This window comes from Muscardinus avellanarius (assembly GCF_963383645.1).
Source record: "Muscardinus avellanarius genome assembly, chromosome: 7".
NCBI lineage: Eukaryota > Metazoa > Chordata > Mammalia > Rodentia > Gliridae > Muscardinus > Muscardinus avellanarius.
Genome location: NC_137793.1, coordinates 14,121,368 through 14,193,456, shown reverse-complemented (window position 1 = coordinate 14,193,456; position 72,089 = coordinate 14,121,368). Strand labels below are relative to the sequence as shown.

Sequence of the window (72,089 nt, the reverse complement as noted above, 5' to 3'; positions counted from 1 at the left end):
TGGCTCAGCAAGGCAATTTTACTTTTTTCCAAAAAAAAAATCTCGCCACCAGGAAGTCAGGTCTGCAAGTACATTAGGCCAGAACCCTGCCCAGCCTAGTTTATATATTCCTAATGTTAATTTCTGCACTCTACTCCAATTGGTGGGAACATGGTTTCACAGTCTCATGCAACTGGTTAATTAATCTAGCAAGGAATGACAGAAGAAGTTGGCATTTGCAACTTTTAAAGAAATACTGCTGGGCGTGGTGGTACACAATTGTAATCCCAGCATTCTGGAGGCTGAGACAGGAGGATTGTGGTTTGCAAACAGCCTCAGCTACTTAGTGAGGCCCTCTGCAACTTAGAGAGATCCTGTTTCAAAATAAAGAATAGTGGGGCGTGGTAGCGCACACTTGTAATCCCTGTGCTTGGGAGGCAGAGACAGGAGGATCCCACAGGTTCAAAGCCAGCCATGCTGGTTTAAGAGACCTTGCTTCCAAATAAAAATTTTACAAAGTATAAAAATGGGTCTGGGAGTGTAGCCTGGAGGTAGAAGGGTTTCCAGGAACCCCAGTACCACCAAAAGAATTAAAATAAAATAAAATATAATAATGATAGTAATAATAATAATAATAATAATAATAATAATAATAAATAGAGCAGGGGGTATATTTTGGTAGTTGAGTGCCCCTGGGTTCCATCCCCAGACCCACACAAACATACACACACACACACACACACCAAAAAAAAAGAAATACTAACTTACAAATGGACAAGAACTTATATAAGGCTAAAAAATTATGGGTTTAGAAAATGAAGTAAACCTTTGATAGAAAAGATCTAATTATATTCCCACATGGGCATCTTTTAGAGTGTTTTGTCTGTTTCTACCTTAAAGTACTTAAATAATAAAAGCTATGTCATGTCACAAAACAAGAAACCAAGGGGTAGTTTAGCTACAAAGTTGGTTAGTTCAGCAGATCAACTTTTTCATTAAGATCTCAAGGCTCTTTACATTTTCTCTCCTTCATCTGCGTTATCAGTTTTCTCATGAGCTAGTTCCAAGATGGCTACTTCAATTCCAGAAAACACAGTCACACAAAACTCTATCCCAATAGAAAAGTGCCTACCTCTTCCCCTCTTCTGAAATGCCTCCTTAAGTAATAAGAAATCTTTTCCATATACCATTTTCAAATTTTACTTTATAAATTTTGTGTGGGGGTGATTTTTTTAAACCAGAGGATTCCACCTCCAAGCTACACTTCCTGCCCCATTTTATTTTTATTTGAAACAAGATCTCAAGAAGTTGATACGAGTCTCACTACTTGTTAAGGCTATCCTTGAAACTGTGATTCTCCTGTCTTAGCCTCCCACGTATTGGAATTACAGGCATGCGCCACCATGCTTGGCTCTACTTCACAAGTTTTTCATCAGAATTATTTCAAAAATCTCATGCTTAATTACTCACTAGAAAATAAAAATGGGGCCATCAGAAAGCATATGGGTTTTATGAAGAAGAGAGCTTACTATCATTAAAGATTTGTGAAAAGGAGGAAAAAGTAAAGTAGGCGTTAATTATGAGATTTACCTATCTTCACAGTTAATTTCAAATTTTTAACAAAAATCATTCCTTTCTCCCATCAAAAAAGTTTAAAAAGTTGATTTTTTAAACTTTGAAACATAATTTATACGCAAAATTATATAGTTATATATAAAATATTATAATATACATATGTCTTGATGAGTTTAGATACGTGCATATATGCCAATGAAATCACCATAACCAAAGTGTTAGGTATACCCATCACCACCAATAAATTTCCATGTTGTTTTTATAAGAATACTTAACACATTTTAAAGTGTGTGATATTGTATTACTTGTATGTTTTGAATCAGATCTGTAGAATTTATTAATCTTGCAGAACAAAATCTTTAAATCCTTTAAAAAACAATTTCCCATTTCCTTCATCTCCCAGCTTCTGGAAATGAGGATTCTATTCTCTGCTTCTATAAACATGACTCTTTAGTATAAATTTCATAGATGGAATAATTTATTATAGATAGAATAGGAGAAATTATTTCTTTTAATTTACTTTGTCCATCCTACCCTCTGCCCTAGTAAATTTTCTCATGAGAAAATTAACTAAATACTTTCTATTGATAAGAATAATACTTATATTTCCACAAGTATACTTTAAGTATTTTTATGTTAATGATATTGCTAGGATTATAACTTATACTTTTGTCAGAATGTATAAAATGGTCATAAACCTGTATATGTCTTGAAAAGGATGTATATTTTGAATGAACAATTTCACAATAACCTGTCAGCAATTAGGAGACCAGAGATTTTGACTGGAAATCTTTCTATGGGCTTTAAGTGAATAAAATGGGAATTTAGCACTATTTTATGCTATTAGAAAATATTGCTTATTGATACATCACATTGTTTTTCAAGTCAAAAGAATAACTGTTGAGGATCTATGATGAGAAAATATAACTTAGGGTCACAGTTTCCCTCTTGCCTCCTTTCTGAATCCAATACCTGTAATAAAATTTTCAATTTTCTTGGCTCCATTGATATTGATGCACTGTTTAGATAGCAACATGTGAATATAAAATTTCAAAAATAGCATCGGCTAGAGAGGTGAGCTCACATTTCAGATATCACCTTTGCCATAAATTGCACGAATTGGGTAGTTCACTTCCCTGAGCTGCAGTGATCTCATCTGTGAAATAAGGCTTCTGCCCTATGTGTACCTTTCAAGTCCATGACCTAAATTTTTACTTCTAAAATAAGTGGCTCTGATTCTTGGTATCAGAACATGTAAGAAGATTCATTTGGTTTTATTTCTTGTCCTTTTCCCCTGTTTTTGGTTAATAGTACTTCTTTATGTTGGTACTTTAATTTAGTACCCTCTATGACTTAAAGTTTTAGTAAATAAAGGTTTTTAGATGACTAAAATGATGAAGATAGGAGGTTGATGAGGATACTGGTTTGATCCAAAGATGCCCTTTCCTTCCCCCACGGGACACAAGTTTATCTGAAAAATAATACTTTTATTTCTCCTGCATCCTTGTTAGATGTTGAAACTTATTGTGAATTACAGCTACTTCTTTATTTTTGAATTGATAAGAATTGATTATTTGGTTTCAAGTGGTGGCATGTGGAAGAGGTAGTGAATACCATTTAATATACTATGAAACCACTAGGTAGTACTGTGACAAAAATCTAAAAATACATCATGCGTTTATGTGAGGTCTGTTTTGTTACCCAATTTCCCTCTAGCTTTCATATATAAGAAAAAAACATGGAGCAATGGAGGGGATGTAGAGGAGGGAGGAGGGAAGAGGGATATAAGGACAGACTGAAGGTAACAGTTTAAAATAATGTGATGGACAAATATGAAATTAGCAGTACCAATCTCAAGGACATGTACAAAAATGGGGAGGCAGTGAGGAGGGGTCCAGAGAGAAACACACCAAGCAATGTGCACATATATATTCCTATCACTATATATTTCATTATGATTTATATTTACAATTTGCCAGTAAAGGTATTTTTAAAATATCATGCTTCCTAATCACATCCTTTAGTACTTTAACACTCAGGATCCCTTTGTAATAAACAATAACTAGTAAGCTTCTTTCATTGGAAGTTTTAATTCTTAGTTGCCTACTACAGATAAAGTCTATATCGCGTTTTTAGATAACTGACAAATTCAATGGAGCTTAATGACAGATCGATTTTAAAAGCTCTTCCGTAGAGACATACATCTTCCTCTAGGGCTAGAAAACCTTTTTTGTATTCTATTAATTGCATAAGGTTGTTATAACAAATTATCACAAGCGGTGGTTTGAAACAGCAGAAATTTATTTTCTCAAAGTTCTAGATGCCAAATATCGTAAATCAAGTGTCATCGGGCTGTACTCCAAGGCTGTGTGGAGAGAGAATTCTTGTCTTTTCCAGCGTCTAGTGGCTGTCTTTTCCAGCGTCTAGTGGCTTTAGGATTCCTCTGTTTGCATCACTCAGGTCTCTGTCTCCATCTTCACATAGCTTTCCCCTCTGGGTGGGTTGTCTCGTCCTCTGTCTGTGTCAAATTTCTATATGCTTTTGGTTTTCATAATGACTTTTAAGAACCTGTCATTAAACTTAGGTTCAGATAATCCAAGATTATTTTAACTTGAGATTCTTAATTGTATATGCAAATATTTGTTTCCTCTCACATTATGCCACAGGTTCCAGCAGTTTGGACGTGGCACATATTTTTGAAAACTACCTCTTACCCCACCATAATTGTGTTCTGAAAATCTCTCTTTAGTCTGTTACTCAGTATGCGACCTTTACATTCTTAAAGAAAGATCTACTCCTACAGAGGTCATATTATGATCACTTTTCTATTCCTGAAGTCTAGGTCATTTCATTTTCATGTAGTACTGGGCATTGAACTCGGGAACATTGCACCATTGAGCCATACCCTTAGCCCTCTTTTTAATTTTTTTTATTTTTGTTTTGAAACAGGGTATTACTATGTTTCTAAAAGTCTTGCTTTGTTGCTAAAGCTGCCCAAGAACCTGTTATCCTTTTGCTCAGCCTCCTAAGTAGTGGGATTACAGATAGATGACAGTGGGATTATCTTGCACAATTTATACTCTATAAACTAACCCATAGCATATATGCTCAATGAATTAACGTCTTACCCTATCCACTGCCTAAAGCTATAGCTTGATTGCTCTAAACATTCTCTTGGTATTATTGGGGTTAAATGCTTTCTCATCTTCATTGAAAAGTGGACTAGTTAAGACAGTGGAAAATCCAGCATGAAACATAATCATGTTTTTATTTCTTGTTAGAACTTGAGAAATGTGCCCTGTAATCCTGGATCTACCTTCAGCTGAGGGCTTATCCATTATGATTCCAATGAATTCTTATTTGTAAAATAAAGCCGGACTTGGGAGGACAACTGACTTTCAAATATGTGGAATCTGAATCTACTAAACCCAGAAATAGTCTGTGAAAGAGTATGGCTACTGAGGAGCAGAGAATCAACACTATAATAAAAGTAAATTTTAGTGTTAATCTTTTAGTGCCTGAGTAACTTTCTTAAAGACAAAAAAAAAAGACAATAGTATTATGAAGAGACTCTTATTATGCCCTTTACTCTGAGATGATTGTGGTGCCAGAAATACAAATTATACTTAACAATGTGATTTTACAGCCTTTAATAATAAACATCTAAGTAGCATTTCATTACTGCATTCATATTTACTGTTGGGCAGAGCCCTCAGCTTAGGAACTCAGGATCTGCAGACTTCTCGGCTAATGTGATAAAAAAGAATTTCAGCACATGGCAGTCAGAGACATGGACAGAGGTTTATTTGGGGACAGAAGAGGAAATCCACATTCAAGAGAGAAGGCAGGCGACCTCAAAATGAGGAAGGCATTTTGGGGAGTTCAGGTCTCTCTTCTTATAGTGGACTTTCATGAGGGGTGGGCTAGAGGAGGTGTGTAAGGATGATTTCAGTCCAGTAGTCCCCAAAGCACTTTATGGTGGTCTGGCAGCCTGGTCAGCTTCCGGGTAGATGACCTCAGTCCATCTGGCAGTCCTGAGGCACTTCCTGGTGGTCTGGTAGTCTGGTCAGCCTTAAGGTCTTCAGGCATATTGGGGTCCTCAGTAGCTGATTGACAGATAAGCTGGAGTGTCCTAAATTACCGGTTTCTCAAAATCTGTGTATCTTTCTTGTTACCATTGCACAGGGCAATTATAGTTTATTTTAGTTAACTCTAGAATCTACAGATTTTCCAGGAATTTTAGGGAGAGTCAGGGTTGGGAACGAGAACTCGTTTGTGGACTAGAGGCTGACGCACTTCAGCTCCAGGTTCTTGGATTAGTTTTATTTTACTTTTCCTTCCTGTCTGATTCCTTTCTACCTACTTATTTCTTCTATCCTACATCATTTACCACCTTCTAAAACCAGCATATTGTGAAGCATAATCTACACTTTATCTTTTAAGATTGTGAAAATGTTTAATAATTGTAATATTCATAGACCATTTTCCTTGCTTCTATATCAGTTCAAAACTAGAGTCAATGGGCAGTGGATATATAGCTGCAAAGAGCAGAAGTAAATGTTATGGATTCACCTGCCATTAGCTATGTTATCATGTTGAGAGGAAAATATAATCTCATTTATAGTGTTGAAAATTGAGATTTTTCTTTAAAGAACAAAGCAATTTGATTTTCAAAACCATTTAAGTTTCATTATGTAAGAAAAATCCCTCTGTTATAACATGAATTTTTTTTTTCTTTTTTGGTGGTACTGGGGTTCTGGGAAGCCCTTCTACGTCCATTGGGGCTACACTCCCAGACCTTTTTTGAAACAGGGTCTCTTACGCCAGCGCGGCTGGCTTGAAGCTGCGCCATCCTCCTGTCTCCGCCTCCCAAGCACTGGGATTACAAACGTGCACCACCACGCCTGTATATAACATGAATTTTATTCCTTCATTTTAGTAGTACTCACTTTTCCATCAATGGGTAGAATTTATTAGTTACCAATTTTATACCGAATGAGGCAAAATCTCCAACATCTGTTTTGATAAATCTTAAAATTCCTCATCATTAGCAGTAGAATGTATGTTTTCTCTAATAAAGTCACACGTTATTATTTAGATCCTCATTCTTTTCTCTTTCCTTATGTGAATGAATTATTACCTTAAATTCTGAAATGAAACTAATAAATCCATATATACAGGCTCTGGGTAATGTTGGTACCATGTGTAGATTTCTCAGTATGTCTCATGAACTAGCAGCATCAGCATTATCTAAGAACTTTGTAGATTGATTCCTGGGCACATTCCAGGTGTGTGTGTGTGTGTGTGTGTGTGTGTGTGTGTGTGTGTGTGTGTTGTTTGTATGTGTGTGTATCTGTGTGTATGTGTTACTGGAGATTAAACCTAGGGGGACTCTGAGTTACACCCCCATCACTATTTCATTTTTTGTTTGTTTTGAAACCTAGTTTTACTACTTTGCTGAGACCAGCCTCAAACATGATTATTCTGTCTCAGCCACCTTAGTACTGGGATGACAGGCATATGCCACCATACTGGGCTACCATCCCAGATGTATTGAACTAGAAACTATAGGTGATGTCCAACAATCTATGTTTTATTAAACTCTCTGGACAACCTAATGCATGCTTCAGTTTGAGAATCATCAGTCTATGGCATTTAGGGATACTCAGTTACTGAATCTCTCATTCCCCACAGGAATATATTTGTTTGAGGGTGGACGTATGCATGCTGAGTATGGATAATAGGGTAGGATCTTTTGCCTGATGTTTTGAATGAGTCACTTGATGCATGCATGTGGACTGGATTATTTACATATATTGTTCCATACTGACCCTAAACCCAACTTTCGGTTTACAGACTAAGAAATCCTACCTCCCTGAAATTTGTGGTATGGTTCGCCAACCACTAACTTTTTTTCTCTTTTGATTCATTTCCAACTATTTGTTGTTCTACCTTGAAAAAAAATGCCGGAGCCAGCAAGCAAAAGTATGGGTTCTGAAGAGAGGAGTGAGGATGAAATAATATAACTCTTAAGAATTAAATTCCAAATATGATTTATTCCTAAGCATGGAAGGATTGCCAGTCAACTCCCGGGTCAATATCTCTACTGGCCTACCCTGGGGCTTCTTCTCTAGTGGTATTTATAGTTTTTTGCTTTAGGTTACCCTGGAGGGAAAATTCCAATGTCCCAGCAGGTCAAACAATACCCTGATGCAACACAAACCTAGTCTTAGCTCAGACAGAACAATATCATCATTAGTATTAGTAACCTTGAAGCTTTCAAGGCCCCAAACCTTGTTGACTCTGGGGGAGGACAGTCAGAAGTATGTTTTTAGTAAAGATAAGGGGAAAACCTTAATGGCTCCCCACAAAAAAATTGCTTTTTTAAGAGGAATGGGGGATAAGAAGTAGACTAGATTATTCCGTATACTTTTAATATCAGTGATGCTTCACAGATTCTCCCACTAGCTACCATTATAGATTCACTGCAGTATAACTTTAAAAAGCATAAAAGTTACCTTTTTAAAATGTACAATTCTATAAATTAATAAAATTATACAGTCATGATGCAAATGCAATTTTAGCATATTTCTATTATACCCAAAAGATCCCTCATATGTCTGGGCTCCAACTTCTCTGCATTCTTTTCAGTCCATCTGACTATCATTTGAATATAGCTCTTTTGTGAGAATAAATTGTTATATCACTATAGCTTCGGTTTATGTTTTTCTAATGGCATAATCATACTGTTAATGATTTAATATGCCTATTGGCTATTTTTATATCCAAGTGTTCATTTTACAAATGGTTTGTCAGTCATCTTAAGTAGTTCTATAAGTTCTCTAAGGAGGTACCATTATCAGATGTAATTTTTATAAACATCTTCTATTTTACTTCTGTTTGGGATTTTAAATTTTTCTCCATTGTTCTAGTGTTGTCTTTTGAAGCAAAAAAGACTTTTAGATGTGATCAAGTATAATTTATCATGGCTATCTCTTAAACAGTTGCAGAAAATTGTTGACTTAATCCAAAATTATGAAAATTTTCTCATTTTTTTCTAGATATTTTATAGTTTAGGCTCTTAAAATTTAATATATGATTTAATTTTACATACGGTATGAGGCAGCAATCTCTTTATTTTCTATATATCTCTTGTCTTTTTTGTTCTTTTATTCCTGTTTTGTTACCTCTTTGGAGTTAAATAAGTGTTTTTGGTGTACCATTTATTTCCTTTGATATAAAATTTGTTCCAATTTGTTTGTAATACTTTTCAATTGAATTCTTTTCAAAATTTAACTTAAATTGGCAAAATTGCATATATTTATTATTTATGATGTTTTGAAATGTACAGGTATTGTGTAATGGCTAAATTGAGCCTATTCCCATATATAATAAAATTTGTGGTGATAATCCTTGAAATCTACTTTAAAAAGTTTTCAAGAATAGCCAGCATGGTGGCACACGCTTATAATCCCCGTGCTTGGAGGCTGAGACAGGAGGATCGTGCAGGTTCCATGCCAGCCTTGCTGGCTTAAGAGACCCTGTTTTCAAATAAAAATATAAAAATAGGTCTGGGAGTGTAACCCTGAGGTAGAAGGGTTTCCATGAACCCCAGTACCACCACCAAAAACAAAAAAAGAAAAAAAAATTTTTTCAAGAATATATATATATATATATATATATATATATATATATTTTTTTTTTTTTTTGCGGGTCTAGGGATGGAACCCAGGGGCATTCTACCTCCAAGCTACACCCATTCCCAATTTTTTATTCTTTATTTTGAAACTAGGTCTCACTGAGTTGCAGAGGGCCTCACTAAGTAGCTGAGGCTTTCCGCGAACCACAATCCTCCAGGTCTCAGCCTCCCGAATGCTGGGATTACAAGCATGCACCACCACACCTGGCCGAGAATAAATTTTTATTAACTATGGCTACCATGTTGTGTAATAGATCTCTCGAATATATTCCAACTTAAAATGATGTTTCTATTTTACCAATCTCTATCCAATCTCACCATTCTACTCTTAACTTCTGTGAGTTCAACACTTTTAGATTCTACTTATAAGTGAAAGTATGCATTTTCTTTCTTTGCCTGGAATTTCTTGTTTTTTAAGTTAAGTAGTTTTATATTATGCACACATATTAAATTTTCTTTATCCATTCATCCATCAATGGACACTAACATTACTTAGCATCTGATTACCTTTACAGGCAGCAGACCCCCATTACTAAAATGCCTGATACATGTCCAATTATTCTTCAAATCCTGTATCATCTAACACTCTCTATGAAGACTCTTCTCATACTACTCCCCAAGTATAAGTCTCTTATACCTCTGCATTTATCCATAATTATAATTATTGTAGAAAATATTATAGTTTTAGTTTCATTCTTACTTTCTATGACTTTGCAAACTACCCAAGAGCACATTGCCATCTTAAGTTCTTGAAATATCTATACCATCTCTATTATCTATTTAGCAAAGTCCTTAATAAAATGAAGAGAATCAGAAAGCATTGGCAGAATGTAGCACAATTAAATAAATTAAATAAATCAGTGTTTGAAGCTAACTGATATGGGTGAATTACAAGCATAATATAATCAAGTCAGACACTTAATGGCCTTAAGAGATGAATAGATTTTAGAAACCTCCATCAAAATGGTTTTAGAAAACTCCATCAAATTTTTAGAGATTTTAGAAAACTTCATCAAAATGCTCTAAGTAAATGATACAGTGAATTTCAAACAGATGGTTGGCAGTAATTCCAAGTACTCTCCTATTCTGATTTCTTTAATAATTAGATGTTGAGTCTTGACATGGATTTGGTTTTTGATAGCCACACAATGATCATTTACTATATTATTTTTAGGAAGGATTAGAAATCAATGAATATGATGTTTTAGCTAGTTTGCATGAGCAGTTTTATCTGGATGGAATAAATCATTTTTTTGGAGGACTTAGCATGGCTAACATTTCTAAGTCCTGATTGTTTTACATAAATTGGAACTTCAGTTTGTTAAAATACAGTGTGCTTTGTTTAGCGTAGCCACCCTCTGACAAAGAAAGATTCTGCCTCATGTGGTCTGTTCTGTAGAAATCAGGTATCATTTTATGTCTGTTATTAAAATGATTTTTCTACTGTCTTTCACATGATCATAAATACTTTGATCTGATTGGTTGGTTATAGAAACAATAAGCAATTTAGTTAAAAAAAGTCTAAATATAATAATAGAGTGATGACTCTCAGCCTTGGCTATACACAATTACATCATCTCATACTGCACCCAAAACAACTGAGCCAGAGTACCTAAGGTTAGATCAGAAAACAATTTTTTGTACTGAGAATAAATATGGACACATTCTACTTACTGTCATATCAGCAGTTTGATTCTGTTCTTTTATATTCTATGAAGTTTGAAGTGCTATATCAATACCAAATACCATGTTTACTAATTTTTTGTTTTTTAAGAAATACTTTTTAAATCATAGTTTCGGATCAAAATATTGATATATCTTAAAACATCTTCTGAGTGGTCTAGGTTCCTGCTAATACTTAGTATTCATTGGTGTTCTTAACCTGAAAATGTGTCCAAACAGAATAATGAATTTCTTCCTTCCTTCTTCCTTCCTTTTTCTCTCTTTTTCTCTTTTTTCTTCTTTCTTTCTTTTTGTACTGAAGACTGAACTTAGAGGCTCTCTGCCTCTCTCTGAGATGCAGTCCCAAACCTATTTTTATTTTTCATTTTGAAACCTGATCTTACTAAGTTGTGGGGGGCCTTGCTAAGTTGCTAGAGCTGGCCGTGAACTTGTGATCCTCCTGTCTCAGCCTCCAAAGTAGTAGGATTATAGGCGTGCACCACCATACCTGGCTGGATCTTTTGATGAGGTGAAAAGAGAGTCAAGTATTCCATTTTATTATTGAATAATGTTAGCTTTATTATTATAATAGAATACAGTATGACATAAAATTAAGAGCTTTTGCTAAACTCTGTAAAGCAATACATGCATCTGCCATAAACAACCTTGACTCATATTAGGTTTTATTGCCACTTCACTGCACCAAGGTGCAATAAACATTCAATGTCATCTTTTAAAAAAATTTCCTGGGAGTAAACAGGAACTGTCCTCTATAAGAGTGTATCTTTATTTTCAAGGAAGACTTAACTAGTATTACATGGTTTAGCAAAGCACTGTAGAAAAGCTACATAGAATAATTTGTCTCTGATAACTGTGCAATCAATTTATATAATAGAATACTACTCACATGTACTAACAAACTAAGAAATGATAGGAATGCAATTATTGCATAGCAGAAAGCAGACTAATAAGAAATATCCACATCTAGTGAGCAAAATACAGACCAAAAGTTAACCATGAGGGAGGAGTCCGGAAGATAAAATGCTCTCAATAAACACGTTAGGTTAATGTCAAATAATAACAAGATAAACAGAAACACAGAAGTTAGAGCCATAATTTATTTTATTTTCTATACATAATATCTACACATGATACCAGAGGATGAAAGGTCCTTAGTTCAGCCTTGATTGGCCTAGCTCATGAAAGTTAGGCAGGACCCAAAACAATGAAGAACACTGAAAATGAGAACTAGAGTTTGTTTAGGAAAACAGTGAATTTTCCTACATCATTGGATAGCAGCTTTTTCAGAAAAACATTGCTCAAAACTCAAGTATGGATCCCAACTGTCTTATTTGGCAATTATGTTAAAAGCTTTCTGTCATGTTATTATAAATGTGTTTAGACCATGACCTGTGGATTCTGAACACTAAATTTATATATCTGTGAAACTCTATCAGACAAAGGAGACTTCAAAAATACCTTCTGCATAAATATTTTATCTCTAGGGCAGTAATGAAACAGACTAGAATTTTTATAGGGAGTATTAAATGGACCTCTTTTATTTAAAGCCCTTACATAGTGTACCTACAAATATATTGCTACAGTATAAATTAAATGTAATAATATTACTCAATAAAAGCTATTTCCTGTACATTCTTTCATGTATTTTATATTGAATGCTACATATGGTACAGCAGTTATTGAAATAGTTGGTATCAGCAAATATAGCAATAATATACAGTTGGTTTTCTAGTTACAACTAATGCTTCCCATTTTCTTTCTATATTACAGTAGTCTAAAATAGGAAAATGTGGTGTTGCAGAACTTGAGCAGATAGCAACTGATCTACCACTGAACACCAAACAATCGTTTGAAACTATGGGCTTTCTCTACAGAGGTGGACTTCATACCCATATGCTTGAAGTTCCGTCAGCTTCTTACGGGCTGTTCTGTTCTTAAATGCAGGCTCTAAATGTATTTCCATAGCATTTAACAACATTCTAACAGCTAAAAGTGGTGATCCCTACACAATTTTAAGAAAAAACTTAAAAAGTAAAAAAAAATGTACAATCTCATGCTGAATATTTACATGTATGATTTATATATTTTATTTTTGTTTGCTAGCCGTAAATTTCAATCTAAAGCTTTTAATGTTATATAAAAGAATACATTCAACAATTCTAGAGCTTGCAAAAAATTTTTGCCCCTCTAAGACATCTTCATAGTAAAAATTGAGTGATTATTGGATGAATGGAATGTACTATCTGAAAATAGGGTGGAAAGAAAAAAAATTTAAGACTAATTGATTAGTCAATTTTTAGTTTCCACTGAATGAACATTTCTCTGAGAAGATAATTTTTTTCAGAGTATAGTGGTAAAAGCTCAGATGAAAGCTAAGCAACCTATTTAAAGCGCTTCTATCCATTGGATCAAATGTACTCTACAGTGAGCAACTGCACCTTTGCCTATGAAATCTCTATAAACTTTAAAATAGCATCTAAGAACAACAACAAAAAAATACACTAGGGATAGTCAAAGAGAGAAAGAATGGGGATTTCTTTGAGCTTTGGAAACCAAATGTTAAAGCTATACATCAGTTTAAAAAACAAAACATAAACATAAGCACACCATAGTTTGTGCAATAAAGACATAGATCGTTTAAATTTTTCTTCATTAGACATTTATAATTTATTCTTTTAAACACCTTCACACAAAAATATTTTTGACATATACAGTATCTCTTTTTAGAATATTTGGAAATATATATCTACAAATGACGTAGGGGTAGATAGTTCGGCTCTGTGTTTTTCTCCTACTTTTTCTCATCTCTTTGGACCTTCTTTCCCCTCCTCTCCTCTCATGTCTGTCTCCTTCTGACATGATTCTATTCTCTTGCTTCCTCTCTCAGAATCCTGTCTCCAAGCTGCATGCTCTGCTCTGCTCTGGACTGCCAGACAGGGGTCTCTTGATCTTATATGAATTATGGAAATAAGGAAACCTTCAAATTCTTTAAGACAGAGGCAATTAAGCAGAAGGGAATCGCTGCGTCAAGAACAGAAAGCAATTCCCAGTGCAGAGGACCGGACAGAATGGACTACAAGAACCTATTGGTGGGGTGTGGGGGCTTTTAGCTGAGGCTCTCTGTTTAAATACGTAGCCCAATAGACCAAGTTGAAGATTCCAAATAGCAGCGGGAAGGCTATTCTTGACAGTCGGTCAATTTTGCTGACACTGTTAAAGGTTTTCTTGGGCTCTGGTGGTTTAGTTTCCGGCTTGACTTCTTTGGGTTCTATGGTTGCGCTTTTAGCAATGGTTGCTAAGCCGGGGTCACCCCTGGCCATATTCGGGGTGTAGCTGGTTGCTGTTGGAGCATAAGTGTTGTTTTTCTTAATGAGAGGATCCTTCACTTTCTTTGGCTGTAGAAGGAAAGAGTAAAATGATTTGATTAGTCAACGGTGAGCAGCTATCAGTTGCTGAGTAAAGGTTTCAGTGTTTTGATATCCAAGTCTGTGCTTATTCAGAAATCTAAGAATTGTGCTTTATGACTGTCTTATTGAGATGAACAAAAGTATAGAGGGTATTTTATGCCCTTTGTCATCAAGAAGCATAGTCTATCTACTTACTCATTGAATATAGAATGTTCTGGAGACTTGTCAGGGTGATTCTTATACAAGTTGAGCGTCCTAAACTCAGGAGGCTTCTCAGCTTTGACCTTGACCTTTTGGAAATACTTGAGTGCCAAGTGAAGAAGCCCAGACTAGACTACTGAATGGCCAAAGGCCATGTGCAGTGAGAGACCCTTCTGAAAGGTTACCCAGCTCACACAGCGCGGGTGTGTGTGTGGGGGAATCATGGATCTTCTTGTCTTAGTGGAACTGTCAGTTATCAATCAACACAGGAAAAAAAAAATACCAACAGGTCTCTCTCAGCCTCAAATTCACAGTCATGAGCAAGTTGTTAGCTGTTGTTTTAAGCTACCAAGTTCTTGGGTGGTTTGTTTTGCACCATTGTATTGCTGGACCTGTTACTCGCTGCTTCTGTTAATGTTGCCAAGTGGGAAAATAATAAAGCAGGAATGGGCTGGAGACACAGCTCAGTTGTAGAGTGTTTGCCTGGCACCCACAAAGCCCTGGGTTCCATACCCAGCCATGCAAATGAGCAAACGAATAAGTAAATAATAAAGCAGGATTAGGCAAGATGTCCTGTTCAATTTTAGCTGCTTGGCAGTGTGAGCCGTACAATGATTAACATCTGCAACGCTGCTCAGGGTGCGTGTGTGTGTGTGTGTGTGTGTGTGTGTGTGTGTGTATGTGTGTATGTGTATATGTGTGCATATGTATATATGTGTGTGTGTGTGTATGTGTGTATATGTGTATGTGTGTATGTGTGTATGTGTGGATATGTGTATGTATGTGAATATGTGTATTGTGTGTGTGTGTGTGTATGTGTGTGACTGAGAATCGAGCCCAGAGGCTTTCTACCTCCAAGCTACATCCTCAGCCTTATTTTATTTTTCATTTTGAAACAGGATCTTGTTAGCTTCATGATTTTCACTATTTGCTGACTTCAAACCTGAAATCCTCCTGTCTCGGCCTTCCAGGTACTGGGATTAGAGGCATGTGCCATGACATATCTTAAAAAATAACCATGGTTTAAATCCATGTGGTCTAACATAGTTTCCACTAACCATGTGCTAATATTAAACTTTTGAAATGTACCTAGTACAAAATATACAAAGAATTTTGAATACTTAGTATGAAAAATATAGTATAGTATGCCTCCTTACTTATGTTTTGTATGGGTTGTATGTTATAAAGTTAGTATGATTTTATTTATTGGAATAAAGCATGTTATTTATTATGTCCTCAATAAATGCACCACATATGGGATACCTATAAATATTAAATTGAACAACAACTAAACTACCAATGATAACTTGGTTGCTCAATGTAAGTTTTTATAGGTGTCTATATGAGCTGCTGAGACATATGGGCTTAGCTTAGCATCACTTCTTTATACTTTTTAAGTCACGCTACTAAAAATAGTTAATTGTATACATGGTTCATGTTAGTGGCTTGCATTATATTGCTGTAGGATGAGACAATTCTAGGGGGGTTGCTCCCATTCTGTGCACACTGAATCACACAAACATGGTTTGGAAAGAGAAATCATGTCTGTCCTTGGCTTCACTGAAAACTGAGCATAGTTCATTTTGTCAGCTCAATTAAAGTATAGCAGTAATAAGATTATAACCAATTTGGCCAGGCTTGGAAAACAACCAAAGACTATGATTTTTTTAAGTTGCAAAATTATAATGGACTTAGTAAACACTAGATTTAGGTAAATCCTTTTGCTTCTCGTGTCAGACTCTAAAACTTTTCTCAGATAAATTAAGACCATATGAAAGCATGTTTGAGTAGAAAATTTTACTTTCAAATCTCTCCTGCATCTACTTCACCTATCCATCTAATCATCCAAACAACTTCTCTCCCTTAAACAATAACAACATCATCATTGCTCTTCCTTAGTTATAATAATAAAAATTAAAAATTTCATTCCTCTCCTATCTGCACACTTCATCTAATTCCCTAGGCCCATTCCATCTGAAATGTTTAAAGAAACGTAAAAGAGATATATTCTGCAAACCACTAATGCATTTACCTTTTCTGGAACCACGCTTTTGCCATCCCAGGCGTAACCTCTCTTGGTGAAGTAGTTGACTGTGGCGAACTCAATCAGAGCCGAGAACACAAAGGCATAACACACGGCGATAAACCAATCCATAGCTGTTGCATAAGCCACCTTAGGGAGGGAATTTCTGGCACTGATGCTCAAGGTTGTCATGGTCAGCACAGTTGTTACTCCTGTAAGGAAAGAAATGCAGTAAATATGTGGGTACATACTACAAAATGTTATCCCTGGAGGTCAGCAAAAGGAAAACAACAGTGCCCCATACAAAACGTGCTTTTTCAGTCAACCCGTTCTGGTTTGGGATTCATGAGTCCTAATTTAACCCCAGTGTAGATTGTGGATAATGGGATAACAATATTGAAGGAGACATCTCAATGGGATAAACTGCCCTATTATAGAAAAACTATTAATAAGATATGAACTCCTATTTCCTATCCTACAGGGATAGAAAATAATACTCTTCATTATCCCCAACTCTTGGAAGAGAAATCAGATCTTCACTGTCTCTGATCTACAAAACATTCCTAGAGCCTCAACTTTTTAAAATATTCAGTGTCCCGGCCAGGCATGGTGGCGTACGCTTGTAATCTCAGCATTAGGGAGGCTGAGACCTGGAGGATCGTGGTTCGCAGACAGCCTCAGCTACTTAGTGAGGCCCTCTGCAACTCAGTGAGACCCGGTTTCAAAATAAAGAATAAAAAATAGTGCAGGGGGTGTAGCTCGGAGGTCAAATGCCCCTTGGCTTCCATCCCCAGACCCGCAAAAACAAACAAACAAACAAACAAACAAACAAAAAGTATATATATGTGTGTGTGTGTGTATATATATATATATATACACACACACACATATATATGTATATATATGCATATATATATGTATATATATACATACATATACATACATATATATACATATATATATATGTATATATATATGTATATATATATTTTTTTTCAGTGTCCCAAATGTAGAAATCAGAAAGCCCATGACCTCTTGATAATTGTTAGATAAGTCAACAGTTTCAGGATAAAAATTCACCACATTATTAATGTGTCTTCTCTTGCACCATTTTGTCTTGATTCTAAAATTGGTGCTCCATGCCAGGCGTGGTGGCACACATTTGTAATCCCCGTGCTTGGGAGGCAGAGACAGGAGGATCGCACAGGTTCGAAGCCAGCCATGCTGGCTTAAGAGACCCTGTTTCCAAAAAATAAAATAGGTCTGGGAGTGTAGCCCAGAGGTAGAAGGGCTTCCAAGAACCCCAGTACCACCAAAATAAATAAATTAATTAATTTAAAAAAATAAAATAAAATTGGTGCCCTTTTGGGGAAAAAAAAAGCTTAGTTAACTGATAGAGCCTTAGTTTTCAAATATGTAAAATGGGTACATTTTACTACACTCTCTCTACGGGTGATGGTATACATCATTAAAGTTCTTAGGAAAATTTCTACCCAGTCATTAACAAAATCATTGTGAGGATTAAGTATACTAATAAGCAAAATTATTTTAAATATTGAAAATTGCTTATTATTATGTAAGATATTTGCCCCCATCAGATGTGTCTAACACTCAAAACTGATTCTTCCTTTTGATTAAATTTAGTAAATTGGAAGGGTCACAGAACCTGTAGGAAGCTCAGTTGTGTTAGCTGCTTTAAAGTATCTTTTTATTTTCCATGAATTTCAAGGTACATGACCTTTGTAAGTGTATTAGGAAGTGATATGATTAAGCAGAAATATTAAGACTTTAATTAAATGTGGTTTTGGGACACATGGTTAGGGTTGTAAGAAATAGATTCACTTTGAGCTCTGAAAGGTTAACAAAAAATTCTGGGACAGTCTCAATATTATATAATCAACAAATAGTTTAAGGAATATTAACTGAAAAAACCACCCCCAAATTTACATATCGATATTAAGTGAAGCAAATAACAAGGTAATTAAAAGTCTGTATTTGGGGAACAAAGCAACCCAGTTTCTAATCCCAGTCCCATAATTGCTGAATGACCTTGGGGAAATTGCTTCACAGTCTTGGCCTTTAGGTTTTGCTTGTTTAAATTTTTTTAAAGTTTCCTTTCTAATTGATTTTAATAAGTCCAACTCAGAGGAATATTGTTATTAAATATAATAATGCAATAAAGGGTTCAGTACTTAGCCTGATAGATGCTAAAGGCAAAATTAATATCTATTATTTTTTTTAATTTCAGTGTCATTTTAGATAAATCTTTTTTCAAGTGATTCTATTTTTTAATAAAATGCTGGCTTACGTAGGTAGCTGTCAGAAGTAATTGGACAATATATATTCTTATACCAAAGTATCCATATATTAAGAGCAATTAAAATAGCCTAAAGAGAGGCGTGTATATATGTGTATTTGTGATCTTGCAATTCCTTGCCATAGGAAAAAAAAAAGAATAAAAATGATGTGTCACATAGCTTTTAAGTTCTAAGAATTAAACCTGATAATTCATATATTTTATTTTTCTATTATAATTATTATTATTCAGATGAGGTCTTGTTATGTTGCCCAGGTGGGTCTCGAATTCCTCAACTCAGGAGATCCTCTTGTGTCGTCTCCCATGAGCTAGACTACAGCCAGGTGCTTTTGCACACAGTATCTTTTAAAGCTTTAGACAGCACTGCTTCGCTTTCCTTGTACTCTCACCTGACAGAAGATTGAAGCCCAGTAAGAGAAAGTAAATTGGCCAATGCTATACAGCTGGTAGACGGCGAAAAGAAACCTAACACTTGAATCTCTCGTAACATTTTACATAAGAACAGAACCTTCAAATAAGAGAGAGTCTGGGAAGCCAAATCTATGATCTTTTAGGGCATAAAATGCACTTCAACTTTGTTGATGCTAGATCCATGTTAATAAACTGTTATAAAGTGCCTCTCTGTTGGGTTTTGGTTTTCTTTGGTATTTCTTTAACCATGATCCTCCCGGGCAACTACAGAGCTCAGAGGAATGTGCTGAGTTCAGACTAAAAAGAATAGAAATACTAAGTAAATGTTAAAAAGGCTAAAGGTCTACAAAATTTGTATTTGTGATTTCACTAAACTTAAACATTAGAAACCTATAACTTGACACACTGCAGTACTTGCTGTGGCTGAGATTACAGATAGAAGAGTTATATGTTCCCCAAAAGGGCAAGAGTCGATTGAGATATAAGATCATTGGAAATGTTGAGTGATGTTTTTGACTTATAAAACATTCTGAAATGCTTTGTAGAATTTCCAAATAGAAGGAGTAGGATTTATTTGTGTGAGAAAGAGAAAGGTCATCACTTAAAAAAAATAACAAATTTTTCATATTTTTCATTGTAGCGCTGGCCTCATTCTTCAAAAAATAAAAGAACTAAGCACATAAAATAAGTAAGTTCAGTGTTCTGATTTGATTTTAATTTCCTGATGAGTAAAGGGCTGGGATTGTAGACACAAACAGAGGCAGACGTCCTCTTGAGAGGTCAGTCTCTAGTAGCTTCGATACTTGTTAATATTGACAAATGGTTATTTAAAAAAAAAAAAAAGAGTCTGAAATGAACTGCTCTCTGCAGCTGGAAACCATTTTGTGTCTTAATTTAGCTGTGGGCTTATGATGTTGCCAGAGCACATATTTGGTGATTTCCAACCTGCACGTATTTGCCAATTTAGGAAAAAAAAAAAAAGATATGTTTCTGGACCCATTGGCAGAATCTTGCTTTTTTTTTTTTTTTTTTCTCAGATACCTGGTTTTTCATACTTTCTACATATGGAAGAATGATACCAGAGTAATCTCTGCGAATGAATAATCCTCTGTTTAGGCTGTGAACCTCTTAAGTTTGTTTTTTTATTTTTTTAATTGTGTAGCATGAAGTCTTAAACACAGCAGGTGCCAAGTTAGGCATTTGTGGAATGAACTTTGTTAAGTACATCTTTCACCTATAAATATGTGGTTGTTATTTGTAAATGAACAACACTGACCATAGCAACTGCATTACAGGTCCCGTTGTCGCAGAAGGATCTCACCGTGATCATATAGCATCCTCAGTCAAGGCACAGAGTCTAGACTAAGTTCCCAGGCCCCCTCCCACACCCTCACATGATAGCTCAGGCTCTGGAATAGGGGACTTAATCTTCTGTTCCTCTGCTTTCATACTCATAAAATAATTTTAAAGGCAGTGTAGAAAATGTCTCTAGGGTTAAATGTGATAAGGTAGGCCACTTGCATTAAACACTGGTACAAAAGCATTGAATTACTATTTCCTATGATTTGAGGGATTACTCAAATTTTAAACTGCATAATATAAACTTCCTAACAGGAGTGGATGCATTTTGTTCCTAGGACACAGTAGTGGCTTTTGATGTGTTTCAGATGCAAATTCATTGAATTACTGAGCAATAAATCTTTCTGCAGTGCGATCTTTTGTTTTTATCAGCCTAAAAAGTGCAACTGAATTAGTATTACTGGGTAAGAGTCATGGTATATACTTTTCTAGGAACTGCAAACCTTAATGTATTAAGAGATCAGTTTTTTTTTCCTTACAAGAAAATGTTTTGCCCTTTAAGTAATTCTTCATTAATTTATAATAACTTGAAATACTTAGATAATTTTAAAGATTTTAGTGAAAAAATATACTTCTAAGTCTTCAGGAGTACCTATTACTAGGTAAATGCTGTATTTATGTAATCATTAATGAGCTTCCCTATTATGACAACACTTCTTTTCTTATTTTTTTTTTTTTTTTGTGGTACTTGGGATTGAACCTAGGGGTACTCTACTTCTGAGCTACATCCCCAGAACTGTTTTATTTAATTTTTATTTTGAAAGGGTGTTACTAGGTTGATGTGTCTCAGTACTTGCTGAGGCTGTCCTCAAACCTGTGATCCTTCTATCTCAGCCTCCCCTGTACTGGGATAAAACAAATGTGTGTCACCACACCCATCTACAACTTTTCTTTTAAGTATTTAAGAAATGTGCTGATACATATTATGCATCCTAAATATAGGATTTGAATATTAGGTTTTCTGTATTTTTAATCTGGCATGATGCTTTTTATGCCTGCTTCATTGTTCTTTCTTTCCCCAAATATCAAATCAAGTGTTCAGCAATCCTGTCTATCCATTTCCATGTACTAAAACAGATTGCTATTTAAAAATGTGATATTTTTACACCATACTATAATGGGCATAGAAACTTCTCTAACCTTTCATTTGTACTAACTTCAGATTTGAACATCTAGCCATTTTTTTTTATCCTTGTGGCGAGGTCACAGACATGCTACAGCTTGCCCTCTAGATCTCTGCACACATGTCTTGACTGACACTTACCAAAGACAGTTCTTGCTGGCACGGACTCTCTGTTGAGCCAGAAAGAGACTTGAGAAAGGATAACCGTCATTATGCATGGCAGGTATGTTTGAATAACAAAATAGCCAATCTTTCTCTTCAAGTGGAAATGAGTAGTCATAACAACATATTCACCTAGAGGGTGAAACAGACAGGAAGGGTGAACAATTTAACCTTGAAAAGGAGTTATTTCTGAGGTTTCCTATTAGCAGCAAAGTCCTAGAGGTAAGACATATCCTTTTTCCATGTGACATTCAGTCCCCGGAGAAAAAGAAGCTTTTATCCAAGAGAGAAAAGAAATAAGTTTTAACATGGAGCAAAATGGCTCTGAGGATGAAATGGAGGTTCCAGAACCCTGGTGGATATTCTTACTCCTCATGATGCTACATCATATATTTAGGGGACAAATCTGAGCATATGTTTACAGATTGATTTTAATGATCATGAAGGCAATGTGCTAGATTCAGTGATCTGTATCAGTAGTGATTATAAACAGAGTAGATCTCAAGTGAGACCTCTACAAAACAGATTCAGGACATCTGAAGGCACTTGGTATGTAAGGCAGGACACCTAAGTTCTAGCTCCAACACCTACTTAGAGCTCAGATGAATAATTTAGCTGGGACTGAAAGTCAAGATGAGGAGTGGGTTAGAATCTATTGTTTCTCAAAATTTATTTCCTGGAATCACATGGGAAACTTTCGAAAGATGCTGTTCTTCAAATCTCACTGGATTTACAAACATTCTTTGAATTCCTAAGAAAGCCCATATTTATCATCAAAGGATGGATCCTTCCTTCCTTCCTTCCTTCCTTCCTTCCTTCCTTCCTTCCTTCCTTCCTCTTTCTGTGATTAGAACCAACTTGCTAGGCAAGTGCTCACCTGTTACCACGGAGCTCTATAATTATTAGCTTTTGAGTTTGCACCAGTTTCTAGCCTGGTCTGGGAAAAAGTGGGCTAGCTAGGCTCACTCCATGGCCATGCCATACTGCCTCACCTAGAGGTCTACAGCAGGAGACACACATATCTATTTTTTCAATCACAAATCTTAGAATATTTTAGCCTGTTTCACTTTGAAGATATGCTTAGCAATCTGTGGGTGGGTAGGAGAGAAATAGATGTGTTCTGGATAAGAAAGCAATCCTGTATTTAAACATCCCCCCTCCTCCCACTTTCTTCTTCTTTCCCCCTCCAAACTTCTCTCTGCTTGAGCTCTCATTTTTATCTCAGCCATGAGCTCCTGACTGCAGCCCCTCGAATGGGAATGTAAGTCAGGCCTCCACCATCTCCATCACAAGAACCTCCTTCTCAGTCTGCAAGTTGGCCGCTCTCCTTCCGAAAAGCACTGACTGTCCTTATCTTCTTCTTCTTTTTTTTTTTTTTTGTTGGTACTGGGGTTCCTGGAAGCCCTTCTACCTTCGGGCTACAATCCCAGACCTATTTTATATTTTTGAAACAGGGTCTCTTATGCCAGCGAGACTGGCTTCGAACCTGTGCCATCCTCCTGTCTCTACCTCCCAAGTACGGGGATTACAAGCGTGCGCCACCACGCCCGGCTCCCTATCTTCTTAATAGCAGGCTCATGATTCCCTTTTGATCTTTATCTCCCATTTTCAATTTCTTTTGCTGACTCTGATTACTTGAGTCAGACATGTAGTGAGCTGTTTTTCCCTTTCTTTAGAGGTAGGGGTTTCTAAAGCAAATGAGGTACAGTACTGTCTTCTACTTTCTTGCTTGCTTTTTCTTGGCTCTGACAATGAGTTCACCCTCTTACCTCTGTTCCTATTGCTACCTTTACATAGGTGTATGGATAGATGGCTATTAATCTATCTAAAAAAAACTGACTCTCAATATAAAGACTTGTATTCCCAGATCTAAGCTTTAATAGGTCAAGTGAGTCCCCCTATTCCCATGTCAAGACTAGACACTATCTTTCTCACAGGTACTGATTTTCCCTTGACACCATCCACTATCTTTAAACTTCACACTACCTAACTTCTCCAGAAAAGGATGACCAGCACAGATCTATTTATTCACTAAGCTGAAAACCTGGAATTAATCCTTGGATGTTAGATGGCGTTTTAGAAAGAGAGGGGAGAAGAATAAACTGATCATCACAACTTCAGTTTCACCCAGGCAACAACTACCCATAACTCCTTTGTAGATTTATGATGGTGATGATCTATAAGTGGTCTTGTGTGCCTTCAGCCATCTTGATTCCAATTTTCCGTAAATTTATTGTATAAAGTAATTGTTCATATGTGATCATACCACTTGTCCCCTCACTTAAAATATCTTAATAAATTCTCATTGTGATGGCTAATACAGGTTGCCAACTGGAGGGGATTGAGAGACCCCTAAAAATTGGTAAAACATATTTGAGTGTGTCAGTGAAGGTATTTCCAAAGACTGGCATATGGTCATGAACTGAAGGGGACAATCTGTCCCGAATGCAGGCAGCACCAATCAGAAGGTGGAAGTCTAGATGGACCAAAAGCAGAAAGGGAAGTTCCCTCCTGCAGATGCTCAATTTTTCTTCCTTAGTGCATTTTTGCTGCCATCATCATCTCTGGACATCAGTGTGTAGTTTCTTCATCCTTTGAATGTGAACTCACACCAACATCTGTCCAGGAAGCTTCTAGACCTGCTTTCACCCTCAAACTAGAGCTGCACATTGGTCCCATTGTTTCTAGGCTTCCAGTTTGGTGGGCTGAGCAGCTGCTCTCCACCACTGGTTCCCCACCATGATATTCTGCCTTGCCACAGGTGTAAAAGCAATTAAGCCATTGGATTATGGACTGAAACCATGAGCAAAAAAAAAAAAAAAAAAAAAAAAAACTTTTCTCATTTTAAGTTGTTTATCTCAAGTATTTTATCATAGCAATGGAAAGCTGATTAGTATATCCATTATCTATATATCTATATTCAGTTTTCTCAAGTAAGTACTATTGGCATTTTAGACCAGATAATTGTTAGGCTATCTGGGACTGTCTTCTGCTTTGTACAATAGTTTGTCACATTTCTAGCTTATACACATTAGGTTTGAGTAGCAAATTATTTTCCTTCCCCCAGTATGGTAATAATAGCTGCATACAGTTCTCTACACTAATGAGCAAATTCCCTGACCCTAGTCAAGATTTTGCACATCAGAGATCCAAGATATATGTGATCTCATGTCTCACCACATCTTTTGCATTTCAGTATCTTAGCCTACAACACTGTACTTGACATCTGTGGCTGAATAATTTGTTCATCCATAGATGGGGCCCAGCCAAACTACCAGGTCCTCAGAAGAACAGAAAGAAATATCCTGAGGGGAAAATGTATTAGCCTTGGAAGCAAATCAATTAGAATTCAAAACCTAGATCTGCTATTTTCTTGCTGTGTAGCTTTGGAGAACTCATGTAAACGCTTTTGTCCTTGTTTTCCCATCTATAAAATAGTGTAAAGTGTAATAGGGCAGAATGAAAAATAGTGGCTCTCTTGAAGATGATGCTACCTAAGCATATTAAATAAAAATTAATTTCTTTCACTATTTTCTTCACTCTTCTCCCCAATCAGAAGTAATAGGAATATTGACAGGAGAAATATATTATCTGTTTATAGATGTAAGTCATCAATGATCATGGATACTTTCATTATTTTTATTAATAATATACCTGCTGTCTACTGAGCATTCACTAAGTACCTTGAACATTATATACCTCTTGTTTGTATATCCCTGCCAAAAAAACTGAAAGTTAATGTGGAAAGGAATAGTCCTTTGAATGGAGACTTAAGGGCTCTTAATTAAAAAAAAAATACAGAGCCAGGTGTGGTGGCATGTTTATAATCCCAGCAATCTGTAAACTGAGACAGGAAGATCATGGTTCATGGACAGCCTCGGCTAATTAGTGAGGTCCTTTGCAACTCAGTGAGACCCTATTTCAAAATTAAAAAATAAATAAAAATAGGGCTGGGGTGTATCTCAAAGGTAGAATGCCTCTGGGTTCCATGCCCAGTACATACATACATACATACATATATATATATATATATATATATATATATATATATATATATATATTCCAACTGAGTATGGTGTTGCATGCCTGTAATCCCAGTACTTAGAAGGATAAAATAGGAGGATCACAGATTTGAGGCTAATCTCAGCAATTTAGTGAAATCCCTAGCAAATTAGTGAGACACTATTTCACTATTTCAAAATTAAAGAATAAACTTGGGCTGGGAATAGAGTTTAGACATAGAATACCCGAGGTTCAACCCCAGTACAAAAATATAAATATAAATAAATAAATATAATGATCATTTCTCTTTTGAAGTACAAAAATGCCCACTAATTAATTTCTTATTTCTCTCTATACTTTCAGTAACTTCTCCAAGGTCATTTGAAAGAGAAAGAACTGGTTCCAAATTTGAGAAAAACAAAATGCAGAAAACCAATTTTCCCAAAGATCCTCTAAAATATAGGCTGCATGGACCACCCCTGCTCCCTTTCACTGTCTCAGGAAATGCATTATTATTCCTGACCATTCATTCAATCATGGCCTGCAAAATGTCAGCAGCCAAAGAATAAAATCCATCTTTCATATAATGTCAAGAAGAGGAGTGTCTCCATATTTTCCATTATCTTTTTTGTTTGAATGTGACATTTCTGTGAGGATTCTGAAAGCAATATGCATTTTAGAGATCTGAGGAGCTATTATTTGGCATTATGCTGGTTTTATAAACAACTTCTTTCCCTAACATATTAGGGAAAGAATAGGAGGATTTCAGTGTTTTGAAAACACCTTTGTAAACCGAATGAAAATTAAGAAGTGTGGGTACAAAACTTTTAGATGAGGGAAAATAAAGGGCAGAGACACTAGAATCAAGTTGTAATAATTTAAACATGAAACAAAAACATAACAACAAAAGAAGCCCCAGACTCCTAAATTAGATTGGAATAGAGTCTAGACAACAAGCACTTATGCGCTAAGCATGTCAAATTTTTCTCCCGTAATTCAGCAGCCTAGAAGAATTTTAATTCAAATATCCTTGCACATCATCTAACCCTGAGGGAAGCTTATAAATTATATGACAATACTTTTGATGTATTACAATACAAAATTAAGGGGAGTGGAAGAAAAGAGAGGGATATCATTTTGCAAAACAGTATTAGAGCTGGCTTCTAATTTTTACTTTCTGAGACATTAGTTACTGGAAGACCAGAACCTTGCTTAAATTCATTTTTCCAATTAATGTAATAATATTTAACTCTCTGGGCATGCACAAAGGATAAAATTAAATGATAGATATAAAGGCACTTAAAAGAAAACCTGAGTCCTATGCAGATTTACAGTGAACAGATAAAAAGTATAGATAGGCATTCTTTTCTAGCTCAGAAAATCAACCTTTCAGTCATTCAATAAAATTTTAGTGAACATTGATTTCCTGTAAGTTCCAAATTTGTTTTTTGTTTTTTTTTTGTTTTTTTTTTTTTACCCAATGCTTTCTATAAATGTGACCATTTCAAAAGAAATGTTGAGCCTGGCCTGGTGGCGCACGCTTGTAATCCCCAAGCTTGGGAGGAGGAGACAGGAGGATCACTCAGTTGGAAGTCAGCCATGCTGGCTTAAGAGACCCTGCTTCCAAAATAAAAAAGTGTAAAATAGGTGTGGGAAGAATAGCTCGGAGGTAGAAGGGCTTCCAGGAACCCCAGTACCACCAAAAAAAAATTAAAAAAAGTTGAATAGCAATATTATTGAAGGGGTGATGATGGCGTTATTTTAATAACTTCAGAGAGTGCTGGAATAAAAGGCAGGAAATAGCAATCTCGCAATCTCCTCCAGTTATACGTCACTTAGTTTTTCTGGACCTGTTTCTGCATTCAAAATATGAATGAGTTGACAAGTTATTTCTTTTTTGTTTTTTCTAGACCTTGCTTCCTATGTTTACCGATAGTTTTCTGGAGATCATGTACTGGGTTATATAAAGTGGCCCCGCAGCTCCCTTTTTTGAACGATGATCACCACTGTCACTCCATGATCAAAAATGTCATTTTCCTCCTTATTTTAACCTTCCAAGGTCATCCTCAAATCCACTCATCCAGAGAAGTCTCCACATCTAGGCAGAATCTCACAGTTTCTCTTAGTCATCTGTTCCATCTGTTTTAATGATAGTCATAAAAAAAAAAATCCGTTCCTCACACCAACCTGAATTGTCCATGATTAAATTTACTTTGCAAAATATGGGCAACTTCCAAGTTGTCATTGTCCATTTTGAAAACATCGCATGTTATTACATTCCCATTGTTCTCTGCACACTGATATTATCCCCCTAGCAAATGGCCAATATAATTTTTTATGTGTAAGTCATATTTCATGGCTTTTAAACGATACTGTATTTTTTTTTTGGTGGTACTGGGGTTCCTGGAAACCCTTCTACTTCTGGGCTACACTCCTAGACCACCTATTATTTATATTTTTATTTGGAAAGAGGATGGCTTTGAACCTACGCGATCCTCCTGTCTCTGCCCCCCAAGCACAAGCCACCATGCCAGGCAAACACTACTGTAATTTTTGTTTGGACTCTCCTTAAAGTTTTGCTTAGGAAGCTTGGTGTGATGCGATGGAAGCCTCCCAAATGCTGGGATTACAAGCATGCACCACCATGCCCGGTTGCATCTTCTCATTTTAATTTCATATTATTTCATGAAGTAGATATATAAGAAATCATGAACACAGTTGTAAAAGATTTGCCAAAAGTAACATAGCTATTAAGTGATTAAACCACAACTTAAACCTTGTCATATAATTTCAGAAGCCACATTCCTAATGACTGTGCTTCTCAATAGCACATGTCTATGCAAACTGTTAAGAGTATTCTGAGTAGTCGAAAGCACATTCTCTGCAGCCATTCAACCCAAGTTCAAATCCTAACCCTGCCTCTTTCCAGATGTGTGACTCTGGATAGCATATTCAACTTCTCTGGATCTCAATATATATCCTATGTATAAAATCAGAATAACAATAATACAAAAGTCATAGGATTTTTGTGGCAAATATTGGAATTCAGAACAGTGCCAATATTTTGTCACTTGGACAGAAACTTCTTAAGGGCAAGAGCTATGTATATTTGATGTGTGTGTGTGTATGTGTGTGTGTACCATGTGTGTGTGTATGTGTGTGTGTTTGAGTTGATTTGTGTATGGTGCTGGGGATCAAACTCAGGGCCTTGAACATACCAGACAAGCACTCTACCATTAAGTTACACCCCCAGCCCCTTGAATCTCTCTATCCACGCCCAATCATAGTGTTCGGCATAGTAAATGAAACCATTGGAGGAATAAGGGGACAAATGAATGAGTAGCAGAAAATTGTATTGGATTTGAAAGCTGGCAATAATTAATTCTTCCTGTATGCCTGTAATGGTTTTGCACTGCCAAATGAAGGAATACAGTTCAATCAGGCTCTGATGAATTGTATTTCCCTAAACATGGTGACAAACTCCAAAGAAAGGATTGCATCTCTGATGTATTTGTGCTGAACTGAAAACTCCAAATAGTGTGTTAGGATCCCCATCATTTGCCTTTGATATTATCAAAATGATCTAGACGTATTTTGCCCCGAAACAGCTCACTAAAATCATGTGTTTGTGCATCCGTATCTGTGCTGGTGGCAGGCAACCTTGTGGGAGGTGATCTGAATTGACTGTCTTCTCACTGCGAACTTTGTGGTAGACAAAAGTGTCTATTTTCCAGCCATTCTAGTTGTGTGAAAGCGCTCTTACCATCATTCTCTTGTCTTTGGGACAACAGAGGAGCTAATTTCACTTAGTGTTATTCATCTTAATGCTATCAGAGCTCCTCAAAGAGATGGAAAATATACCATTGGAGACCTTACAGAAGACCTCTGTTTCTTTCCACTGAAAACTACTGGGGTGGATTCTTAATGAGCTAAATTGGGTCCAGAGTAAGTGCAATCCTGTCTCTTATTGTGGAGTTGAAACACATACATCTAGCTAAGCTATCATCTTTGAGAATTTTCTCATATTTCCCTTTCCACCTGATACTCATTATGGGTATAACAGGGAAAAGCCCTATTTTGTGCAGGCAAGCTTGCTGTGCTCTCATAGAATGACTACTTCCCATGCACACACCCAGGAGGTTCAACCAGCTTGGTGACCCAAGTCACTGCCTCTCATCCCTGGTTTTTTTTAATATACTATCTTTTCTGTTTAACTAGAACTGGAAGGTTGACTCCTTAGAAAACAGATAACAAATGGAGGGCAATTCTCAAGTCCATCTGACCAAGTCACTCATTTTGTAGCATGAGAAGTGAGGACTCGAGAGGTTTAGAATGGAGGGCTTCCTGCTCTGAATAACCCTCTAGGTGTGTGACCATTGCATGTATACCATCCCGTTTAAGTTGTTAACCTGACATCCTCCAGTGTCCATTTTAATAATTATAGATAGGTCAGTCCTCAAGGAAAACAGCCTGCCTCTATTTGTCTGAATACCCTGGATGAACAAATAACAGTGATTATTTGTTCTCAGACAGATATAAACTAACAAAATAAAAAGCCAACTCCTAAGAGCAATCCTTCCTCAATTAATCCTAGGCTATCTTCATTTATTCTTTTTTATTAATTCAAAATATTTATTCAGTGATTCCTATGTCTTAGCTACTACAGAAAATAATAGATACAGAGCACAGACGTGGTTTTTGCCCTCACCAAAAAAAAAAAAAGTTAATCGCAGCACTTGCCATCCATTTGGATAATTACAGTTTATGTGTTCATCTGTTCTTACACTCCAGATTCCATGAGAACAAGGTCTGCGCCTTGTCAGTCACTGAATCTCTAGTGTCTGTCATGATATCCAGCTTAGAATAGCATTCATTGTTCAAGTAAACATCTTATTTCTGTATCTTTTTCAATATGACATGTGAGAAAGAAAAGTCTTCCTCACTTTCCATGTTTGGGATCGTTTCAGGATTATATCCACAGATACTACATTTCAGGTTTCTGTTTTTTGATTTTTGTTTGTGTGTTTTACTATCATCATTACAGTTTTATTTAGTTTTATTTCTCTAAATCTCTGTATAAGTGGAACAAAAGGCTTTAACTTCCATAGTAAGGTCAAACCTCAAGGTTCTGCTAAATGTTCCATTACTACATGCCAGATCGAGCACCTACCATATAACACTCTTCAGTATTTTTTTACTACCTTATCCTTAATGCAAAACTGACACCAAGGTTTCTGTTTGAGTTGCCCAAAAGTACACGAATTCTACACGATGAAATAGGACCAGAGTCTACGTATTTTTCACTGCAAAGCCTATGACCTCCATGTTGCCACTCAATTTTCCAATAAGGACAGAGCTGAAGGACAACCTCTATTTTATAAAAGATGAGGCATAAATATGTAAGCTTCTAAGGAAGCTATGGAAGTGTTTAAACAAGTGAAAAATAAATTCTGATAAACAGAACTTACCCAACAATCATAGTAAGAAATATTGACCTATTATTTGAAGATGCTGGATTTATGAAGGTCCTACGTTAAAGTCTAAAATCTACCAAAGAGATAGCTCTAAGGAATATAGTGCCACTAGAAATCACAAGTCAAATAATATGACAAGTTTAAATTCTGTTAGATATCTATAAAAATAAGCATTAATCTGTATTAAATATTGCAGACATTGAACATATTTTAAGATATTGGACTTTGGAGGACATACATTTTCTGAACTGTGAGTGTAGATTTTTATTTATAGTTATCTGGCTTGAAGATCACATTTCAAATAGTACAAAATGGTTACTTGCATAACTAAACTCTCACTGCTTTAAAAACTTTAAAACTCAAGCCAAGTTTTTTTATTTATTGCAAGGAGTATTTGATTTCAATTTCTAAAACATGTGTTTTTTTGGTGCAGTATAATTATACATCATAGTGAGTTTCAGTATGATGTAACATACATGCATACAGTACCTGGTATAATTGCCCCTGGACCTCACCCCATTTCCCTGCTTTCCCATCCATGCTAGTGAGATTGGAAGTGATAACTTCATATATGGACACAGCATTATTTGGAATGTTTATGTCCTCAAACCTCCTTTTTCCTCTTGCTACCTACCTCCCTTAATCCTCTCCTACTATTTTAATGGTCTCTCTCTTCATTTATCTAGAGTCTCTTTTGTTTTCTATTTTCTCTGTAGCTTCCACATATGAGAAAAAATACACAACCCTTGACTTTCTGAAAGTGGCTTATCTCACTTAGCATAATAATCTCTAGTTTCATCCATTTTCCTGCAAATGACATAATTTTGTTTTTCTTTATGGCTGAATAAAATGCCATTATGTGCACATACCAGCTTTTTAATAGTATCTAATCTAGTTCTGAGAACACCATTAGTGAATCAGTTATTACACCAACAAAAATGGCATCTACTACTTTTATTTGCAAAACAGAATGATCAGTAATGTGGCTGCATCTTCATTGGCTTTAGCTGTGAAGCATCCTTGGCTAGATAAGCAAACAGATTTGTAGAACAAATTGGCTTTTTGATGTCACATACATAATGATCCTTGTTACAGACTCACCAAGATTCATTAATTCATGTCAATAAATAAGGCCTAGATGATATTAATAACCAACATATATGGGAAGTCTTTTATGTGCCAAAAATTCTGGTAAGTAATCTTCATGGGTATAATTTATTCTTCCAACAATGCCACAGGATGAGTACAATTAACTGGCAGAGTGGAGAAATGAGGAATTCACTCAGATACTCATCACCAGGAGTCCACATACTGACCTGCTGTGCTGTGTCCATTGCATAGAAAAATATTCTTATTTTTCAAGCAAACAGAAGCTAAAAATCATCAAATGGTAGGTCCAAACACCACAGGTCTACAGAGTTTGCATTAGATCCCAGCTCAGTTCATCCCCAGGCTTATGCAATATTACCTCCCCGCTGCTTATATTACTGAAGGACTGATTGAATCTCACATTCTCACATCACACCTCCTTTCGTATTTGGAGTAATCAAAGGTTACTTACCTGTACTAGACTGAACAATCCCAGAGTCTACCGTTTGTCCCAGAAGGTCATACTGGTTTAAGCGGGACCCGTCTTCTGCTACAACCACCGAGCGTGCTGGCTCTCGGGTCCACTCATAAACAACTTCTGCTCTTGTGTAAGCATCTAAAAGGAAGGATGGGAAATTATCCATGGATTTGCCTCTTTGATTCTTCTAATTAGTTGTTGTGTTTTATCAGCTTAATATGTTCTTTCCTGGCTTTAGAAGGAAGGATAAGAAAGGGAAACCCACATTCCTTAGTTTTGGAAACACATAAACACATTTATTTTCTTATTGTTTCAGTCATTTGCTATTTATTTTCTCTTCCAGGAAATGGTTCTTAAGTTTCTACAAAGGACAAAGTAACACACTAGGGTTACTTAATGAATAAGGTTGCTAATCTTAGGGACTGTACACTGCAGTAATGGGGTAAAAAGCAGCTAAGCAAATAAACATAGAATTTCAAGTAGTGTTAAGCACAATACATTTACACACAACTGGGTCAAAGTATAGAGAATGAGGAGGGTAGGAAACCACTTTAGGTAAGGTAATATGAGGAGGTGACATTTATACAAATGCATGACCAAAATGAGGGAATAAACCACATAAAGTCATAGGAAAAAGCTAGTCTAAAAGAATCTTTTTTTCTTCTATTAAAAGTAAAACCTGATTAAATTGAGGGAAACCCATGTATCTAGAGCAAGGGGCATGATAGATGAATGACTAGTCATTAGACTGAGTTCCTATTATATCAAGCCTGGAGAAGGCTATAGGAAATGTGAAAACTAATTAGAAACACTTTGTTCCACAGCCACCTACAAAGGAAGTCTGAGTTGACTTCGCTTTTACTGATTATACTTGTAGATATTTATTATCCTGATGATAATGATAATGAGGAGGATACTACTGAGCCATACTAGATAGCTCTTCTTCTCAATGATTCTCATTGGCCATGCCACTTTTTACCTAGCTATATCCTCTAAGAAAGCTTTGGTCATAAATCTTTAATTCACTGCAGGGTGGAGAGAGTGCAGAGATTAGGAGAGAAAGAGAAGAAGCAGCAGCTCCATTGGTTGTCTGCTTTCTAGTCTCAGAACACCCACTGCATCTAGTTCAAAATGATGGTATATCAGAGCCTGTCGTGAGGCAAGGCTGGTGCTGGGGCCTCTGAGGCTGGGATCGGAGCCTGCCGAGGGGTAAGGCTGGTGCCGGGGCCAGCGAGGCTGGGATCGGAGCCTGCCCTGAGGCAAGGCCGGTGCTGGGGCCTCCAAGGCCAGGATAGGAGCCTGCCAAGGGGTTAGGCTGGTGCCAGTATCAGCGAGGCCAGGATTGAAGTCGCCAAGGGGTTAGGCCGGTGTGGGGGCCAGCGAGGTCAGGATCAGTGTCTTCCAGGTGGCCAGGCCACTACTTGGGCCGTCAAGAGTGGGATCAGTACTTGCAAAGTGGCATGCACAGAGAAATATCACAGAAAATAAAAACCATATGCTTCCCCTAATTAGCAAAAACTAGGAGGAAAGGGGTAACAGGAGGAGGTTGAGTTGTAGAAAGGGCCCTATAGAGAAGCAATTAAGGTGACCAATCAGAGGGGATGGGATGGGGGAGGATGGAACCGCTTTAAAACTCAGGAGGTACATAAACAAATGTATCAAAGATAATCACCAATCAAGCATAGGATCAAGGGAGGGGGTGGGAATGGGATGGGGATTGGATGAGGGCTAATTGGATGATATGTGCTTGTATATCCTCTCAAGTCTTGTATTCCAATGTGATGTATGATTACAATGTACCATTAAAAAAAAATGATGGTATAAACTGGGTGTGGTGATGTACGCTTGTAATCCCAGCAATAGATGGCTGAGACAGGAGGATCCGGGTTCGCAGCCAGCCTCAGCTATTTAGTGAGGCTCTTTGCAACTTGGTGAGACTATGTTTCAAAATAAAGAATAAAAAATAGGGCTGGGGGTATTGCTTGGAGATAGAATGTCTCTGGGTTCCATCGCCAGTACTGAAAACAAAACAAAACAAAACAACAACAACAACAACAACAACAACAACATGATGGTATAGATTTCCCTTTGCCTAGATGCAGAGTAACATTAAACATTTAAAGACTCTCATTGGGAAAAATAACCTGTTTCCAGGGAGTTTGTTTAGAGAGTGCCATAGCAAAAGCTGGCCTTACTCTGTAAACTGGACTCATTAGAAGTGACCTCCCTCTCCTTTAGGCACAATGAGCATGGTGCCTAACCCCAGAATACTTTTAGAAGTCGGTGAAAATGTATTTTTTTTTCAATCAAAGATAAGATAAATATAACCTAACCTGGACTGTGTCCATCTTTATACAAACACAATTAAAATCTAGTTTTAATTTTGTTTGATTCATAAATATAAAAATGCCTGGGCTTCAAAAAGTCCTAATACAGCCTTACTCGGTCCACCCTTCACCCTAGGTGATCAGGGTTGGTGCTTGTGTTCAAATATGTGTTTTCCCAGTGTAAAATATCGTGAGATCACTTCAAGTGATCACTCATCCAGGGGGATGATGCAGTAAAATGTAGTCAGTGTTTGCTGATTTTCTGTGGGTGTTCTTTATGCCACAGAATCATTTTTGGATCCATTTACAATCAGGGGTCTCCTTAAAGAATCTTTTCTCAAAGTTTGAGTGTAACTGATGTTGTGGTTTGTGAGAAAGATAAAAATGGCAAATAGATAATTTGGAATTTGTATTTACTTGACTTTTCTGCTCTTCCTTTTAAAATTGTGGCTATTCTTATTGACTTAAAAACTGAGGCATGGTATACGTGTATATCTTTCTCACTCTGGTGTTCTTATGATGTGTGATAATAACGCAATAAAAACAGAACAAAATATGAAGCATTCAATACTGTATGCAGTAGGAAGATCCATTAGGATATGAAATATTTAAAAACAAATCTCTTGGAGAGCCGGGCGTGGTGGTGCACGCTTCTAATCCCAGTACTTGGGAGGCTGCGACAAGAGGATCATGCAGGTTCGAAGCCAGCCTCGGCTACTTAGTAATGCTCTCAGCAACTTAGTGATGCCTAGTTTCCAAATAAAATATACAATAGGTCTAGAGGTATAGCCTGGAGGTAGAAAGTCCCTGGGTTCCATCTCCAGTACCACACACACACGCACACACACACACAATATCTTGGAAAAGGATAGAGCACACTCATTTGAGAATGACCATGTCATTTATAACTTATATAATTTATTATTATATTCAGTTAAAGGTTTTTTTTCTGGGGACAACAAATTATTGTTGTTTTACCTAAAAAGACATACTGAGTTTATAGTAGCGTGGTATGACTGAATGCTCAGTTTGAAAAGGCCTCGAATGTCACACCATTTCCTTGCATGTTACAGGTAGTAATCTGAGGTCCAGTTAATGACCTTTTTAAGGGTGCATCATATTTAGTAGAAAAATTGAGGTAATAACTTAGAACATCATTCATTCTTCTCCAGTTTAAGATTTTCCTAGGCAAGAACTGTATGTTATATGTTTACCACCAAGAAAGAACCGTGTGTGGTCATGCAATTATTGATGAAACCAATTCCAGATCTCATGTTACTTCACCACAACCCAAACTCTTGCTACTGGAAGACATTGTTTTTAGCAGCGGTGGCTGATCCTATTGTTATTCCATGCTATGTGTTGTCACTGGGATGTTCATATAGTTGTAGAGGGGAAAAAATGTGTCTCCATTGACTTCCCATGTCATATAATTCTGATATCTCACCTCCCATAATTCTTAGAAACACTATTACATATGAAAATGTACGGCTCATCTACTGCTATAGTACTAAGTACTACAAACTTGTCATCCTTGTGAAGGAGCCAATCATTCATTATTCACACCTGCCCATGAAATCCAAAATTGAAGGGTAAATTCACAGTACAAAAGTGGATACTTTTAAGTGAGAGAAAACAAATATACTTGAGGCCTACATATAGATGATGGGTCCCATTGTTTTCTCAGTTCTGGTATCTGGAAATTAGTTTCTTTGAAAAGTTAATTGATTTGATACTTTGGCAAGGTTAAAGAAGATTACAAAGAGTTGGCAAATGCTTAGTAGAAGTTTAAAGCTGTGATACTAAATGGGTTGTGTTATCTAAGAAAAAATAAAAAAAACAAACAGATTTTGGCTGGGTTGTCAAAAAAACTTTGTGATAGTATGGTATTGGGAATGTAGATTTTGTATCAAAAGAGCAGTTTATAATTTGTACTATAGGGTCACTTTTATGAGCCTCTGTTTTTCTATGTGTATGAAGCAGCGCAACTAAATGATTTTCAAAGTTTTACATTGTTAATAGTTCACTTACATTTTTACTTGTCCTCTCTCTTTGTTTACAAGACTCTATTGATAATCAGTCAGTTAAGAAAGGCTCATTTATTAAATTCTTAATAAATACAAACTTTTTTATATTTATGTCAGAATCTCTAACCTGTACCTCTTCTTTTAGGGCCAAGGATTTGTTTTATATTTTTCTTAAAAGTCAGTTAAGGGATGACAGCTTTATCATATGTGTTGTGTTTGGGTTAACTGGCCTAAAAAAGAGGTCTGGATTCCTAACCAGCACAAAGCACCATTGAGCACTGGCAGTTGGAACCTAATGGAGAGTGGTAAGGAAAACAGCTGGATCTTTAGGTTTAGTGCTTATCAACATCTGGATAAGGTTTCATTGAAAGCTTCATCAACATTTATTGCATAGTATTCTACTCAAGTTTTGAAAACTCCTCTCGCTTATACTCCAAAAATTGGGCCAAAAACATTCCCAGTATATTTTTCCTCAGTTTCTTCTTTGTTGAAATATTGTAGTGAGGACAAGTCAGGGAAAGGATGGAAAAACAAATGGGGAAATTCTTCTCATACTGCGACAAAAACCCGCTATGACTCTCTCTTCCACTGAGCATGGCCATCTGAGCCTGGTGTCAGTGTCAAATCTTTCTGTTTAAGTTAAATTCCCCTGAGGTCGTACACCCTCTTTTCTGAATCTTAAACACTGAAGGAGCACTGAAAGCCTGATTAGTAGAACTATTCAATACATATTTATTGAACATAGTATTGCCCTGTGCACTAGAAAATGTTGAATAATATAACCCCTCATGAAAGATGCAGGCTTCAGACAATAAAACATGTTAACCAACCAATAAAACAAATTGTTAATGCTGTAAGAAATGATATGAATGTTCACTGTGGAAAGGGACACTGATGGGGACAATTGCAAATCCCAGCAAAGTTCTCATGGTAGGCCTTGGGAGATGGCACCTGTGCTGTGATGATAAAGATAGAAGTCAGCCATGCTAAGCACCAAGGGAAGGGGAAGTCAGTCAAAGAGCATGTGCAGAGGCCCTGACATAGAAAGCAGCTTACATAGTTTTATTTAACTTCATTTTTCCTATGTGACCCACTATTTTTCTACTCGCTATCTATTTACCTCCTAAAATACCTCCAATATTCTTCAGGATAAAAATGTGTTCAAGTAAAAATATTTCTATACCCATTTCCTTTGCAACGAGCATTGGGAATGCAACACACAATTGATCAAAGAGAGAGATGTGAGTAGATGCCTATTAGGATTTTAAGGATCCAGGTACATAGATCCAGGCACTAGTTCTTTTTTTCTTTTTTTTTTTTTTTACCAACTAAGTCCCCTCTTCTTTAAAGTGTATACGATGGCTAGAGTTTCAGCAGCTATTTTATGATCAGAAAGAATGTCTAAGAACACCTTTACAGATCATTATAGTTAAGATGCTGCTAAGACAGCAACCAACCATCATTTGCCTTTATACGGCCTTTATGAATATATAAACCCTTCTTTTCTTCAACCATCATTACTGCTGAAAGAAATCCTGACTAAAATGAAAAAATCCATATTCCATTTCCCAGATTAGAACATTTTTGAAGGTGCACGGGGTCAGGATTAGTAATTATACTGAAATATTAGAGATATATCAGTACCATCTCAGGCAAATTATTCTGTGTAATCTTTCTAGTTAAAATGTTATGTTGTGAAAAAAGGGGGTGGGGGGAGAGGGCACCAAATATAGTTTAAATGTATACCATTTATGTTCAATAAAAATTTTGTTTAAAAAAATAAATAAAATGTTATGTTGTGGATTAGTGAGTTTAAGAATGTACACTGTCCACTATACTACCCGACATGTCAGTAACACACACACACACACACACACACACACACATATATATATATATATATATATATATATGTATATATATATATATATATATATATATATATATAATCATTGTTAAAAATGGAACTAATATCTAGGAGAAAACAGAATAGTCCATGATGTAAACTTGAGAAATTAAATTGAGAAAAGGGTATGGAGAAGGAAGTTTTCACTTGAGGCCTGTTTGGCTGACAGTTTTTACTGTAGTTTATCCTTGGTTTGCAGTACAGCATGAAATTTATAAACAGAGAACATTGTCTCTCCATGACTAAAGCTGCTAGGAGCATCGAAGGCCCTTTGCTATTTTCTATGCTTGCTCTCTTCCTACACCACCACTATTTTTCTTCCATGAATCATATCTTCACCAAAATAGTTGCTCAGACTGCCTGTCTAGGGAGGACACAAAGCTGGTTTGGTAGCCCACAAGCTGACTCAGTCCTTGTGCGTAACTCCCCTGCAGGACACAAGGGCTACCTTAGTCTCACTAATATCACACATTTGAGCTGGTCAAAAGAGAGAGGACCAGAGAAGCTGACTCTCAGAACCACTGTGTGCTGGGCTCCTCAGAAGTTCACCTATTTCCAAATAGCTTAAACCCAGAAACTTATCATAATGGAAGATGTAATAATCTAGGATACCATCAAAAGTATAAATATATTCATGAACTTCCTGGTATAGCCTATCTAACATAGAAATTTTTAGTGGCTTTTAAAGAAGGCAAATTTATTTCCTGAAACCTCCATAAGGTGCAGGTTTCATTATTGAGAAATATCTTCTTTTTTATTATTTTTATTTTTTCATATTGAGAATTGAACCCAAGGCCATTTGACCTCTGAGCCACATCCCCAGTATGAGATAGCTGGAGTCTGTTTTTATTTTTCATTCTGAAGTATGATTTTGCTAAGTTGTTAAGGCAAGCTTGAGCCTGCCATCCTCCTGTCTCAGTCTCCCAAGTACTGGAATTATGGGTCTGCATCACTACTCCCAGCAAGAAATACTTTCTTTTTGTACTTTGCTACCTACAAATATTTCAGTCTGTTAAACAAGGTGAATTCTTCTTAATATTAAAGTGTCATCAATTATATAAAACAAATACAAAAACATCTCTCTATATGGGGAGGAATATATTATCCATGGTTTATAACCAACTTCAAGCCAGCAGTAATCCCAGCACTTGGCAAGCTCAAACAAGAGGATCATAAATGTTCAAAGATAGCCTCAGCAATGTAGTGAGACTATCGCCAACTTAGCAAGACCCTGTTTCTAAATTTAAAAAATATATATTATTTTATGCAGCCCAGAGATAGAAGGCCTCTGAGTTCCATCCCAAGTAACACACACACACACACACACACACACACACACACACACACACACAGAGAGAGAGAGAGAGAGAGAAAATAGAAAACAACTTCAATAATGACAGAATTGTCCCACTAAGTAGCCTGACCCATGCTTTCTAGTCTGGTGGACAAAGAATGACTCCTTTTCTGAAATAACACTAGAAAATGAAGTCACAGCTTATTACTTATAGGAAGCTCTCACAGGGTAGTGCTGTTGCACATTTTTGATGCCTCCATGTTTCTCTAATAGACATACTCATTGGAGTTCTCATGCTTAAAGTCTTAAATCTCTTAGAAGTAAAGAAAATTTATAGTAAATTTACTCACAGCTTCCAAATTTTAGTGGACAGGCATGGGCGTCCATTGGGAAGTCCTCCAAATGCATGGGGCATTCAGCTCTCACCGTCAGCCTTGTTAAAAGGGAAATATGGGAAACGAGAAAAGCTCCATAGATTAGACACTTGCTGGTAATTAGAGTGGAATGCTGTTAACTGTAGCAGATATTTAATAAAACAAGAGTGGCAAGCATAAACTGCAGAGCTATGCAGAGATGAAAATAATCAGATGATCTAAAAATAACTTTTTTACAATGACTGAATTCTATCCATTTTTCTTTGCTTTGAGAAAATAGGCAATATTTGGTTCTTTACAATGAGCAAACATTGCTAAAGTTTTTCCAAAACAAATACCATCCACCAGTCTACCTTGCTAAGCAAACTTTCTGAGAATTAAACTCAACATAATCAAGTGAATACTTGCATCAAAAGGCAATGGGTTTGATAATTTCCCTAATTTCATCATGACACAATATATACGTGCATTGACATAGCAAGTCAACCCCCTACATATGTACACTTATTTTGTGTCAATCAATAAATAAAATTTCAAAACAGACAGGCATAAATGTCAATTCATCCTTGATTAAGAAGAAGAAATTGACTTTGCAAGGAAGAGAAGACAGTTTCTTCTAGTGTGAGCAGAGCTGTCTCTGTTTCCTTCCCTAAAATAGCACCCAATGCATGAGACAAAGGAGAAAGAGATGAAGGAGAATATGTCCTCAAGCTCCGTGAGACTGAGATTAAGGTCTCCTTGAGGAGGCAGATGTGAACTCATTCTATTCCAACAATGTAGTTTTATTCACAAACCTACTACGTATTTGAGGCCAGGACTTTTTAGGGATTCTCTCTATTCCCTGGGATGTTCATGTTTTAAAAAGAGTATTTTTTAAGGGAAGAATTCACTGAACCATATTTGCTCTCCCATTTGTAGAATTACAGGGGAATTTATATTCGGTTCCTCTATATGGCTTTTTAACATGTTTTTTGTACCCATGTTGTTAAGTAGCTCAAAAATATGGTAGGATGGTTTTATGGCCAGTAACCATTAAGTGATTATCATATTGATTAAAGAAAATATGAGCTGTATAAGATAATGATTAAATTGCATTCCTAAATTAAACTATTAAAGAAAGTAATAACACCTTAGCAAAGGGGGTGATAATATAGGAAATGAAAGATACACACTGGTTTATTGATTAAAAACTTTACATTAAAGAAAACTTTAATTATCAATTCATCTGAATATGCAAATCCCTTCCAAGAAAATTGCTAACCAGGAGAAATGTTTCAAACATAAATAGAGGATTTTTTTCAATCAGGGGAGAAATATTTTAAATTTTCAATTATACTTAGGTTCTACTTAGATTATCTGGTTAAGTCTCAATGTATATTTCTACTGGATCTCTATTTTCTTACTCTCCCTTAGTTTATGCATTTTGCTTTATTTTGTCTTTTCTTTATTCTTTAAGTCATGTCCAATATCTAAACTAGCTTTTGAAGCATTTCTTTCTTTTTCATTTGGATGTTTTTGTTTGAAAAGGTAGGCATTCTGGCATCTTTCTCTACAGGCAAAATATCACTCTATGTCCTTGTTGAATACAGCCCAACAAGCTGAATATTTTGACTTTTTTACCTCTTTATACCCAAAGAATAATTGTACAGTCTGAATTACGAAGTCTTGGCCAGGTCTGCAGAAACAGTGTTGTAACAAGTCATTTGGGAATGAAATATTGTCACCCTCAAGAATGAGTCATGGACATTTCAAAATTTCTCATAAATGAGGAATGTATTTATTTATTTATTTTTGGAAAAGGGAAATTAACCCAGAGGCATTCAATTTTCAAGCTACATGCCCAGTCCTATTTTGTTGCTTTTGTTTTTAAATATAGTCTCACTAAGTTGCTGTGACTGGCTTTGAACCTGTAATTCCCCTATCTCAACCTCCCAAGTACTGGGGTTATAGGTGTGTACCAACATGTCCAGTTTAGTATTTAACTATCTCATTTTTAAATAAAATATGACAAACTCTCTATGATCCAGACTTCCTTATCCCAGCCCTAATTTTACTGAGCAGTTACTAATGCTGAACTCTGTAATCATCTTGAAAGGCAAAAATACTTATAGACCAGAAATATATGATCAACTTGCAGTTTAAGCAAAATTAAGCATCTATAACTAGCAACCTAATTTGTAACATCATCTACTTCTTCACACACATATTTCTACATAAATATATTTTCTTTTAAGAACTTTAACACTTCTATTTCATGTTCTTTCTTTGTTTAGTAGAAAGATGATCAGATATATACCACCTGGTAGCTTTCAGAAATTTAATTTATACCTTACTGGATAGCTCTGATCTGTGAAATTTATAGTGGGAAAAGAAAGTTCCTCATATAGAATTAGAGGAGAGAGACATATACTGTTCTTTATTGTATTTCCTAATATATATTATGAACCTTTTCCCTCATTTTTATATTCATAATATTTAACATTTTAATGATTACATGAAATTTCAGCAGCTTAAAATGTCAGAGCAGAGTAATGTCTGTGGTTGGAAGAGACAGAAAAATCAGAAAAACCGATGTTCTACCATGTCCCATCAGCCTGAGGATTGCCTATAGTGGAAGAGACAGAGTCACAGAACGGAAGGGTTGCCAGGCTCACCTCATGGTGTAGAGCAAGGTGCCGTCCTCTGTGATCCGCAGTAGTTTATTAGGCATGGTCATGTTATGGGCCACAGACTTTTTTCCATTGTGAAAAAAAGTATCCGGAGTCCAAATCTTGCTTGCCATTAAGTTGTTTAGCCGGAGAACTGTCATGGGTCCTTTAAATTTTAATCTTTCATCCTTCCAGCTTTGACGGAAAAACACATCTATTGTATATTCCTAGGTAATTTTGGAAAATGGCAGAGTTGACTGTGCTGTATTTTGCAATGCAAATACCTTACAGACAATACATGCTTTTAGTAATTTGGGAAGCTAAATGTCAGTGAGGTGATGTTTCCCAGAAGTAAACTTGTGGTAGCTTGTACATACTAATGTCAGATGAATCACTGATTGGTGTAGCAGTTTTTTAAAAAGCATCTGTAATAAAATATCTAACATATTTCTTGGATAGAAAAATGCTTCCAATTATCTCCTTAGATACATGAAAGGAAGTTAACCTTCCCCATCCCATCATAACAACCCTAGAAGAAAAAGAGCATGTTACTATTAAAAAAAAAAAACTTACGTTAAAACAATTATGTATAGAATAATATTTAAATTAGACTATTCCACCCATAAAGGTAAAGCATGATATGTTGCAAGGTCTCCCATGTCTAATGTAGGAGTACAAAAATCACATCTTTTTGGCTAAGCAACATTTTTTCCCAAAGACAATGTATAAAGACTTGTGATTTCCCTTCGCAATAAAAAAAATTATAAAAACAGGGAATGTTTTCCACTGGTCATTTGGACCCCCTACCCCTAAGGAAAAAAAAATAGAATGCAGGTATGTGAGTATGTGCACGTGTTTGTGATTGTACATGTATATAAGTCACATGAGAAATATGTAAAGCTCATCGTCATTCACAGCCAGGGAATTTATTTATTTGAATAAACACAGCATTCCTTATGGCAATACCCAGAGACAAACATCTGCTGATCTGAAAGCAAGCAATGTGGCTTACCAGCTCTTAAAATTGAAAAGGGTAACATTCATCTTCCTCGCAGGACTTGCTACACTGGCACTAAATTTGAGACCCAATGGTTTGAAGTAAAGATTACTACATTCTCCATTCATCTTTGCATGCTCAAAAATGGGAAGAGGACCACCTTGAAAGTGTGCTACGTTTTTCTAATCCTCCTTGCCCTCATGCATCTGAGAGCAGTTGTTTTTAAAATCTCATATGTATCTATTTTAAGATTACAAGATAAATAATGTCTATCCTGAGGCATCTCAGGCATAAATTTAACTACCTGTTTCTTTCCCAGGTTTTAAGCAAGACTGGGTACAGACTGCAGGAAAGTTCCTCCTTCTGGCACACGTTTGGTATTGCTGAGCTTTTACTGATCAAGTAGCTCTCAGTTATTATTGGGTGGTTTGTAATGCACCATGCATAGGGCTAATTGTTGACTGAGTTAAAAACAAGGAAGCATAGAATGACACTATTCTGTGGATAATGCAAGGCAAGTCATCTTTTTTTTAAGTAGGTTTTTCTGTGTCTGGCAGCATCAGATGAAAGTCACTGTGATACAGGATAGGATTTACTCACCAGCAAACATTTGTTAAGCATCTGTTAAAATCAGCAGAAGGAGAAGCTATTTAGGCCCAAGTGCTGTCAGAACAACTCATGGAGGAGTAGGATGGGCATGCAATGGTATTTTCCACAAGAAGAGAAATTAGAAAAGAGACTGGATTACACCGGGAAGTGATAGAGTGTGGCAGTGTTTGCCAGGGAAATCGGATTCATGAACCTCGTCTCGGCTGCGTGTGTTCTCCCCTCTAGACAATAGACAAGCTCGTGAGATCAGGATATAATATATGATGATATTTCCATTGCAAGCTAGCCACACAAGCTTTATTCTTGATCCAACGGAATTACCCTAAGCTGGCCAAGAGCAGAGGGAATGCCTTGGAATCAAGAATCCAAGGATGTCTAAGCTGAGCACATTTCCCATGAATCTAAAAATGTGTCTCATTTATATGCTTGCTCCAAAATGTTTTTAATAAAATACATATGAAATATCAAATAAGCTTAAAATGGATTTATTATTAACTTTTTAACAAGATAAATCTCAAAGTCAGTGTTTCCAAGAAAAATTGTCAAAACTTGACAAAATTCTGTTTGCTTGTTTATCTTAACTATAGCTAGCCTTGTTTTCCTGTGCTAATGGCAGACAAGGAAATCCCTAATTCATTTCTGAGAGTCTCCCTTCAACTACTATACCAGTGTCTGTCTGTCTGTCTGTCTGTCTGTCTGTCTCTCTCTCTCTCTCTCACTCACACACACACACACACACACACACACACACACACACACACCTCAACACTAACTAAGAAACGTTCATTTCTATTTTACCTTCTGTTAGAAGTATAAATGAAAACTGAAATAAAAGCCATTGATGGTGATGGTGATCGGTTCCTGTCTAGCCAAGAGCATAAATATTTAGCTTCCCATTTTCTGAGAACTACCCCTGCAGGTTGCCATGGCAGCACTACTTAGATGACATCACCTGGTTCATATGGCCACAATGCATCACCAAGAGTGGGCATCTGTATCAAAATAGGCCAGACTCTCTTCTTTAGGAATTTGAAAGAATAAAAAGGTATGGAGCAGAGTGCTAGCATTAGTAGTTAGAGATGTAAATTCTGAAAACTGCTGGCTAACTAAGCCCCAGTTTCCTAATCTATAAAATGGTAATAATTAATTCAACTCTTGTGAGAAGTGAGTTACTCCTTGTGAACACCTGCTAATAATTTATAGAACAAAGGAGCTGCATAGTAAATAATTAAAATTCTCATTTGATTCTCATGTTTTATTTTATCAAAACAAAGTTTTATTATATTTCTATGTAGGAAAGAAAAAAGGGTTAAGTTTTAGAGCAGGAAACCTGAGAAAAGTGACATGGTAGTCATAATGAAGCTTTTTTTTTTTAGGTAGAAGGGAAAAGAGAAAACTCTATGTAAAAAAGTAAAAAAAAAAAAAAGCCTCTGATGAAGAATTTAAGTTTCAGGGTTCCAGCCTTCACCATGCAAATAAAAGTCTCTCTGAGTTACTCTATTCAAAAAAGTAGGTCTCTGGGGAATATAAACCTTATTCTGAAGATCTGGGACAAAACATCTGCTATGTCCTTAAATAAATTCTGTATTGAAGTGTTATCACTTGTACCATTTATTACCATCTGTGTGTGCTTTGACTTAATACATTATACACATGATGGAAAACAAGGCTCTGTGATTGTACTGCCTGGATATTTCTGTCAAAACTTAGTGCCCTGGGAATGTGTGGCTTGATGGCCAATTAATGATTTTTAAAATAAAGTTAAGGAGTTGTCCTAATTTTGTTTTCTATTCCGGATGAAGTCAGATGCCTTGGGAGCCAGGCAGTCTGTAGGGATGTACAGCCTGGGTTTTGTAGCCTGCTACAGTTAGCTAGTGGGTCACATTCCTTCTCTAAAAAATGTGGATAAAATATTGAGCAAGAGGTTTGCGATGGGAATTAGATAAAATAGGATCTATAAAGCCTTAGCATGGTGCCTAACATATCTTAAGCATTCAATAATTATAAATGCTATAAAGGTTATTGTTATCAATTAGATATTTTATTGGCTTGCACTTTAAAAATGGCAAAGCCTTTTTTATTTTGAAAAATAGCTTTGTCATTTTGCCTTCTGATTTGGATTGCCTCTAGATCATACCGCTCTTTTTTATAACTAACTCTCCTACAATATGCTTTAAATGCTTAAAATTTTAAAGCAGGGAGCTCAATATAATTTCTACTAGCCACTTAGCAAATCACTTGCAGATCTATAATAATTTGACCCTTTGACAGGACAATGCAAACACTTTGTGCTGGCTTCCACATTCTGTTGTTTGCATCTGATATTTGCCAAAGGTTATATATGAAATGTTCATATGACAGTCAGAGGGTTTATGTTGTATCAAAAATCCTTTTGTGAGCCGGGCGTGTTGGCACACACTTGTAATACCCACGCTTGGGAGGTGGAGACAGGACGATGGCGCAGGTTCTAAGCCAGCTGCGCTGGCTTAAGAGACCCTGTTTCCAAATAAAAATATTAAAAAATGGGCCTGGAAGTATAGCCTGGAGGTAGAAGAGCTTCCAAGAATCCCAGTACCACACACAAAAAAATCCTTTTGTGTGCATTTATTCTAAAACCCCTCAAAACAACAACAACAACTCATTGATTTGAGAGACTTTGAACCTTAGAAGGTTATGTAATTTTCCCAAGGTCATGCTGGTGGTGGTGGTGGTGAGATTTGAATCCAGCAGCTGTGAATCCCAGAGCCTGTCCAGGTCACCTTCAAGCTTTATGTCCTAACAGAAAGTAAGACTCATGCAAAACAAATAGCTAATATTACTAACAAGTGAAGAAGGGTTTGAATCTGACCTGAATTATTCTATAACTTATTCTGAAACATCAAGATACTTCAGAAAGAAAAATTGCACTAAGTGCTAATGAAAAGGCACTTCAAACAACTAATGGATCTTTGAAATACTCATAATCATATAATTTCATAGCCTCTATATTATTTTCATTATATATAGCTTGCTTATTGTGAATTCTTGTGAATTTAGGAATACTATACATCTGCAAAGTTCTTGATTTACAAACTCTTCTATCAGACAGGATAGAAATTCATTTGAGTTAGTATATTTGAGAAAAAGAAAGGATAGGTATGTATTTGTCTTATTTTCACTTTTGGTAATAATCTAATGAACTTTTTTTTTCTTTTCAATGAAGCAGAACGATTACCAGTAGTATAATTTATTTAAACTATATATCTGCCTAATTCTGGTCAGGTATTCACACAGCTTTATACTTGTTCCCCTTTTGTGGCCAAAAATAATTCAGAAATAACAGTATTCAATGCTATTCTGCAACAGTGCTAGCTACCGGAAAAATCTAGAATCCTTGAATCAACATGGCCTCCTAAATAAAATAAAAGATAACCCAGATCATTTGACTTGCAGAAAAAAACCAATGCAAGCAAATATTTCAGGGATGGAAAAGAAAGAAGACTGCAGTGTTGATAACCATATAAATAGGACTGGCTGAAAAGAAAATAGCTATATATATGTACAATATACATATACATGTACACACATGTGTACACAGCACACACACATGTACACACACGTATATGTTGTATGTACAACAACACCAATATATACTCAAGCTTTTTTAGGTTTCTCCATGAATACTTATTCTATATTTCTTTTTCAATATATAAACTTTAAAAAATGCCCCAAGAAAGCAAAGATGCAGTGTCACTTACCATATCATGGTCTGAAACAGGTCCGAAACTGGTGACGAAGATGTCAGTCTTCACTTCGGTTACACGCTCTGATGAAGCAGGAAATTGGGCCAGTGAGTGTCTATCAACAGCCCTTATTAGATCTTACCACCACATACACCCAAATGGGAAATTTATTGGCTTTGATTAGCTATTTCTAAAAGTGGTCCACTGTGTAGTCCTGATAATTTACTGCTTACAAACGAAATTTCACAGTTAATATTTTCAATGGAGAATAGAGCCTAAATATGCCACTTTGGGAGATTGAATTATGAAGAATTCAGTTGCTTCTTAATGAATTCTTTAAGAGTGGACACACTTGCCTACGCGATAACTAAACCACTTCACATCGTCATAAAAAAATATGTTAACATAGGAGTATGTCATAAGCTTAAATATTTTTACCCAGCCAGACAGATCCTCCAGGTATACAGGCTACTCCTGGGAAGTATACAGTATTCTTTAGCACGCCTCAAGAGTATGTTTCATAAATGATTGCTTTATTGCACTAAATCATAACTGAATTATTCAAATTACTCCCTGGGAAAAATATGACAATCTGTGTAGATATTTGCAATTTGGATAATGAGAAGAACATATTGTGGCATAGGAAAAGTGCATCTAATACATTCTGCTTCCTGTCAAGGTGGTCTTATTATATTGGCCTTTGATGGCATACATATCAATCAATAAAACATAGTTATTATAGTTCTGTGACAAGTGAGCAGACACATTATTAAAGAAATACTGCCGTTCATCAAGAAACAACAAAAACAAAATGTTACTTTCAGAAGAGGAAAGAGTTTTTGAGGGATAAGAATGAGAAAGATGATGGTGTAATTTTTACCTTCACCCTAAGAAATAACATTCTAGTAAGCTAAGCAGTCTTTTTAATTTGTCAGTACAGTTGTATCTCTGGCATAGGACATTAAAAACATAATCCTGTAGATGCAATAATAAATTCCTTTGAAAATCAAAAGCTGACATGTCTCCTTCAACAGTTCACTTGCTAAGACTTTCAGTAAAATTTTCTTGCCAGGAAATCATAGTATATGCCACAAATAATGCATCTCTTAACTGATAAAACAATTTGAAGTTGGTTATATTCTCATCAATAACTGATCCAAGAATTTTTTGCTTTTGCAAAAATGTCCATTAGCTCCAAAATGTTTGAATAAGCCCCTTGACAAAGGAATTGGATGCTGTTTATTCTTTAAGCAGTTCAAAATGACGATGTAGCTTGTTTCAAAGAAGGTAGAGTTGTGTGTGTTTAGAACTGGTCTCCGTCCTCAGCTTTAGTGTTGCAGAGACTCTGCATGGTCTATGAGGCCCAGGTGTCAGCATTAAGTCTCAGATGCCTTATCCTTTCCCCTTGTTCTTATCCCTTCCAGAATTTCCCTAAAACAGATACCTCTCTCACTATCATGCTCTATCTCCACAAATATTTATTTTTACTAGACTCTTTTTCTTATTTAAAACATGTGTCATTCATGAAGACTACATCAAGCACTCACATTTTATTAGAATACCAAAACCACTTTTTCAATTGAAGCCTATAACAAAAGAAAAATCTATGCCCTTATTCACAAAAGCAAGCATATGTAATACTAAATGGGCTCTTTTTTATTCTTTCTCTTCAGCATTTTCTTTCATGGACCAAGGAAAAGAGCCATTACTTGGAGTTTCTTTGATTTAATAATATATACATTTATTGTCATGAAAAAGTACAAAATGAAAAACATAGATAATAGAGGTTTAGGCATATTTTCACTATAAATTCTTTTATACCAAGTATGTCCTCAATTGGAAAAAAGTTTGTGTCTTATCATTTATCGATTAATTTCTTGCAATGAGATTATTCTGAAAGCAGAAGAATTCATATCTAATTACTTCCAACATAAGTTTTGATATGGTCAGATGTTCCTGTTTTGCTTCTTGTTCAAAATTAGTTAATTCATCTTCACTTTGTTAAGACTAAATCTTTTTTCTTTTTTATTATAAAGTATAATATTCATAGTAAACATCTTTCTTTATCTTTAGTTATACATTATAATGAGATTTGAAGTTATACATTTGTATATGTATTCATCTCTTGGTAAGCTTCCCATCACAAGCCCTCTTCCTCCTGGTGTATACATATGGAATACATCGTGTGTGTGTGTGTGTGTGTGTGTGTGTGTGTGTGTGTGTTCCATGTTAATTTAAAGAATATCCACTGATGCTGTGTGCACATTTGCACATGCTTGGTAGCCTCGGGCAGCTCCCGCAGAAAATATTATCTCTATTACCTATTTCTTGGCTGTGGGGAGAGCACAGTTTCCATACTTTAAGAAAGCTCCCTACGGTAACTAGCCTTACAATCTTGGCCCACAGGATGGTTTAAAGCAATTAAATTTTATCTTGCCTGATAAAGTGCCCTGAAGAAGTGAGGTGTCTACTTACTGAATGGACAGTAAAATGGATGGACCATTTTCCATCCATAGTTCTTTTATTGTTATTAGATCAACCTGCTACATCAGCAACAAATTAAAAGGACTAAAAGCCTATTTATAAAGATGACTGTACCAATCAAAGAGAACATGAATATGGTTAAGATTAGATACATATATTGCCATGCATAATTGTTACTGAGCCATATAGAGAGTGGGCATAAATGGAAAGTAATTTACATAAATGTCTGTACCTACATTTTTAAAGTCAATTTTTCATTTTTTATCTATCTTCAGCTCTAAACATATTTACCATACCAGCTTATCTTCTCCAGGTACTTCATCTTATCTCCTACCAATTATTTGTATCCCAGAGTTTCCAAAATTCACCACTAAGCTATTCCAAGGTATGTACTCTGACCTAGAGCCCTTATTTCCCGAGTCTCTGAAATGATCCTCTTACCAAGGATTTTAATGTTATATGTATCCCTGACCTCTGTTTTTTTTTCTTCCTCCCCACACATAAAAAAAATTTCCAAGTCAGAAAATGAAACGATGCTCAAGAGAGATTGATGCAGTCATTCAGATATTAAGAGAAAGGGGTGAGTGATGGTATTAGAAGGGAAAGAAACAGAGTGAAAAAACAATTCCATGCACCATCTAGTTCTTGGGGGCTAGGAGACTTAGAAGAGAATAACCACTTTCCATACTTTCTCTTGCCAAATACCCAGAAGTTTTCCTTTGGTTTATCATTAGCTGTTATAGTGAATGTCCAGTGAACCAAAAATATCTATTGCTGAAAAACTCTATTCATTACCTATTCCTGTGCGTGATTCACCATGACCCTGGGCGTCTTAATATCGCTAAGAAATTATGCTTCAAGTAAATGTAGTCAACCTTGGTTAATGTCTATTTCTCAAAATTATTTGGGAATGCTACTCTAAAACATTACCAGAGCTTGATGGTAAACATGAGGTCAACATAATTAATTATGTTGTTGATTAAAAAATTGGCAGCAAAACTAAAAAATCAAAGTACAAAAAGCTCACAAAACTTTATAGAATAAATTTAGAAAATTTAGAAAAGTATGAGAAAACGTAAAAAATTCCTAGAATCCCACCATCCACATGAATCCACCTTTTCTCAAAGCTATATTTAATGAGTGAGTATACTCAAACTTACTCAGCTCAATATAATTTCAATAACAAGAAATAAGTTCCTTTGACCAAGGTAAATCTTTTAGCATAGCACACCAAGAATTCCCTGAGTGCTATGTGAAATTTTTCTTTAAGGCAGAAGATTATTAATCCCAGGTCAAAGGCTCAAGAGAAAGTATTGTGAATGAATCACAACAAAATTGCAAAGAGCAGCAGTGGTTACATCTTTTATTTAGCAAAAAAGTGGTAGTTTGAAATTAAGATCTCTTTAGACCCCAGACAAGATTTCAATGTAAAATGTTCTCATATTTATGTGTTTTGGCTAAGATCTAGGAAAACTGTTGAGGGATCTTCCTTTTTCAGGTTCTGTGAAAATTTATTCCTCTCAGTTCCCTCTCCTCAATAAGATTTCCACAAAAGTCAGTCAGTCTGTCTATTTTTCTATGTATCTTATCTTCTATCTTTCTACCTACCTAGCTAGCATCTATCTAGTGTCTCAATCATCTATCAATGATCCATCTATCTATCTATCTACCCATCTATCTATCTCTTAAGAAACATTGGAATCCAAATCATACATTCTCATGCCAGATGCTAAAGTATTATTAGAAATAGCTGGAAGGTGCTCAGAGCCTTTCTGGAGAGCACATGACTGAGAGCCAATGTATTTGTATGCTTCTTGTTATTCTACTTAAGAACATGTACCCTGAGTTAAGAATCTCAAATGAAGGTTAGATAAAATAATTATAGAACCAGCAAAAGCTAAATACGATTAAACCCCAGATGCAACTAGGAAATTGTCTGAAAGTGGAAATCAATTAAAATAAATTGAATGGAAGAGATATTAAGGAGCTAATAAGCCAAAGATTATTTTTAACAATACTTTTCACAATAATATTTTATATCCAGTGTAAATGAAGTCTGACCTGACACATTCTATAATTATAAATGTGCATATATGTCCAAGTTATCAAGGGAAAATATGCAACAGGGTTATCTAAAATGGGATCATGGTGACTATGCTGATAATCGCTCTTACTACAATTGCTGGAAATATCCCAAAACAATCAACATAAATAAAATATTTGATGTTAGGTAAATTAATTAAATTTAGTCCTTAAACGAGCACATCCCTCAATGCTCTATTGCATGTGGATACACACACACACACACACACACACACACACACACACAAATGTATAAACATGTAAAAGTACTCTATGTTCTTACTTCCAGACAGCAGATCTGTTTTTATTTGGAATTTCCTGAAATGTTGATATCCTGTTGATAAGCATTGAAATAATAGATGTTTTGAAGTGATACTTCCAAAATATGATTATATCAGAGGCATAAATGAGAAAAACAGTGAGATAAAATAAGTAGTAAGCACATTGGGTTAGGACTCTAAGTGCTCAGATTTTAACTCTGATTTTCTTTGAGAACAAGCTGCATGGTTTTAGGTAAAATCCTGTAATCTCTCCAAATCTCTTTTCTCACGTTGAGTGAATTAATACCTGCACCATTGAATACATAGCACTGGAGTGACAGTTAAATAAAAATGCATTGCCAAAAACACTTCGAGAGGCATTTGTTGGATATGTTAATTTAACCAATAGACGCTTGTTTAGCATGTTCTATGTCCCAGTGAGGCACAATTCTAAGTTATAGTGTACAATGATGAGAAAAATTAAAAATTCTTCTGTAGCATACCTCACAACATTTTATGAAAAATGTATTTTAGATTAGATAGGTAGGCATTTTAGATTTATTAAATAGATATATGAGAGAATGTATTATAAATATGTATACGAATATATCTACACGTAAGTCATCCTAATGAAATTCAGATTATTATAAATGCTCTGAAAGAATGCCTTTTAAATGATGACATTTGAACTGAGAGCCTTGAAACATGATAAAAATCCAGGTATGGCTAGATCCCGGAAAGACACCAGAGAGGAGGAAACAGGACAAAGTATCTGAGGTGAGGATCATTGTGTGTGTGTTTAAGAAACTGCAGCATGTCCGGAACCTGGTAGTGCTGATGATCACAGGACAAGTTGATGCTCTGGAGGAAAGCGGGACCACATTGGAAAGGTTCCTCTATTCCATAAAGCAGTTGGCCTTTATTCTAATGCCACAGGAAGGCTTTGGGTACTGCAATAACACAATGTCACTTGCAGTTTATGAAGCTAGCTGACGCTGTGTGAGCCGTGGACGGCAAGAATTACCGTGATAAAAGGAGTGGAAGAGAATGAACAGGGGATTGTAGGTGATTTTTTTTAAACAATAGCCATCTCAACAATTTATTTAATGTGGCATTCACCATATTATCACTGGAAATGCTGTCTATTGAGGAAGTGAGAGTAACAATCACTGGGCCGGGTTCCATAGGCTCATAACTTAGGAAGGAGGTCTAATAATTGCCTACTTTTAAACTACTGCTTTCTATTAATTCACAGAAGCAGACACTACAGGAAGACTAAAAGGATTGACATTAGTCATCACAGTAAAATATACCTCAAAATTCTACATGTGCATGTGTGTGCGCGCGTGTGTGTCTGTGAATTGGGTGCAGGGGTATTCTACCTCCGAGTTCCACCAGCCCTATTTGTTTATTTTGAAACAGGGTCTTACTAAGTTGCAGAGGACCTCACTAAGTTGATGAAACTGGCCTTGAACTTGTGATCCTCCTTGTCTTAGCCTCCCAAGCACTGGATTTGCAGGCCTGCACCACTACACTAAGCTAACATTCTACTTTTATATGATCCTATTTGAATGTTGAAAATATTCTGGCCTCCAACATACACAACTATGTATACTCCTGGGTCAGGCAGTGTTCCAGCTCCTTGCAGACCTGCCCTTACTGCTCCATGTTATTTATTTCTGGTTTTTTAGTGCCTTAGACAAACTGGCAACTTTCCCCTAGTTAATAGGTAGAGCTACCTAATTTGGGCTGCATTTATCTACCAAATCTGGACATCTAACCAATCTCTTATCCGTATCCTTTATCCGTATCCTTATCCCTTTTCCTTTTGTGTTTGGGGATTCTAAGAACTCAGATGATACAAGCATCTTTAAGAAAGAAAGGACTTTTTTTTTTTTTACCATAGATATTTATCCCAGTTCCACTGTGAGACTTCCTCCTTCCCTTCTGATATTATAATATGATGATTTCTTTAGTAGCGTGCTAACCATAAGGGAATAATTCACATGGTACTGTAGGAAAAAAAGGGTTTCTTTTGGTCTCTATAAGTTTTGATTTAATTGTACAAATTGTTATAGCTTTGAAGCATCATGCTTCCTATTGTAGTATGTTTATATATATAAAATATCATAATAATCTTGGGGAAATATTCTACATTGGTGGAATATTAGATCACTCAGGACCTTACTTTCTCTTAAGTTTTACAAAAAAAATGGCAATCTTCAATAATTAGCAAAGTAAGATTCTCATCTCAGTTACATTCCATTATTTTTCAAATATGGAATTCTAATTCTGCCAGAAAAAAAAAGTAATAATGTATAGAAAACATGTCTTAAAGATCTCATACTAATACCAGAACCAAGAAGGGAAAAAGTATATAAAAGCCAAGAATAGTTGCACAAGAAATAAATTTAAGTTATTTGCTATACCTGGCCTTGAGCACAGCCTCTGTGACCATTTTTTATTATCTACAGAAATGTTTGGTGGAAGAATTATACACTACAAAAAAGATAAGAGTAAAAAGTCTTGAAAACATGCTAGAACATTTCTTTAGGTATCTGAGTTGGATTCACTAGACAGTTGGATTTATGAACTAACTGGAAATATCAGTAAAGGTTAAAAGGTACACTCTCCTCATTTTAAAAGTTCCTGTTGGGTTTTTGGTAGCTGTATTTTGTCTAAAATTCAACTGGATTTTGGAATGTCTTGATATGAAAATTCTGTGTAAATGGGTTGAATTTAACAAAGTATGAGCATCTGTTCCATACCTTATATTACTAGAACCAGATAAAACTATGTTTGTCTCAAAAGGAAAATTCCCTTAGCAGAATTCCAAAATACAATACTGAAGACCATGTTCAGATCAATAAATACAAAAAGTAGAAGAGATTGGTATTCTCAACTTTTTAAAAATGTCTTCAGATACTGTCTGTAGAATGTATTTATTTTATCTAACACTAATCCATTGTGATTGAGATATCCTATCCTTTCTATTTTTGAAATTCTGCTTTTTAATAATATGAATAGAAAATATGTGTTTTAAAATTCATTCAACATGAATACAGTTTTTCTCTCCGATCTGATTGTTTCTTATTCCGTTTATATTCTATATCACATGGAATACAAAATAATAAGAGTTTTTATAAATTTCAGACATAAACTCAAGGTATATGAAATTTTAATTTTAAAAGTATTAAAGTATACTGATTTCTCTATTTTCTGGTAACCTACGCTTTACAAAATTGTAGAAAATATCACAAAAATCTGTCTTTCTTTTTTTGTTAGCACACTTCTAGTTTTCTACTCTTTTCTTTTTTTTTTTTTTTTACATAAAGAAATAGAGCCTAAAATTCAGCTAATTCTCTAAGGAACCAGTGCCATTTGTCAGCTGCAGGGAATTTTCAACCATTTTAGGTTGACTCATTTTAGGAGTTGGAGTTTCTTATATTTTAAAGCTGAGTTTTCTTGCAGTGACTGGGCTAAAGGTTAGTCCAAAATGTGTTATAAAAGCAAGAATATTCTAATATTAGAGGAATTATAATGATAAAAAGGAAGTAAGCTTGGGGGCATAACTTATTTTTTAATAATATATTAGTGCTAAAGTACCCCGAGAGGAAAGCAGTTTCAAATATTCTGTTATTTTTAATTTATTGCTTATATTTTGTTTAATTTAAGCTATGTCTCAACAAATTGTTTGGATTTGCTTCAGCAATATCTAAAATGAAAACAAACAAGCCAAATATTTAAGTCTGCAACTCTTACAGGACAAAGAAGAAAACTAAATATGGTTAAGTGCACCAAAAGGATAAAGTCAATAATTTACCTGCAATCCTATCTACCTATCTACTTATCTACTATCCCAGCCCTCTATCTCTATCTGGATTTATCTCGTTTGGAGTACACCTTCATCTTTCATTAATTATCTTTATATGAATGTGTGTGTGTGTGTGTGTGTGTGTGTGTGTGTGTGTGTTGCTAGGGATTAAATCCAGGGGTATTCCACCTCCGTACTATACCATCCAGCTCTTTTTATTTTATTTTTTAATGAAATAGGATCTTGGCAAATTACTGTGTTCTGGCCTTGAATCTTTGGTCCTTCAGTCTCAACCTCCCAAGTATGGATTATAAGAGTGTGTCACCATGCCTGGATTATCTATGTGATTAGACAGGCAAACATTTTCGAGAGGCATCCAGAATACTTTACATTATTTATTGAGATTAAATTTAAGATTGCATTTAGAAAGTGTAACAGTATTTCCACAAACTACCTGGAAATAGCAGGGATATAATAGGAGGGCTATCTAGAATAACTTTACATCTTCTCCTTCTTCCTTTTTGCCCTCTCATATATTCTAGCAAGACTTTACAAGATGCCCAAACCTCGTGGTGAGCCGGGCCAATGCACAGTTCATATCATATCATATCCAGGTCTTATCACTAACCCACGGGTTTCCCCTTTACCCTATCCAAAGACTAGGTCTTCCTCATCTAGCTATCAAAACACATTTTCTTCTATCATCAAATTCACTCCACTTCTCTGAAAACAAACTAGGGAAATTCTATTTTTAAGGGGAACACATAGAAAATAAACCAAAGCAATAAAATATTGACTGAGTCACATTTGAAGAGACTATACCATAACTTTTTACCTTCTTGGGGATGTGAATTTACTCAGATACCTTTTGGCTTGGTCTTGATTTAAAATAAAAAGAGAAGACTTGATTGTCTATGTGACCTTCAGCATGCACAAGGTATGAATTCCTCTCCTCGGTGACTCCTGTGTTCCTCCTCTCCATCACCTTAATGCAGCTCTCTTCTCCCTATTAGGCCTTTTTATCTTTTGTTTCTCTTCTTAAAACTTTTCCAAACCCGTTTTATCTTATCATCCCATTTTTCTGACTTTTATCTTTCTACCACCAACTGTATTATTTTACTTTACTGATCATGCTTGAGGCAAGAGCTTTTCAAAAAATATTTTCCAGATTTTAGTTGCAAGCAAAGAGCACTTCTCTCCCGATCTTGCTTCCAAAATAAAATTATGAGAATAAATTAAGCAAGTATTCAAAATAAGGATTTTTCTTTGACTAATGATTGTTTTAATTCAAGTGTATTTAAAGTTCCCTTCTTTTACTTTTTACTTAAAATATGAATCTGATTGAACTTCTCCTTGTATCTTTAAGTAGAGTATTGTAAATTTTCAGAATCACACATATTCTAATATATTTTAACTCTTCTACCTTTAAACATCCATTCTGGAATATCTAATTTTCACTATTCTTGGATGTCTCTTGGATCTGGGGGAAAAGTTACCTTTTTTAAATAATACAAAACCTATAAACTGATTTCTGTTATCTGGATTGACCAAGTTATATATTTGGATTCCTGGTTATTGGACCTGAGGCATACGTCCTCAAAGTTTAACACCGTGCCTTCTGATGCAGTGTGTGTTTCTAAATGCCAAATTATGATGAATTTGCACATATAAGAATTTTAGGTTATCACATTTCTCTATTTTCTGAGAATATTCAGAACAAAATACCCATGTCTTTAACAGAGGGTTATTATTTGTGTAAAACCCAGACTGTTGCCATAACAAAGAGGACAGCTAGGCTCCTTCCTCTTACAAAATGAGGTTATTCTAGCTGTCATCCTGCGTATTCTAAGAGGAAACTTTTATTCTCGTCAAAGCAAATAAAAAGTGTTTAGATATTTCCTTTACATGGTCTTTTCTTCTGAAGGCAAATGGCTCATGTCAGAAAATACAAGGAAGGGGGATACATTTTTCAGGAATTTATTGAATTCCATACGATACTTGAGTTGCCAGAAATCTATGGTAATTTATGATGATAAAAATAGATGTAAAAAGTAATGCTTAAAATAGATAAATTTAGTTATGTTTTGTAAGGCAATCTCTTAGTACCACAGTATTGAAAATTAACTTTTCAATCTATTCTTAGTTTACTTTACAGATCCGTAAGTCCATTGCTGTGTGTGGTCTAAGTGTACATAAAAGAATTAGTTCAAATACTTCTTGCATAGACTATATTTAAATAATGAGTTAACATATACATTTATTTCAGAGTTTTTATATACAATTAAATTAAAATAAGCAGTCATGGCCTGTTACTTATACTTTGAATAATGACCAACACAGTCATTCAAAAAATGTGTGTGCGGCCAGGTGTGGTGGTGCCAGCTTGTAATCCATGCCCTTGGGAGGCGGAGACAGGAGGATCACGCTGGTTTGAAGCCAGCTACGCTGGATTAAGAGACCCTCTTTCCAAAAAAATATATAAAAAAAATAGGTCTGGGAGTGTAGCCCAGAGGTAGAAGGGTTTCCAGGAATCCCAGTACCACCAAAAAATGTGTGTGTGTATTTTTGTATTTCTGTCTGTGTGTGTATGAAATTCTTTATCAAACCGAAACCTACACACAAATATTTCAGAGGATATTCATGATTCATGTGCATACATTAAAATATGAAACAAGATTTCCTAAACTGGGTGAAAAGGGAGAAGAGGAGCAGGATACAGTTTCAGTGAAGGCATCATACTCCTTTTTATGTTCTAAAACATATATTTATAACCTGTTTCTTCTTTTTATATATTCTTCGCTTTAGTCTTTGTGGCTTAATGAGTATTTTATGCGTCAAGAGATATTTTCTTGGAGCCAATGCAAATGTTTAGATTAACAAAGATATTATATTAATGCATCATGTATGCAAGCATACTTTCCACTCTGTGATGGCTCCATTGGACTTTAAGATTCTTTGCCCCTTTCTTGAGACAGGGTCTCCCTATGTTGCCCAGGCTGGCCCTTAACTCCCAGGCTCAAGGAATCTTATTGCCTTCGCATCCAGTATAGCTGGAATTATAGGTCCTCACGACTGCATCTTGCCCCTTTAAGATTTTTTTCCCTAAGAACTTAAATTAAAACTAGGTGGAGGCTAAACCTGATGAAATTTATACAGAGGGTCCTAAAATGAAAGTTCGAAATGGTTGAGAATGGACACCTTTGACGGATATTTGAGTTGTAAATTTGACTAGGCATTTTCTCAACTTCTAAAACCCTAATGACATTTGGCAGCTTCAAATATACAAACACATCTAGGTGATAACACCATACAAAGATTTTTTTTAATAATTCCAAATCAATGCTACCAGGTATCTGTAAAATCATTGTTTGAATCCTTAAGCCTCTAATATTTGCTTATCTGTGTTCTTTAAAGGGAAAAGTGGTAGCTTGCTTAATATTACCATTTAGTTACTATTTAAATATACCTATTAAATAATTTTTATAGATGCCTGAAAAACAAGGTACCATATAAGTTAAAGCTGGGAGTTATAGATTCTCACATTGGCTTTCTGTGTAAATTCGAGTGATAACTTATTTTTTTACCTTACTCGTTTTACTGAGAGATCAATATTTTGATTTTCCTTCATTAATCTTTGTTTAACCAAGTAAGGTAGCTTCAAATAAGATATCATAAGATATAAGGTAAAATAAGGTGTAACCAGTAAGATAGTTTTATTTTATTCAATGATATTCAGCCACATATGCAATTTCTAGAACAATTTACTCTTACCGTTGAATATATCTATATATAGCGTGAAATTCTATTTTCTTCCTAAGCAGTAAATCATCAGTATAACCAACTAATTGACATACCCAAAAATATACAATTTTACAACAGAAAATAAGGGTGTGAATTCAAACGCCTGGTTTAAAAACTCATCTCTCTCATTCAGCTTTGAATCTAGAGGTAATGGGCTTCTAGCAGGAAAATGTGGATCGATATGTAATATTCAGAAATAAATGCTTAAAGCAACAGAATCAGTGGCATCCTATTTGAAATCAGTACAGATAACAGTGCCAGGAAAAGTTAACACAAATCTTTACACTGGAGGGGAGAGTATTATGCCCATCTCTTTCTCTGTGTAATCAAATGTAAGGCAGAACACAACTGTGTTTGTCGTCATCAAATAAATGTACTATTTCCTTTTTGGCACTGGGAGAATTTTGTGTCTCTCTTTTAATACTTAGAAGTATGTGCACGGAACCACCATAGTAAATTAGCATGAAGTAATATATTAAAATACTGTTTACTCATTAAACCACCTGATACCATTTTCCTGTTTTACCATCAAAAGGGAAAGCGGAGGCTGCAATGGTAAGGATTTAATAATAGCCTCTAAAACAAAAATATGGTAATGCAACCCACCTCCCAATCCTGGTCTCAGACGATTGTCATAACCATCTAAGAGTCGATCCAGAATCCTAGTGAAGACCGTGGTGTTGTCTTTAAGTTCATCTTGTGATGGGCCCTGTCCACAACTGAAGGAAGCGTAGAGAAAAACAATGGCTAAATTAGACATTTCTAATGAAACCTCTTTCCAATTAAAATCTGTCCCAGATTCCCCTACTTTCCTTTCTATGGAGTCTCTGATGAGACTTTTAATTCCTTCTGGTGAATTAAAAGTGAATAAATAAAAATTTCACATTTTAACTCTTGTCATTTTCTTACATTTGTCCTCTTGGTAATAGTCTCTTTAGTCTACTATTTCTAAATATTAAAAAAATATGAAAAATCAGATCTGTTGCCTTACTTTTTAATTACTTGCATATAGATTATATCGTACATCTTCTCTAAGCAAGAAAAATATAAACACATGCTAGAAAAAAAGATCTGGAAGCTTCTCAAATCAAAACAAGTGTGTGTGTGTGTGTGTGTGTGTGTGTGTGTGTGTGTGTGCGCGCGCAAGCCCCAGAAAGAGCTCAAGATAATTCATAACTTTATTTGTAGCAAAAGCCTAACTTTAACCTGCAAAAATGTTGCTTCATCCATTTTCTATAGATCTGTGCCTTGATTTTTTTGATGCTTTTAAAAGGTATTTAGAGGAGAGACAGACAAAACTTACACCTTAGGTTAATTATATTTTAATCAGTGTAAAATTTTCTCCTTAAGATTTATGATCCAATTGTTAAAATATATCTATTCAAATTTCTAGTTCGTTTAATTTGTGTCATTTCTGGTCCTAGACATAAAAGTCCTTGGAAAAGTTCAATCCTACATATTTATTGTTCACTAAAGTGTGGCAGTTTTAGTGACTAAACCCAGATTTTTTCAACTTTTATGATAAAACTTTATTTCCATGATTCTATATAGGAATAATCAGTCCTTCTTAAATCTTATGGCTTAAGAAGGATGCATCTTCTGTCTCTTACTATTGTTAGTGTTTGGGTTTCAATCATAGTGACCCCAGTTCAAATAATGTTTCTTATATTGAATTAATATCTATGTTCTTTGAGTCCTATTTTATGTAATTATTAGGTTAACACATCACAACCCCTGTGAGAGAATTTTTTGTCATTGGATGGATCAAACTCACTGATAAATTTTAATAATAGCGCTGACCTTGGGTAAAATAATAAGTGAATCTAAGGTATAAACTAAGAAACTGCAATAAATTTAGACCTATAGAAAATCTATACCTTTTGTATTTTCCATATGATACACCTTTTGTTGAACTTTTGTGTTTTATACTACTGATACATATATGAAAAATATTTATATTTTTTAAAAGAACTTATTTTAGAGCATTAAGAAATAGTATCATTTTTAAACAAATTCTCTTTTGCAGGTGGCTAATTTTGTATCAGCAAAATGCAATGGCCATTTTTCTGATAAAGTTTCAATTTCTAATATAGTTATTTTAACACAAGCTATCAGTGGCATTAAATATATCCACTGTGTTCCTATGAAACAAGTTTTTGAGCTCCTAAATTCAACACCAATGCCTTGGAGATTGAAAACTTACTCTCCTTTGGCAAAACTAAACATCGTGTTGTTTACTAAAATAAAGTTTTCGAAGAGTTCTGTGTCTTTCAGTCTGCCTCACTGGCAGATGAGAACAGTAAAGCAAAAATAGTCTTCTGAATTAAATTATTATAAGAACTCATTGTCACAAAACTAACTGCCATGCATGCACCTTTCAAGGATATTGGAAGGTCATATTGATAAAGATGGAAGAGAAATGCTAGCACACCTCATGTTATAAGGAGCTCCTAATAAAGAACTCTAAGAAAGAAAGAAAGAAAGAAAGAAAGAAAGAAAGAAAGAAAGAAAGAAAGAAAAGAAAAAAGAAAAAAGATGAGATGGAATGGCATGACAGAGTACAGTAAGGCTGTTAATGCGATCCTTTGAATATGGGATGTCTATTACCTTTACCTGCGTTGCCTAGGTTTTTTTTAGCTTACGTAAAATTCAGAAAATGTTTTCTTATTCCCCTCTGGTTTCGTCTTATTAATGTTGATTTCAGTAATTTTACAATGAGATGTAAATACCAAAGGATATCTCCCCATTTCTCAGGAAAATCTACTATCTTATTTGGAATGGATATCATTCTTTTCTGCTATTTTCTAATCAACTTCTTTATGTTTACATCTAACTTAATGTAAAACTGTAATTACCAAAGAAGAACCCTAGGAAAAATAGCAAGGTTATTTATTTGATAGCACACATTCATGCCAAGGTAGTGTTTCCTAAACTGAATATATATTTGGAAGAGAAATGTCAGTTACAGTACCTGATTTTGATTCCATATAAACCACTATATTATAAAACACTGTGCACTAACTCCATCTACAGGTCATTACAATAGTAACACTTCATATAATTTTTCAAAAGCAGTGAAGCTTATTTAACTTCTCAAATTAAGAGTATCTGACAGTAATGTATATCCTGCTCATCTGGTATTCATACTTACCCTGTACAATTGCAAAAAAAGATAACAACATGTAACTTATCAATTAAAAAAACAATTCTAAATTTATATATCTTTCCAATCTATTCCATCTTTCTTTCTTAACTCATAAAGATTCACTCTCCATTACATTTGAAGAATTTCAGGTTTCTATAGTATGTCTAATACTTACTCATGGGCAAGAGAAACTTGGTACATAAAAAGTACCAAAGCAGATAAAGAAGACTTAAAAGTATTTGTTCTTGCATATAATTTTACTGTAATTATTTTATATTCTTGTTTGTATCATTAGAAAATAGTTTGAATACAGTTAAACATTCACTATATTTTATAACTTGTATGCCTAGTATTTCTGCCTCATTATATGTTTTATTTTTCCAATTGTTTTAAAATATTTGCCTAATATATTCCACCTCTATTGGTTATATAAAAGCAGTTTCAAAACATATGCATATATATTTCCAGAGATTCGTAATTCTCAGATTACAAATATTATTTTAAATGCATTCGAAAGTTATTCTACAATCTTTACAATAGGATATAATTTTTCTTGTTGCAAAATCAACTTACGTGGTGTGCAGACACTAATTGGTGTAACTTTCTCCACACGTTTTATTCAGTAGCAACTAAACAGTAAAAAGTTCAATTCAAATCTTATATGTTGAATTAATACATTTCTTGATGAAGGAATGTTAAGTGTATTCTAACTAACATGCAATTAAGATGTTTGCTTTTCCTTCCTACTTTCTTTATTCTTAGCTGGATTTTTATTGCAGTTAAGTTTTTTTGAATTCCCTTAGTCATGAATCGCCCATGGACAATCTTCCCCCCTAATGGAATAATGAAAAGTTACAGAAATTCTCATGCAGATTTAAAATAAAAGGTCCCCACCTTCTTCCAGTCAATGTGCTCAGGAGGAGGGTCCAGGCCCAAAGATACTCAGAGAGACCCGGACTTTTCTTCATTGCGGGCTGGAGCAGCTGGAAAGTAGAATAAGTAGAAATCAATGTGTCTTGCAAGAAACATCAGGTTATAACCACTAGGGCTGACTGAGGCAGTTCAGAAGGATGCTTTGAAGTCAGGAAATGACCTCACTGGAATAAGACACCTCATTGGAAGCAATGAGAACCTGGACCATCCATTCTCCACCTTCCCTTCTATTGCTCCATTCAGGAATGCATCAGTATCTTAATTTCTCCTGTAAAAAAAAATATCAAGTTTAAACGCTCTCAGGTGACAATATTGCTCAATGGAAAAGCTGTGAGTTGTTTTCCTATGGGTTTTATATTTCCATTATGTTGAATTTATTCTCTTCTTGTTTATCATCTGAAATTTTGACCTTTCTGTTACGAGCCCCCATGACTGAACACATTGCAATGTTGAGGCTGGTGTCTCTAACGGGGAGAACGTGTCCGAGGTGGGATGTGAAAAGTTGACACGCTCTTTTGAGTGAATTCAGCTCTGAATTCTGGAGGTACCTTGATTTCAAGAGCAACTGTGTTTATCTTTTTATAAAGACCATTGGAAACACACTGTTGAATGCCAAAGTCGTGCTTCTATTTCGTGCCGCGATTGCCTTGTTAAACATGCTCACTAATGTTTCTGTGAGGCTAAAGGACACACTTGATAGTCAAGCCATGCACTGAGCTCTCTCTCACATACAAACCACACACACATAAATGCACACAAACATGCCCACACATATCTCTGAAGCCTTCTCCAGTTCTGCCAGGTTGCTGTTAGAAAATGTTTCATGTCAAACAGATGGAAGCTGGAGTACTTTGCTTTACATGAAAATAAAAAAAAAGGAGATTTCACCCCCTTCTTAGGTAAAGTACAGTCGATCACTCATGTGATTGTTGAATTTAAACTGGGTAGTGGGATTTTGGAGGAAGAGGAGTGCGGAAGGTTTACAGAAGTAAACATATTTAGAACCTATATGTGGAGAAAATTTCAGAAATTCAGCGAACTATCTGGATAAGGAGCAAATATGCTGTCGTTTTACTGCAATGTACTGTAATTATTTCCAGCCATCATGCAAAAAAAAAAATGTTAAAAAGTGTATGTTCTCGCTTCCCTGAATCTATACTCTTTAGTGGAGTCTGGTGATTAATGCTTGCAAGTATTTTAAGACATATGTTTCATTAGGCACTCTATAGTTTAATGTAGTATCCCTAAAATACATCTACAGAATGCTTTCCATACTCTCGGGGATCATTTAAATCAGTAAAAACCATTATAAACAAGCATGTAAGCAATGAAACATAATGTGTTTGGAGTGAAATGGTGTAGCAATAAGCATTGTAAGCCTCATTATAGATTGCATTTAATTTAGTGACTGGTTTTGACACAGATGAGTAGAATATGACAAGCAATCTTGGATAAATATCATCATGTTAAAATATTGCATCTAAATGGCACAATTATTATTTACCCTCTCATTAATCTGTAGCATCTGTTATGAAGGGAAGATCAACTTCGCTTAGCACTCTTAATTTTGGCTGATCTTTACAAAAAGGGGGGCATTTCTGAAGGGGTAAACAAAGACACCCATAGCTTTTCTCCTTCCTCTGATATTAAAAAAAAAAGGAAAAAACACAATGCTCCAGTTGTTGAGTAAGAAAGTTTCTCGCAAATATCAACATAATAGTTTATAAGAATCGCTAAGCTGCTTCTTTACCCCTTCGCACCATCTGCCTCCCCCACCCAGACACACACGCTCGCTCCCTCTCGCAACACCCATATCTCAGGCCGCCCATATCAAATACTAAGTTGAGTTCTCATGTGCAGAATGGGAGAGACCCTGACACCACAGAGCATTTCTCCTTTCCTATTGGAAAGGAGAAAAGAGGTGATTTTTTTTCCCCAGCCAGCATGAGCGTGCCTTCCCTAAGAAGGGAGAGGGAAGAGATACGTTGTCTGTCCCAGCACCTTAACTTTAGACCGTGGCCCCAAACGCCCCTCCCAAACTCACCCCAGCTCCCCCTGGCTAAAGAATAATAACAATAATGCCACCAAAACAATATGTCACCACCCACCCGTGTGGAATAAATCCAGTCTGCCTAAGAAAGCAGGCGAGAAAAGACCAGATAAAGCTCCTATATCGCTGCAGTTTTCACCCCGAAAGAAAAACATTCCTTGCTTCTACCTGCTGAAGGATGAGGCGTACCCTGCTCCCTCTGCCTCTCTTTCCCACCCTTCACGATCGCATCTCTGTCTCTCCAGCTTGGAAAAGCCATGATCAGAGCCCTGCGTGTCGCGGTCCGAAGCCGCACTTACCTCGGGCCCCCTCTGGGCACCAGATCGCTCTAGACCGGGGAAAAGTCTGCGAGCGAGGATCGCGGAGAGCGGAGCCGAGCCGGCGGAGTCTGCGAGTCCCGGCGGGCGGGCGGGCGGGCGCGAGGAGCGGAGGGGCGTCTCTGCTCTGCTCGCGCTCACTCGGGCTGAGCCATCATGGGCTCTGCGTGCTCCTCCTCGGCTGAAGATCTCACACCCAAATTGGCTTCCCAATATCCAATCTGCAGCTATACAACAAAAGATTCCTCTTTACCAAGACAGTAGTAATACGTCCCAGGGCAAACCGGATGTGAAATAGGCGGTGACTTCATGCCAGAGAGATTTTATTTTAGAAAGGAAGGTGGTACCAGCCTCTGGATCTGGAGACCAATCCGCCCATTTTTATTTTATTTTATTTTTTTTTTAATAGGCAGCACAATTTAACTTGCACCGCTCTGGCCCTAATCCCCTTCTCTCTCTCTAGCTGCAGACTCAAATCCTCCCACAATCTGCTGCAAGGATTCGGGTTTTTTGGGGGGTGGGGGAAGTGGGGGATGGAAGGGTGAGGGACACGGGGACTGTACATGTCACAGTTGTCAACACCCCGGTTTTAAGGTGCGCCCGTGAAAAATACGGCCGAGCAGAATAAGCTCCTCCACCTTTCATGAAATATTGAACCACTCCATCCGTATGAATGAACGCCAGCCCTGGGAGCCGGAGGCCAGGGTTGCACGTGTGCAAAGCGCTCGTCTCCTGCCTCGCTCCGCTCACGCTCTCCCTACGACACGTATGTCTAAGTCCCTGTGACTTGCAGAGTCATGAACGCCGAGCCAGTGCTGGGAGAGTTCTGGCCGCGGGGTTGAGAGCGCCCTTCGCACTTTCTCAGGTAGTGAGCGCTTTGCACCGCACCTCCCCGGGTAGCTTAGAGGACGGGAGGAACACACGCTCCCGCAGCGGGTTTTGATCTTTGCAGGCAAACTGTTTGCATGCGTTCTCAGGAAGAAAACACCAGGCAGCCGCCGTTCCCTCTGAAACTGTGTTGGGCTCCCGGAAGAGGATTCTTGAACTTTAAATCATGCCGGTCAGGTCTAGGTTTGAGAGTCATCTTCTCCATTTCCGGAATCGTCCCTTTGCCTCGAACCCCAGCTCCCTCCAATTGGGAAAAAATGGGAGAGGGGATGGAGAAGATTTGTACAAGTCAGAACAAAACGGGCTTCGACTCCCTCCCCCCAGCCCCTCTGCCCTCGTCTGTTACCCTCCCCGATAGCTCTCCGCCCACGAATAATTATGCGCTCCGGGAAGGGGTGTGTGCTTCAAAATCAGCCTAACTACATTCCCAAGGAATCCGACTGTGGTTCCCTCGGATTTTGTGAATGGCTTTTTGTAGCAGAGAGGAGATGGGTGCAGTCTTCCTGGGATCGCTCCCTGAAAAGACCCAAGCCACCCCTGGTCCCCGGAGCAATTCTTTCAGCACTTTGGTAGGAGGTGGTCAAAATATAAGAGATCCCCTGGTGATATTTTGCTCCAAGCTTTGGTAAGCTCACTGGCCATTTTCCCCAAGTAGGCTTATGGTAGAGGAGACATTTAGATCAGAGGCTGAGCATGGCTTTCAGAAGAAAGAAACTTAATAGCCAATCTTTGTTCGGATTCTACAAGTGCTGCTCGACCTTGTACTGGGATGCAGTCAGCTTGCAGGAATGAACCTTAAGTCAGGTGATTCAAAGGATAAGGAAAATCAAATTGAGAGACAAGTTCGGCATAGGCCTGATTATCTTCTGAGTTTTGAGATGGAGTCGTACTAGGAAATGATTACAGAGATAAACGTTTGGAAGGAAGCTTTGAAGACCTTCTTTGGATAATCCTATTTCTAGACAGTGGCTATTGCCAATGAGTACCATGACAAATGCCAAAGTTTTCTTAAATGAGCATATTAAAATAGCATCACAGCGTCCCTTTGTGACATTATCCAAGTTTGGTTTATTTACTTATCCATTAATTTATTTATTGGACAGCTTTAAGAACAGAATAAGATTTTGAAGCCCTGAGTTAACAATCAGAAAATATTGAGATAAGAACGTGGATGAGCCTGGCGTGGTGGCTCATGCTTGTAATCCCAGCATTCCAGAGGCTGAGACCTGGAGGATCAGGGTTCCCAGACAGCTTCAGCTACCTAGTGAGGTCCTCTGCAACTCAGTGAGACCCGGTTTCAAAATAAAGAATAAAAAATAGGGCAAGGGGTGTAGCTCAGAGGTCAAATGCCCCTGGGTTCCATCCCCAGACCCGCAAAAAAAAAAAAAAAAAAAAAAGTGGCTAAGTGGAAGAATACTTACCAAACATGCACAAGGCCCTGGATGTGACTCCCAGCACTGCAATAAATAAAAAAAAAAAATAAATATACAAATAAATAAATAAATAAATAAATAAAATTTTAAAATGTTATTTTCTTTCCTCCTCAGTTTTGTTTTTTAAACTCAGTAGTCACAAAAATGATCTTATTTTCTTCTTTTTGCTAAATTGTTACAACTCCTTTGATTTTACTCTAAAAAATTTAGAAAAAATTGTATAGCCTACATCTACATGTCACTTAACCAAATCATTCTACTGATCATGGTTTTGCAAAACACAATCTCTGAAACTTGGTCATTGAACCATAGTCTCTAAAAATAATGTCAATCATATCCTGCTTCAGACTAAAAAACATTACGTGACTATACAACAGGATACAATTGAATGGCATTATTATATATTCAGAAATAAATGTTTATGAAGACTTTTGGGGCTATAAAATCCCTTCAAAATGTAATATTCACAAGGTAACTAGATAATTCCCTATAATTATCATTTTACAGTTGTGTGTATTTGTATGTATGCATATATACACATATCTCTCTATGTAAAATGTATATTTGTTATGGGACATTCACATTTTTAATAATATGCAAGTCTTTAAACTATTAATAATTTGACTTCTCTAAAAATAGTAATTTTTATTCTGAACTCTGAGGGCACTTATTCTCTCCTAGCTGAGATTTTAATAAATTAGGCTCATATTATCAGAGAATAAAATACAAAAACTTAATGAGAAAGCAATGTTTGACTTTGCATTGTCTCTCTATCATGAATCTTTTAGATAATAGAGGACAACTCTTTATCTTATGATCAGAATTAATCTCTTCAAAGTGTGTGTGTGCTTGAAGTAAGTCACTGAAATAGTAATAGTCATTATGTCTACATTCTTAAAGTGTTTACTTGGTTTGAGTCCTGTGCCAATCATATTGCACAAATGGTTCAATTTTCAGAAGAAGCCTATGTGAGAAAGAGTGTTGATTCCCATTTTATAAGTCATTCAGTAAATTGGAGGGTAGAGAGATCAAAGATTTGCCCAAGGTCAAGAAACTATGAGTATCCATGCTAGAATGCAATTCCAGATCTCTGGACTTCAAAGCTCAGTCTCTAAATGACGCTTTTAATCTCACTCTTCCTATGAAGTGTGAGCTTATATTAAAATCGTTTCCATTCATTGTATATAGACACTTGACCATTTTTCTATCAGTCACATAAAACCTATCATCTGTGGATTTTTTTATTATTTATTAATGGCAAGAGTCTTTGCTTAGATGATCTAGTATGTCCATCTGCAAGATCATGTCAGGTTTACCCTGAGATTTCAGAGGTTTCATACTTTTAAAGACCATTCTGATAGTAGCTTTGGGCAGAAGGAATTTGAGGTCAACCCTAGGAGCAGAGATCCTGGGGAGGCCTAATAGCTCTCTCTCTCTCTCTCTCTCTCTCTCTCTCTCTCTCTCTCTCTCTCTCTCTCTTCAGTGTTGCAGTCTGGTACATTTTGCTTTTTCTGTCAATTTTAAATGGCAGGAAGCCCTGACCCAATTGAAGAAGTGGTGCTGATTCTATTCAATAGAAAATGTTTCTACTTTCTCCAACTAAATGTGAACCAAGTTAGAAAAAAAAATAGCAAAGGTTTCCATTTATTCAATGCAGCTTTTTTTATCATTTGCAAAATAATTTGGGGTGAAGGAGATAAAGTAGGTAAAAAATTTAAAATATCAAATAAGCCTCAGCTGAAACCTCAAATGAGGTGATCTTGTAAAAGTCTATTGACATGGCTCAAATGTATACATTAAAAACATTTTTATATTGTTAGCATACTGTGAAATATGGCCATCAATCTATAACAATAAATTAAAGTTCGCAGCTGAACACCTAGATTTGTAAATATACATATATACATACATGTACATACAAGTACATAAATCTGTATGTAACTATACATATATACATACATGTACGTACAAGTACATAAATCTGTATATATATAAA

General features: G+C 36.0%; 1 protein-coding gene across 1 annotated transcript; it reads right to left on the bottom strand.

The window, feature by feature from the left end:
* Positions 1-14,019: 14,019 nt before the first annotated feature.
* Positions 14,020-65,440, bottom strand: GABRA1 (gamma-aminobutyric acid type A receptor subunit alpha1; the record flags this gene model as incomplete). The annotated part of the gene is made up of 9 exons (XM_080698268.1): positions 14,020-14,331; positions 16,577-16,779; positions 21,919-22,071; positions 32,977-33,120; positions 40,887-40,969; positions 43,565-43,785; positions 48,902-48,969; positions 61,934-62,046; positions 65,367-65,440. 9 exons carry the CDS (start codon positions 65,438-65,440, stop codon positions 14,020-14,022), a joined length of 1,371 nt encoding a protein of 456 aa, XP_080554394.1.
* Positions 65,441-72,089: the final 6,649 nt, after the last annotated feature.